The sequence below is a fragment of the Manacus vitellinus genome, unplaced genomic scaffold, assembly GCF_001715985.3.
Source record: "Manacus vitellinus isolate BGI_N305 unplaced genomic scaffold, ASM171598v3 scaffold_35_pilon, whole genome shotgun sequence".
NCBI classification, from domain to species: domain Eukaryota; kingdom Metazoa; phylum Chordata; class Aves; order Passeriformes; family Pipridae; genus Manacus; species Manacus vitellinus.
The window spans coordinates 5,796,486-5,868,574 of NW_021940498.1; positions in this window are offsets into that span (position 1 = coordinate 5,796,486).

Below are 72,089 nucleotides of genomic sequence, written 5' to 3' on the forward strand. Positions count from 1 at the left end.
GGTAAGAAGATGTAATGAATGGAAAACTGCAGTGATGTTTTGAGTTTATATCAGAACAAGGCATTGACCAAAAGATCTCTAATTTCATTTTTTTATAATGTGATTCAATTCTTTGCTTTTGAAAGAAAGCAAAAGCCCCCCTGTTTGATATCAATTAATTCAATTTGGCATTCATTCAAGTCCAGAAATAGGATTATATCAACTCCTTCCTAAGTTTAAAACACAGCTTTTTAATGCAGACTTAAATATATGTATAACCAGATAACAATTTTGAATTCTCTTCTGGGAGTCTCCAGAGACTTGTGTCATATAAAAGGAAGCTGATGTCATCCTCAAAGTGAAGTTGGTTTTGTCCTCAGAAAAAGGTTGGACTTGATCATTTAAAGGTCTTTTCCAACATTAATGGTTCTATGACTAATATATGCCAATGCTATTTAGATGAGCTAATTATAAAGTCTGACCTTCGTATTTCTATATTCACTATACAACACTATCTGTGCATTAATACAGAGCAGAAGATACAGACAGCATTGTACACATCCTTGTTAATGGGTAGCTACTTAGGAACACTAAGAGAGGCTGGAAATTTTGCTGGAGCTAAAGGGAGCTGAGGGAAGGAGTGTAATTCTTTTGGACAATCTCGTGTTATCAGCCTAATTCCTTGCTGGGCTTGGAAAGCATTACTGTACATTTATTGCAAAACTGCAAATAAACCCCCCAGTAGCTCTGGCACAACAGACTGACCAACATGGACATCAATAATGCACAACCCTTCCAGGGCCCACGGGGCTCTGAGTGAGCAGAGGGCTTGACTGCAGCACTTGTGGAGGAAGGCTGTGTGTGTACACCGTGCACCCATAATTATAGTTTGAGGTTAAGGATGGCTTGCCTTCTAATATTCCCTCCCTAGTAAATCTGAAATATGTACAATAGCAGACATGCCCTGTAGCAAAGTAAATCTAACTCAGGGGCAAAAGCAGGACAGAACATTACAACATGGTTTAGTGTATTTCAGTACTATATACTTTATTGTTTTTAATGGCGTAATATATTATTTAAAAAAAAAAAGTATTTAAGCACAATATCGAAGAACCACAGAGAGAGGGGGAAAAAAGCAAACTGCAAACACCAAAACCTAAGAAAAACCCCATCAATAACCCCTCAATTAAGAAGCTAAGAACTTGATCAAAACCTAGAAGCTCACACTATCCTTAAAACCCCTCTACCTGCCCATTCCCTGTCCTGCTGACTGATAGTGCTTCCAGCAGCTCATTAGCATGGCATGGAGTTAATCAGCACTGCTTCAGAAGGAAAATGCCACCTAATGAATCCCCGGTGGCACTTTTCTGTGCACCAGGTGCTTATGCTGCAGGTGTACCAGCCCGGAACAGATCAAGACTTGCCTGTTTAATTTGTGAAGTCCGACATGCCCCAAGCTGTGCAGTGTTAGGAATGATGAATTCAGAGGCAGTAATGAACTGTGCACTCTCCTCCTTTGAAGACATCCTAATGCCAAGTCAGACTCTTAAGATTGGTGGTATGTGAATGGCAATCCAAGTAGTTCCACTTTTAAATATGTTACTACAGAAAACGAATAAACTCGAGTGTCTGCTTCTATATGAACCCAGATGATTGTTAAATGCTTGCAAAACTATAACTAATGTAGATCTGTCTTCTTGTGTATGATTATACTATGGACATTCACGTAACTGGCAGATTTATTTCTGAGCCAATATTGTTGCCTGACACTTTATGGAGCAAGATTTACAAGTATAAATCAGTTAAAGCACAAAAGATTTGTAGGAGAAATCAGATTCAATTACAGCAGGGAGAAAACAAACAAAAAAATGCCTTGTAAAATCCCCAAGGAACTTATTTTAATTTTTTTCCTGTATTTTTGCTGGGTTTAATGTCAATATTTCTCTAAACTTATATGCCTTTCTCAAATCCAGGAACTTAAAGTTACCTTTATGTCTCCTGCTGGAACAATAGCTACTAGCAGCTAATAGAACATATGGTTACTTCTGGGTAGTGCTAGGCACACCTGGAGGATGGAAAAGGCTGCACTAGACACCAACAATGGTGCATGACTTGCATCTTCAACAGAGCTGACCAAATTCTTCACCTATACAAAGAAAATTAGCTGTACTGAAGTCTGCAGCAAGTTTATGTCACTGATTAGAGTGTTTAAAAAAAAAATTAAAAAGTCAAGACCTTGTTGTTATTTACAAATGATTGCTATTTAGAAATGATGTCTATATTTAAAAAGCTTAGTTTATGGCTTTGAAAGCTTAAAACATAATCTCTTGAAATAAATTTTTTAAGGTCAGAAGAAGCTGTTTTTCACAGTGTTAAACTACAAGATCAGCACCACTTCACTAAAACTTTGGAGGAAGAGAGTGAGAGGCAGTATTTTAGCTTTCTTTTAAAAAGCAATTCTCTTCTAACTGCCACTCAAACCTAACATCTCTAGTAAACAGGAGGCAGAACAACAGCTCTGTAACAGTATAGTTATAACTAACACACGATAGTTTTATAACATTAACTCGTGTTGTTGCTTATCTCGGGCAGTTTAAGGAACAAATCCATTATTAAAGCAGTTTTATTGTGATCATTATGTTCCCTCAACATAAATACGTACTGCTTAAAATTCAAGGTAACATTTCAATTCCCTATTTGGGAGGCTTCAGAAATCTATTTTAAATGTCATTGAGGCAATCACACTGTTTGTGGGTTCTTAGTGTTTTGTTCCTTTTAGCCTTTCTCATTTTCTATTCCTTCTGTAGAAAGCTACACACTGATTTGGGTCTTTCACCTTATTGTGGAGCTTTCCCTCTTCCCTTCTGGGATCTCTCTCAATAGAGAAACCAGCATGTTTTAGAAATATCTGCTGAAGTTTCTTTCACTCTCGTTTTCTATTTAACATAACAAGGCATAACTTAGGCAGAAAATAAGTAACAGCCTCAAATTAAGAGTTAGAACTGCAATGGTTCATGAATCAATTACACCTACTGCTACAAATGGAATATATTCTCATGCTTGAGAGAGGACTTTTCTTCTGGAGTAAATGTTCTTATAGTTTAAATTAAATTTGAAAAAAAAACCAATAAAAAGATATCTGAATAATAGTCAGTAAATATGTAATAAAAGCTTATGAAGGAGTTCTAGGTACCTCACATTATTTTGAATGATAGAAGGCTACAGTAGGTTAAAAAAAGAGAGAGAGAGAGGAAAAAAGCTTTCTAGAAAGATAGATGACTTCAGGAGAAAAGCTGATATTAGGTATACCATAGAGAAATTTTACTTGAAAAAAGAAGAGCTTAATTATATCATAATTAAAAGAATGCCACAGTACATTATGAGAAAGAAATGGTAGAAGCATCTGAAGAAAATGTAGATGTCTGTCTCATATGAGTAAAAAAAGTTGTTTACAAAACAGTTACCATGACTAACTAGGGAAAAGCTAAGGTCAAGAAATACAAATCCCTGGGCCTGAATATCTTGGCAGCCAGTCAGTGTTTCAGACAACAAAAAGGAAGCTACTGTTCTGTTAAATGCTTTAAAAGTAAACAGAGAGATCCAGATAACTGGAAAACTTGGCAGCTTGACATAAACCACAGACAAATCCAACACAGGATGGGTAAAGGTATAAGAAATTTTTAAGGAGTGGTGTTATAATTAATGCCAACAGCACGAACAAGTGAAATGCAGGTCTTAGGAAAGGAAAATAGGGTAATTTTTGGTGAGAATACAAGATTTTTTTGTTTGTGGAATATTGATGCAACGCATTTAGACTCTGAGGCATTTAACTTGTCATTTCATATCTTAAATGATATTGGAACTCTATTTCACAGTTAAGTAAATTAGAAGCCAGTAAATATCCAGGTTTCATAGGTAATTAAGAAAGAGAATGCATGCTTCATGGGCTTGTACAGCCCGTCTCTAAACAAATAACTTGGGGCAGGGGGATGAAATGCAAAACATTTCTCAAATGATATAAAGACTGAGAAAGAGGGAACAAGAAAGTTATATTGCAATTATTGAAAACTTTCAGAATTCACACCCTGACAAATCTCATTAAAAAGCTCTTCAGTCTCTGAAACTAGATCATTATCCACCTTAAAAGAAGGGTTTATTTAACAGGAAATGCACCAGATACAAGTGGCTAATACCTAACACATCACAGTTTCCCTCAATGAGGTGGCTCCTCTGTCCCTGGGCTAACTGAAAACCTGGGGACCTTCCTGGAGTGCAAGTGATTCTGGCTAGGCTTGTCTATCTATCCCTGGTTTTCATTCTATAGATGGATTTGTATTGATCTCCTTGAGGTAGGACTAATTTTGCTGAAACAAAAATGATATATGATTAAAAGATGTATTGTGCTAAATCTGGGTGGCAAGAAGGTATGAAGTTAACTATTCATAGCAGTCTTCAGGGTGCTGTGCTTTGTGTCTAAGACAGCATCCTTCTCATGGACTGAAGTCCTTCAGGAAACAGCTGCTTCAAGATCAAGTTTTGGCCGTGTGAAATCAAAATGACCTAAAAATCAGGAAGCTACAGATAGAGATTTTTCTTTTGAAATGCTTCCTCTGAGTTGGATTTAATTCCAGCTAATTTTTTTATTTGAAGACATTGAACAATTGTGTTCTTCCTGCTTTGTCTGTATCAGCCACAAGTAAGCTAAAGAGTCCTTGTGTGTTTGATCATATCTCAAGTCTGAGCCATTTCTTCTACTCTGATCTTCTTTTTATTTTTTAAAATTTCTGCACAAGACCAGAAGTTTGCTTTCCTAGAGATGCCTGAGAAATTTGCAAAACCAATTTGCTAGAAGCCAAAACGAAACAAAGGAAATTAAAATTAATCCTCATATTTACTGGCATCAACTAAAAATACATAACGGTTATTTATTATAAAGACTTTAAAATGTGGAATTAAAATGTTTTGGGTGTTTGTTTTTTTTTAAATATGCATATTACCTTAAAAATTTTTGAAAGAAACTGAAGCCCAACTGGGTACCAGCTACCAGGACAGCTGAGGCTGGAGGACTTGCCCTATGAGGGGAGGCTGAAGGACCAGGGCTTATTCAGTCACTTCTTCCCCTAAAAGGACAGGTAGGCAATGACAGAGGTTGCTGAGAGAGGCTGTGTAATCTCAGTCCTCAGAGGTTTAAGACTCAGCCAGAAAACATCCTGAATAACCTTGTCTGACCTTATAACTGTCCCCATTTTGAGCTAAAGTTTGGTCTCAAGATCTGTCAAGGTCTGTTCCAACCTGAGTTGTCCTCTGACACAACGAATATATGGCAAGCAACTTAGAAACAAACAAAACAACCTAGTTGTTCTATTTATGAGTTTTTTGTGAAAAAGGGAGAGCACAATCAGAAAGAGCACACATTTCCATTAGACAATGGCGAAAATTATCGAGTTAGAAAGCAGAATATTTTGCTTGCATAGCCTAGCAGGCTTAAAATTGCCATAGTTCAGTGATAATCAAGAAATTGGTTTTTGGTTCTGTGGGAACAGACAAACATTGGGAACAGTCTGTTTCAAAAACAGAACACCACAACAGCCCTTCTCCCAACACTCCCCGTGAAGTGAACTTTAAGGAAAAAGGAGAATACCAGATGATCCAAAAACGTTTTTTACATAAACTTTTCATTTTGACATACATGCATATTTAATATAATAGAGAAATCTGACTGAGACGCCTAATTTTAAAATGTCATTGAAGCCGACGCGAGGCTTATTTTGTCCTTTTTTTTCCACAGAGGAATTCTTGATATTACAAAAAGATTCACACTGAACAAATGTGGTCCATGCCTTAGAGAGCACTGCAAGCTCTGCAGCAGCTGCAGTGAGATGTAGCCACTCCAAGGTAGGTGCTCCACGTCAGCAATTGGAGCGGAAAACAGCACAAATTCGGCAACCCACCGGCAGAAACAGTAACTAAAAAGCACAATTCCCTTTTCCCTCAAGTTCCAGCGGAACATCCCAGATGAACATTAGTGTAAACAGCTGACTAGCAGACTATGTGATTTCAACCCCCTTGGTGTCGCTGATACAACCCGTAATACACGGAATATTCGTGCTGATCTGCTGCTGGAGGATGGCAACAGCGATGAGCCCACGGGCTCCACAGCCAGCAGTACATGAGGGATATGTCACTGCTATTTATAGAGGGATGTCTGAATACAACTTAACATGTATCACTAGGAGGATAAAAGTGTAACATATTGATTTAACACGGACTCTTCTAGAACCGAGAAGGTTAAACACTGTTGTTTGCCTGCACTTTTTTTTAGTAGCATTTTATTTCCTGTGTTCTTCTGAGAACTTTGAAATTTTATCCCTGACCCTGTTTTCAATCAAAGGAAACTTGATACCAATGTATTCCTAATTTGTTCCAGTAAGTAATTTAAAAAGCTCAACTGGGATAGAATTTTTCCCCACCTTGGCCTTCAATCATCATCTTTCCTTCCTGCCTTACCTACATACGTATCAAAACAGATTCTCTCAAGGAAACTAAAATCAGGATAAAGATTTGATTATTTGTTTTTAAAGCTGTGGAGAGGAAAAGAAATTATAGGTAAGTATTCACCACTGGGAAAAATAACCTATTTATCCCTTGTCCAAATAAGCCACACCCTGAGAATCTAACAGTGGAACAAATGGAGTAACCAGCTAAGTAAGCCTGGAATCCCAGAGCTGATAGCTTGCAGGAATTAAAACTTAAAACAATGAATGTCTAATTTAGAGAGCAACAAATAAGAGCTGATAAGTAGAATTATGTCCCATGTACCTCAAAGATGCAGCAAGAGAGCCTGTTATCAACTTTACTGTTACACAACTCCAATCTGGTGTCTTTCTAATTTTTGTAGGCATAAATAAGACTGAATAACTCTTTAAAAAAAGTAACCAGTTTTTAGATAAAGGGCAGACATTTCTGAACACCTATTATTCTCAAAGTCCTTGTTTTCTACCAGAAAAAGTTCTCATTTAAGTCAAAATAAAAGAAACATATATATATTACAAAAAAAAGGGGGGGGAGGAACAGAGTCTAACAAACTAAAAAATATTTAAAAATCAGGTTTTAATTGCTCTAGTTATAATTTTTATCTTATAACCATCTAAGCATGGGACAAAATACATTTGAAATACTTTAACATTTTTGCCACTTGCAGTAAAAAAACAGCAAACAGACACCTCAAAGTCAGCAGTGGTCTGCTTCCTCCTTTAGATTAATCATTACTTTGCCATTTAAGATCAGATTGCTTTTATCACCTTATTTTTTATCACTGATCCTACAGGTAGCAGAAGTTTAAAGACCCATTTTTGAAAGCCTCATTCTTAGTTGAAGAAAACTTGGGATACAAAGTTTAATGCCAAAGTTTTCACCGTAAGGAGATTTCAATAATAAGAAATAAGAATAATGGTTTGTTAATAATGGACAAAAACTCTGTCAGATGATTGATCACCTAACAGTTGGGTTTTTTTCCCCCTAATGAGTTTTAGTTTTTTGTTTGGTGGTTTTTTTTAAGGGGTTGGCTTTTTTTTTTTTTTTTTGTTAAGCCTAAAAGTAGAAGTTACTCATCAAGAAGCCTTATCAAGGAGAACATTTCAGCCACAAGTGAAATTAATTATGCAGCAGTGCTGGTAGAGCAAGGCTCTATTTAAAGTAATTATAACCCCAATTAGAAATCAAAGAGAATTAATATCAGGATTTTATTTGCATCAGGTAACTTTAGTAAAGTTGTTTAGACCCCATTATAAGTTTTAAGTTTGTAAGGCAAAACTTCAGCCCTTTTGTGCAATATTTATGTGTAAAAACCCCACAAACAGCAAACAAAATCCCCACACCTCCAGTAAATAAACATAAAGGGAAACCTTTCTGTTCCTCCTTTTGTTCTCAACATTTGTGATTATCCCTCACCTTCTACAGGGCCCAGGATAAAATGCTTTCAGAGACATATGAAGACCTGTGAGGTTCTTAGATCACTCCATCCTCTGAAAGACTCACCTATTTAGTCAGTCAAGGTGATTATTACAATCCTTCCGTGCCCTACTGATGCACCCACTGCAACAAAAGGGCTTTTGCAGCCCTGCAGATACAGAAGTCTTAAATAGGATTACTTATTTCTGCCAAGCTAACCCTTCTTCCAATTAATCTTCTCCAAACTTTTTCCCACTCTGGCATTTTGCTACCTGTGAGCACCTGTTTCATCATCACAGTAGCCAGCAGTTTTTCATGTCTTGAGGATAACACTTACTTTCACGTACAGATCAACAGCCAAATTCAACCAGCATACTTATTTACCCTGAAGAAATGCCAGATATCGCTTAAACTGTTATTATTATTTGAATTTTCTCTGCCTGTAACAAAGTTCTTGTCAGAGAGCATGCAGGGAACTCAGGTAATGGATGTGCCTTTAGTTGGTGAGGTTAGTTTATAAAAACCACACAAAGTGCTTTCAAACTATCTTCTCTTGGTATTTATGATAGAAGGAATATTGGGCTACGAGATAATGCCTCTCTCCTAATGTTAACAGAGATAATCATCAACTGATTTTTGTTTGTGTGCCTGAGTTTTTTCAGTTCTGCACAAAGGTGTCAGGGGATATTTGCTGCTGTGCATTTGATAAAGTTGATTACTCAGTAATGCTTTTTTAATTATGCTTTGTTTTTTCCTTACACTATTTTCCCATAAATAAGTATTAAACATTCTCTCTGCGAAGTCCTGCTTAAATCTGGATTAGTCCTCAGCCCAAATCAAAATGTTTCTGTAATGTCACAGTCAGAATAAGCAATTCTGGTTTAATATTGTCCATCCCCATACATCCAACAGCATGGCAATGTAAATATAAAAGACCTAGTAAGCATGGTTACAATTAAAATAAATCTACATTTGCAATTATTTTTATTTTTGATATTATTTGTATTGACTTTCTGAACCTGTGATTTATTTATATTGGGTGAGCTGTTTATTTTGACAAGTATTTCACTTTAGCATCCTCAAATGAAGTAGCTCCATCGACAGTATCCATTTCACATGAAAGAAATCTAGTGGATGATCTAGAACAGGGAGTGCAATTACAGGTGCTACAAGGGTCCCAAAAGTGAAAGGAAAAAAGCAATTATAACATGCAGCAGAGGTGAAGTATGTTAGAACCTCAATATTTCAGCAGATACTTCAAAGGAAACTGTCTCAGAGTAACACACGACTGTTTTTCTCATATTGCCAGAATATAGAATGAATTTATTCTGAAACTTTGATGTCTTTCTTTTTAACCTAAGAAACCAGGTATTCTTATTTTATTTTAGTTGTTTGGTTTTTTGTTTTTTTTTTTAAATCTCATTCATACTTAAAATCATATCCACCAATCGAGATAATAATTCAACACTGTTTTAAATAATAGGCCATCTTCCTTGTCTTTAATCTGCTGCCTGAATCCTTCACAGGTTCTTTGTGTAATACATGTTGACTTCCTTTTCAGGGACAAATGTGCTGGTAAACATGAAGTAAAAAATTAGTGTGGCAGTAGGCTGTAAAAATATTCAGCATTCACAACCACATAAATATTTAAAAAAAAAAAAACTGGGACAGGTTTGGTTTATTTTGTTTTAGTTTTTTGGGTTTTTTTAAGGCACAGAGCTATACACTACTTATATTTATTGTAAGAGTGATTCTTAAATTGGCAAAGAAAAGCTATAACATCACATAGACAACATAATTTCAATATTTTATGAATTATTCTTTTCACTTTATGTTAAAAAAAAAAAAGGACACGTTGCATTACCCTTTTCCCCCATTTACTGTTTTGCATATTTAGTAAGCAACCAACCAATAGTAAAATTTGCTGCTATATATGGTACCAAATATTGGCAGAATCATGCTACCAGGATTCAAAGTGACTTCCTATTATTACATGCTGCTGTGGAGAGTCACCTTGTTACCTTCAGTAATCTTGTAACCTTTAAGAGTATGGGCTCTGCTCAGCCTTAAATCCTGCATTTCCCTTATTTCATGTCTTTGTTCTCCATGAAGTTTCTCCTTTATTATTTGTCTTTTTTTTTTTTTTTTTATGTCAGCTTCTCAAGTGCTCCAGAACCCTATTTATTTTGCTAGTAAGCTACAGACCAGTGTAAGGCTAAGTTCCTTCCACTCGTTTTATTCTGGCAAAATTTAGAGAGAGACTGCCCTTTCAGTAACTTCGAGAGTTATCAGAAATGAGTATCGGTGATGTGCCACAATTGCTTTAAATATTGACCTCTGGCTCTCAGTTTTAAACTGGTTTAATGCAGATGCTCTTGACTTTGTGGGTTCCCTGCTTCGAATTGTTCAGTTTGCTTTCTGAGCAATCTAGCACTTTCTAGACATGGAGAAAAAGAGACATTCTTGAGTCAAACAGGTATTTAAATAGTCTACAGAATAAATCTATTCCTGTCTAAAAGAGAATATCTGGTATTTCTGACACAAGCAATAGACACTGAACAGATGACAGGAGTGAATTGGGTCCCTTAACTTTCCAGACACAGTAATTATATGTTGAATTCATGAGCATTTTCTATCATATGTGCCAGGAAACGACATGTTCATAAGTCAGAGAGGGATAGAGGAGAGCAGTCAAATCAAATATATGTCTCTTTTTTTTTTTTTTTCCCCTTGGAAGAGGATTTTTTATCTGTTTGAGGAGTGGTTTGTTTGTTTGTTTGGGGTTTTTGTTGTTGTTGTTTTGTCTTTGGATTTTTTTCTGTTCATCAACTCAATCGAGAAAACAAGTAATTTTCACAGTCCTAGAATGGTATCCCAAATCAATTACACAAAAAAAAAAAGAAGTCAAAATTACAAGGTCTAAGTTAAAATAAACCCTTAAACCAAGACATATTTTTTCTTCTGGAATGCTATAGGTGACCACACTTGTGTTCTATAGCTTCTCATCAGCACTGTGACATTCTGAATCATTCAGAAATGTTGGAAATGGGAGACTGGTCTTAGAGGTATAAGATTTAACATGGAAATATTTATTAAAAACATGGTCTTTTAGAAATTGGAAATAGGTCTAAGCTACTCTTGTTTATGTCAGTTGGCGATTTAGATAATAATATCCATCAAAGTCTGACAAGGTGGATTTGATACTTCTGGGAGAACTACATCTAGCCATTTCAGATAAGAAAATAAGAGCATGGAAAGCACACAACAAATTAATTCAGTTTGAAGCTAAATCACACTTTTCAGAGATCACCTATATTAAAGATACATAGCAAGATGCTGAAACGTTGTGGAAAAGATGCTGTGCTTTTAAGTCCTGGGTTTTCTGTATATTTTTGTCACCTAAACTGAGATAAGTGATGTTTGGCAACAGTCACTAGGAATCAGCAAGATGCTGCTTTTTCTGAGTTATTTCAGGTTTTTGGGGATGTAGCAGCAGATACTGAGAGTTAAGAAGCTCTCTTGATCTAAATGAACAGAAATCTAGGTGTCCTGATAGACAGAAAATACACTTTTTTTACTAGCAGGTTTCTGAAGTGAAACACAGAATATACAAGTCACTGCCTAAGGATGGACTGCCTAGGGCTGGGGGGGCTCTACTGAAATGATTAGTTGTACATTCAAGAAAAAGGTAAATAGAGGAGATAGTTCATGCCTAAATGCACTTGGGCTCTGGAATTCCTTGCTGCAGGTAACAGGAATCCCATTAGTTCATCTGCATTCGAGGAGACACTGGGCATGTTCAAGAGAAATCCACTGTATTTCTAAATACAGAGAAACACACAGCTCAAAGAGGACTCTGTGAGCTGAAAGCAGCAGTGCTGCAGAGACAGAGAACAGACCAATCTTTGGCTGAACCCGGTAAAGGCCACTCACATTCTGTGTTCTAATTTTCATTATAGAGTCTTTCCAGCGAGAAAGGAAATACAGGTTAAAAATACAGTGATAACCATAGAAAAAAATACTGCTATAAGTCTAGTTAAAGTGATTTGTGCAGCCAGTGTGAATTAATACTTTCAGACATGAACATGCTTAACAGATGCTGCTGAAAACAGATGTGTGAAGTAAGGCTACCACAGAAAATATCAGGAGTGAGAGTGAGTGAGTCTCTGCTGCTTTTCCCAAAGCAAACAGGCCACTTTCTTTCTTTAATCTGGATGACATATATATGTATGTATGTATGTATTTGCTTCAATAAGAATAAACACTAATTCTAATTCATTTCTTGCTCTGGCAAACCTGTTTTGACTTTCTCTCAGTTCTTCAGTGTGACTGCCCAGGAGATCTGCACAGCAAAGGAACAGGTAACTAATCTCAGTCTACTCTGGTAGTCAACAAGAAGCTAGCTCAGAAGTAAAACAGTTATAGCTGTGAGGGTCTATATGTATAAGAAAGATTTTTAATACAGCAAATTGATAGATGTGGAGAAAAAACAGGTGAGCTTTCCAATGTGGGAGCTTTTTTGGGTATAAAGAAATCTCTTTACACACAAAAAAAGTCTTCAGTGATGAGAAGTACAGTTTTTTGCAAGTCAGACATACTAGTCTAGTAATTAGTACAGGTTTCCTCCCCCAAGATATGTATGTTGGTCTCACAGTGGCACTTCTGACAAATTCTCTTCCTCTACAGTTATAATTGGATGAATGCAGGTAATTTAAAATTAAACTTGTCAAATACTGGATAAGTAAGAAAATCAGTTGTGTTAGTTATGATTAGAAGCAGGGATGTGCCAGTTTTATGTCAGGTATGAAAGACGAGATTGAGAATTCTGCAGATATTTAAAAACTAAGCAGCAAACCCCAAAAACTGGAGAGAGTAAAAAAGGGACACATGGTACAGACAGACTCATTGCAAACACTGAAGACAGACTTCACCACTCTGACATACCAAACTCAGTGCTGCAAGTCATTAGTGTTGCAAGTCACTGCAACAGATAGTCAAGTTTTAAAATAACACTAGCTATTTAAAATTTCACTTGTTCTAGAAGTTCTTCTTCCACACTGCAGTAAGCATTTTTTTCTTGTTACTTTCTGGTTAAGACACTGAGAAAAGTAATTTTCAATAACTAGAAAAGTAATTTGCTGTGGGATAATGTAAAAAATGGTTTTATTCCAACAAGCTTGGCTTAGAAAGAAGACCTAAAATATTTCATTATTGAGGGTTTAAAGATCATTATATCAGCATCTTCCTTTAATACAGGTGAAATGGCAATTCTGTGAAATGGCCTATTCACGTGACCAATTTCAAAGTATTCACTGATACTATTTATCCAGTTAAGGTTTGACCCTGTTGGGTATAAGTAGCAGAATATCATTAAGGGGACATGGTAAAACAGTTACCTGAAGAAGCTGCTTGAAGAGATCTGTAATAGGAAGTACTTGTTTACAACAAAGGTAAAAAACACCAAGATTTAAGAAGGAAGGAGAGAGGATCTGTCACAGGAGACGCTGCAAGAGGGATGCATTATCATGGAGACTGCAAATGTGACAGCTAAATCTTTGCTTTACAATGCAATTACTCACTTTCTACACTAGAAGCTGAAAAGAAATACTCATATGGCAAATCTTTACTTGTGTATCCACAAAAATAATGCAAGGAACAGAGTTAAACTGCTTTTCTCAGACATGATTACAGTGATGATTTCACCCATACATGGGGCTCATTCGCTGTAGTCCACTAGAATTACCTTTTCCTGGTCATTCATTCTGTATTTCTTCCAGGATGTTGTTTAATTTCAGTCATTCCATACTGACCAACACACAGCTGTCATTTTAATTATAATGTCACGAGTTATTTCTGCTTGGAGGTATTTTTTGGTAGGTCAGCCCTTTTTTCAGCACATATTTTGGAGGACAAAATAAGGGCAGAGATTAAATTGCCCCTCATATTCTTTGTGTAACTCTTCACGGGCCTTACTTTTTATTGGAACAAAATGAATTTTAATATCAGTGTACATGAAGACGTGGTACACATTCAGTTTAGGTGTTTACATAGATTCCTTCTGTCATAAGTGTTCCTACAACTAACTGAAGGTGAAAAATTCTGCAGAACGTCTGCATAAGTAATTGCAGGTGCAAAAAGAAGGCCTGTTTAAGCACAGGTGTTAAATAAAACCGTAAATTACTGATATTAAAGAGCCAAGAAGAAGGATTAATCATGTGTTTAGGAGCACCATTAAAATTCAAATCAAATCTTTTCTTTGAAGTCTTGATTTTACCTTAAGGTAATTGCAGCAAGGTTAAATCAGACTAATTCAAGCTTATCTTGTTTTATATAGAAAAATCTATGTATTGTCTCTACTCCTTGATAAACACATAACAACAAGCACTTTTTTATCCATTATTCATAAAGGTTAAATATACTTGTAACTGCTTAGAGAAACACAAAACATTAGAGGTGGAATTTTTAAAATACATAGAATTTAGCCATAAAAAATTAATTCGAATTTTTTTTATTTTTAAATTTTTTAAGTCAGACAAGGTCTAATTATGGAGTAATGAACTCAAGAGGACCTTGTGTCCAAAGCCAGAAACACAGAAAGTTCAGCTTTTGTGCTTACATTCTGAAATACTTTTTAAAGTATATTTGAAGTATTCAGTATTTCAGTGTATATTGAAAAAATAAAGTATTAAATCAAAATGACTTTTTATTACACATACTACAATATATAGGGCTTTGTCTTGCACTCCCTTTTCTGTATCTTTCTAGGTCTTTATACCTTTATATCAGGATTTCTGGTCACTGGCAAAAAGCTCTCATTTACTGTACATTTTCCAGCTTTTCAAATATTAGCTACAAGCCCGTAAACTGCAGGAAACAGTGCTAATAACACCATGAAAGAACTGCAACTGTGCCTTCCACACAGCTGAAAACCTTGCTGTGGAACTGTTTAAAATGACTCTTGATGTGGGATAAAAAAGGTATATATGACTTTGTTAAGGGACATGGTTGTACCCGTGGGTAGGTGTGTATATACGTATCTGGCCTCGTAAAACATGCAACAGAACCGTTCTGTGTTTGATAAACTCTTCCCAACTAGTCATGGAAGCAAAAGCCTTATCCAAGCAACAGACACACCCCCAAACTCAAAGCTCAGCCAAAAAAACCCCCGTTCCTGGACTCAGCACAAAGGAGATTGGGATGCACGTCCAGTTCATAGCACGGATGGAACCGTGGGAAGGAAGCTTTAATGACTGGAACCACGGAGGCTGGATCCAGAGATTGTGAACCAACACTGGCAATTACGAGCTTGAGATTTCCTCCAATTCCTCCCAAAGTAAAAGGCAAAAAGGTAACCAAAGCATTAGTCTTAGGGCAGCAAGGTGCTTATTAAGATTACAGGACGACCACATACTTTGTAGCTCTCATGGCTGATTTCATCAGGGGAGGGCAGTCGTCTGCAGTATTTCCATCTTCTGAAGTCACTGCCTCTGGCTCTTCTCCCCTACCTCTGCCCCACAGGACACCCCCATCAAATCTACATCAAAGTGTCCTTTTATAGTGGTTTTGCAGTCCAGTTCAGCATGGTGGCTTACTTCCATTTCTTTTCACAGAATTTTACAGTCTCCTTCTTGCCAGCATATTAAACTAATTCTCTCCATCCATTACATGCTGACTGCTTGACTTCTGCTTCTATTGTTCAAATTTGGAATCTTTGGTCTTTTTATTACCATTCATCCTGTGCTTTATTACCTTATTTTACCTTCCTTACATATGGCTTTATTTCAACTGCTTCACTCGTAACATCTCTCTCCTGACAATAAATCTCACTTTTCTCAATTTCAGACTGACTTTTAACCATTTTTGGTTAAGTTCATTTTTCCCCTCTTCATACAGTATATGCAAAAATATGAAGACACAAGGACAAACAGATCGATTAGGATGGATAAAAAAATAAAACAGCGATTAAAATTGCTTCCCATTTCCTTTGGTAAGGAAAAACAAAAAGCCTTGTTTATATATTTTTAATTTTTTTTTTTTTTTTTAGTTTCATCTTCCCCTGCAAATTTGAGTTGACTCAAAACCCCTGGCAAATATATGACACCCAAGGAGGACAGCAGTCCCAAGGGAATAGATGACAACAGTGTTGATCAGAGGAGGCTGGGGTGAGTGCTCTACACTTGCAGGCAGCAAACACTTTTGCCCATACGTGGTCAGCAGTGATCCTCAACATGTGAAATAAGCTGCTGCTTTTCCCTCAAATGTTTCCTTTGCCTCACACACTTTTGTTGCCCACTGAACCCTATAACTGCTCGCAGATTTGTGTTCTCCTTTCCCTTTGAGCTCCGTCGTTACTTCCCTGAGATCAGAAACCCTGCTAACCAGCCACCAGGTTACATTCACTCATATATCTCCTGAGAAGGACATAAGATTTCCTCCTCTTAGGTTTGTACTTTATGATCCCTCAGGCCCTTATCATCTGTCCCCCACGCTCAGCACCTGTGGGCCAGCCTTCACCATCCAAAACCATGTGGCACCTCAAGTCCTCATTTGCTGTCCCTGCCAGAGTCAGCACAAAGCAGCCAGAGCCAGGATGTTTTTCCCCAGTGTTTCAAGAGGTAAGTGATCTTAAGAACAAAATTCTTTGGTGATAGAGGTGTGGAAGAGGAGACAGAAGTTTCTCCTATGTCTGCCAGACAAATTTTATTTTTCCTTAAGATAAAGGTTGACGCTGAAAACACACCTACCAATTTCTGAGGAATCTACCCAAGCAGATCATTACCACAATCCCTGTAAAAAAGAATACTCATGTAAATTTTTTGCCAGCCTCAAGCCCAGCACAAAGGTTGCTGCATCATGTTGCTCTCCTGCAAATGTGAAGAAAACACCAGTTTCAATATTTCTTTTTTTATTTTACTTAAGACCACAGCTTTAGGTGACAAACAGCATGTACCACACCACTATAAACCTCACCCTATTAAATACCATTTGCCCCAGATGAGTGCACGTGTCTATGCCCACTCTCATATGCACCCTATTTCCTATGTTTGTGAGCAGAGGTATTCCCAGATTTAGTTTATCCTGGATATTAGTTATTCTATAATGTTTCCAGGCCCTGGTCAGCTGACCCAACTAAAACCCCAATACAATCATTGAACTCTAGTTAGAGGCTATGATTTTGCTCTCAATCATTCCTCAAAAATTTGTCAAATAATGAAAGTCACAGTAGTTATTTAAGGGATTACTCAGAATCCCAATTATGTAATTTAGTACTGTAACTTGATGTACTCAAAAATTTTCCTGTAATTTTGATAACTACATCATAAAACAAAAATAAAATTGCTAATTTTAAATGCTTTAAAGTTTGATTTGTTAGTGCACTGTTTTAAATGAAAGCACCAGACAAAAATACAGGGGAAAAAACTGCTTTTTTAACAACTCCCCATAAATCACTTACAGCATAATTCAACTGCCTTACCACCAAAAAAGTTATAAAATAGATTCATAATTATTTTTCCCCTTATCCTTTTGTGAAGGATCAGACAAAAAGAGAAGAAAATAAGTATCAACTTAAAGTATGAAACAGTGAATAGGACTTCTGTCATTAACTAGTTATAAGTATCTTTCAGAATTCTTACACAGTTCTCATTCCCAAATTCATTTGGAAGAATACCTGAGAAAAGGGTTGTAAAGTGAATGAAAGTAACTCTCAGTTTTTCAGTTTGCTCACTCTGCCTTCTTTACCTACTTTGCTTTCAACTACTCCTTCAGTGGGGAGAGATGTTTTTTAGGGAGAGGGACCTTTTGTTTTTCATGGAGTTTTTCATGAAGAAAAAGGGTGTGTATTGAAGATGAAGGAGATGAGGAAGATTCTGTTAACTGGGGAACTTGTCAAGGCACATCTCAGAGCAGAATTTGGTCCAATAAATTTAACAGCTCTGGAGATTTCAGTGGAAAGCTGTTTGCAGAGCATGGTGCAACACAAGATTTGATCTGAGAAAAACTGCAAGCTCAACAAGACTTTATGAGCTAGTTGATGTGTATTGGTGTGTAACCAGTAGGTAAAAAAACATAATAAAAAAAAAAAAATCTGTGGATCTTTGCAATCCAATTTGCAAAGGGGCTGTTTGCAGCCTCCTGTATTTGTTTGTTCCAGATCTAAAAACTACACGGAAAAAAAGTGCTTAAATCATTATTTCCTTCAAACCTTCGAGAGTTGTGGTTTTTAATAACTAGTTAAATATGTACAGTGAAGTAGCTGTTAATCTTCATGTCTGTGTTTTGAAAGAAATACCATCACAGAGCTTGCTCTGTGAATCAACTCAACAGCCATTTATTAAGCAAAGGAACTGCAGTCTTTCCATCTCATTTACCTTTGTATGACACACTTGTAACGAAGAAAATGTACAGGGAAAAAGTGTAGAAAAATAAGTTATTCTCAGCAATCTGTAAACATAATTCATCTCTTAGAAGCAGGACCAGGCAATGCCATGCCACTAAGTCTTAGTAACACACCAGTTGTTTCCATGTATAACAGAATTATGCACACAAGTCAATTTTTCAAGAATATTATATCAGATTTGCTGCATTGATGCAAGAGGCATTGGAGGTCAGTTTATATTTATATTCTCCTACCAAGCTTGCTAAAGTCCTGAAGTATTTCTAAATCATTTCAAAAGGACCCCCCAGAACAGGGAAGACTGTTTTGACTGTGATGTTTGTTTATCCAATGTCCTTATTATCATCATCTCTTGTTTCCCCAAAAAGAATGAACAATGGCAAAAAAACCCCAAAATTACCAAAATGAGTGATGATACTCTAGATATCATTATATAAAATCCTCTCATACGTGTGATACTGGGAAAGAAAACTTTCAAATCTAACAAATGGCAAAGGCTATTCTGAAGGGGACCCCCCCCCAGTTTTGAAGCTAGAGGAAGAAAATTCAAACATATAATTGAGCTTCATCATTATTTTAATTCATTCCATTTCAAAAGTGAGTGGAGTTTTATGAGACTTTATACCTTTTAAAAAAAGAGTTGACTAACCTATTTTTCAGGTCTTAACCCTGATGTTCAAACTGTGCTTTGTCTGAACTAAGAAAGTGACTCTTGCTTTGCACTATCCTTACATTACATCTTTAGTATAATTATAGAACCTGTGAATGGCTTAAAATACACTAGTCATAAACCTTAGCCCGACTTACAGTTGTTATTGAGATGGCACTGTAATGTTTGCAGTTTCATAATTCAAGTATGATAATTAATATTTTCATTTACATAAAAATGGAGCAACTCTTTTAATAGAATCCTCAGCGTGCCTTGAATGGCTCATTTATGTTCACAGTCCTACCAATACCAGAAGGTAAAATGTAAAAACACAATTTGATTTTTGTTGTCTCTTACTAAGATGACCTGTCAAAAAGCAAGAGTTTCTTTAAAAAAACTAGAAATTAAAAACCTGAACTCTCTCTCCCTCTCCCCCCACATTCTGCATTACTGGTACCTCCACTCTGCTTTCAAGTATTAAACTCTTCCAGGAGACATTCACCATTAATGGAGGAATGCTGACACAGGAGCATGATCAGATACATTAGTGGAGTTGCTCACGTTCTAGCGTGCACAAACAATTTGTTCTAAACCACTTTTACAAAAATCACGCATTAAAATTCCTCTCCCCGAGAAAACCTTTTAGTTTGAAGCATATCCAGATAGTTGTAATATGATTATTCCACTCTGTGTTTATCTCTAGGTCTCCAGCTGGAAGAGCAGGCCTGCAGTGGTCACAGCCAACATAAGGCTGCTGACAGCTGATCAAGCATCCTCTGAGCTTGCTGGCTGATGAGCATTTCCCCCCTCTTTTTAAGGGAAAGCAAAGGGTGCTTTTATATTTGGGTGCATTAGACAATACTTCCTAGGCTGATGTAAATACAGACCAGAACTCCCCTGAGACTATATGTAAAGGTAAAAAAAAAAAAAAATATTATTTTTAAATTAAATCTTGATTTTATCCATTTCATGAGGAGTGAACAGTTCATTATATTTCCTAACCTATAGAACTACACAAAGGTTTTCTATTAGTGTCTCAGGGAACAGGTTGTCCTTATCCAAGAGATCATCTTTGTGACAGCTTAACAAAGATGGGATTAATGGATTAAATAAACATCTTTGAATTTTATGAAAGTTGGCAATAACTTGTCTTCCGACAAAAAAAAATATAGCAGTTATTATCAGAATTGAATTTGCACTGCCCAAGTTTCCATGCACTGCTGACCAGACTGTTTACTGACACCTGTAAGGGGGTGACTCTGAGTATGAACCAGAGCATTCAACTGAATGGAATTCTTCACTGCACCACAATAACTGAGGTTGCCTCACTCTAGGGCAGAACAGAAGGATCAGCTTCCACCTAGCAGCGTGTCACAGAAGTACACACTTAAGTTTAAAGATATTAAACCATCTCTAAAATGACACCGTGCACTTCCTCAGAGGTAAGATTTAACTAACAAACAAATTAAGAGAGCTCATGCCTTGCAGGCAGCTCAAGTTGAGCAGAAACACCATTATTCCATTGATAAATAGAACAATAACTGCTTTTAGATGACATGATGAAGACAAAATAAAAACTCCTTCAAACTTTTCTATTCAGGATACCTCAGCTTTTGCATGCTGCAATAACTAATTTTTCCAAAACTGTTTGTTGGTGTTCAAAATTTACACACCCCAAGAAGTTTCATAAGTTAAACAAATAGTTCTAAGCAGAGGGTGTACATTTTTTTTCTCTTAACTAGACTCAGTGAAGTGTGACATCCCTGTGTTCCCCAGCAACTTGCAATGATATTGCTTATGTGCTGATAGAGACCCCAGATCTTGCAGGTTTGTTCTGGATTTTTATGTTTTCTTGGTTGGTTGGGGTTTTTTGTCCAGATAGACCACGGGCACTCAGTCATCTTAATTTATTACAAGTCTACACAAATTTACTCTGTGGCACAACTCCATAGCAAATTGCCTTTCAAAACAGGTTATGAAATAAAGAGATCTACTGAGTAATCTATAAAAGAGGCCCGAAAAAAAGGGGAAATTGTAGGACAAAATAGTAGAATTGTCTTTTTTATTGCATAGCTCATTTTTCCTTAATTTGCTGCTTGATTAAAATTACCAGGCAATATATTTTATTGCAGAACATTCCCTCATGCAAACAGCCTGAGAACAACATAATGCCAGCTACATGCATTGACCTCCTTCCTGCAAACTTCTCCTCCCACAGATAATTCAGCTCTTTCCAAAAGCCAATGCAATCAGACACTGACATCTGTGTTCCTCACCCATCGTCCTAGCACAATTAGAAAATAAATTAATTGAAAACTGTTTATTATAGATGAGCAATGAATTGTAGAAGCTGTTCTCCAGCTAGCTCATTTGATATTGAAGGCGAACATAGAAGAACTGAGACTAAATCACTCAACTGTTCTTATTTAGGGCACCTTACAAAAACATACAGTGGAACTCTTTTGCCCTCTCTATGGTTGGAAGCCATGATGAAAGATTAGAGGAATACTCTGTAAAACTCCTAAGCAATTTCAACTCCTTGCAGAATAAGTATCAGTGTTCTTGTATATGTTCTAGAAGTATGAATGGAAAGTATTGCAAGCCATCTATACTTTTGGTTTATTTCTGTTTGTTTCCAACTCCAGAGCTTTATTTCTGCTTTAGTTCTGGAATTTAAACTCAAAGCTCCTTAGAAGAAAGAATTTGCAATTCCTTTTAGGTCTCATGTTTCTGTCCCAACTGGGAGACCCAACAGATGTAGAATTTTTCTTTTTAATGCATTCTCTAATGACTCATTTTTAAAGTGACTGAAACACTATCTCTAATTATAGCTGCAATATGTTCCTCAGCGAATTTCACATCCTGTCTAAGCATCACATTATGTTCTTCCAATAATTATAGCCTTTCTTCCATCCTTTTTTCTTTTATTTCAAGCCAGTCAAAACTTAAATTCAGTCTTTAACTTCATTAGCTAAAGCTTCTCCTCCATACTAGGTGTTCTTTAGATGTTCAAAAGTAGTTGCTGTTTAATACCACCTTATAAACATTTTAACATATTGATTTTTTCCCTGGTGGATACATGATGTAGTTCAGCCTGAACTTCCAAACCTAAAGTTTAAACTTGATTCTGAAGGCTGCCTTCACAAGGAATCTAATTTACATGCACCTCTATGAAAGGATGTATTTTAAAAATAAAGAGGTATAACCAAATTCACTGCATTCCTTTATCATAAATACCCCTTTCTCTCACAAGAGATGGGGCCAAGAAGGATCACTGTCACTAACTAAAGGTGTTATAATAAATAAGTTTTTTTTTTTAATAGATAACTGTTCACATAGTGAACACACACACACACACACTTCTCAGAGGTGGAGCAATGGCTGGGAGGTCAACCCCAGCTACTTAGTGGAACATCACATGGAGGCATCACTGACTTTTAGGACAGAAAGTCCTTCAAGGGATTTTTCTTTTGGCTACACAGATGTGTAACTAATCCTGTCAACTTTGTCTGCACAGAACAGGCACTGTACTCTTGGATGTGGTCTGAATTATACAGCCTATCATCGACACTAGTACTTGCCAGTGGCCTTGCACATTTTCAGCTGATTGTGTCTCAAGTTTAACAGTTCTTTGGGGATCCAACAGGGCCATTAGTCTTTGGACTGATGGATTTTTGGGAGCCTTTCCCATGTTTGCTCTCAGCACATAACTCCCTCCTTTTTTGGGGCCTTGTTTCCTGACAGTTGTTTCTCTTTTTAGATATGTAGGTACCTTTAAAAGATGGAACCCACATGAACTGACACAGAGGGCACTTTCACATTTTCTTCTTAAGAGGATCTCAAAACTATTATCTTACTATATCCTGTTCTGATGTATTACTTCACCCTGATAGGAGGGCATCTAAAGACTCATTTAAAACGAACACTCACAGAAAGCGAGGAAATATTGAAGTGGGAATATTTAGTTTGCAGATGATATATTGATTCTCCCCAAAGCATTATGTTCTTTTCAGTACACTTCAAAGAACAAGAATTTTATCTTTATTTTTTCTCCAGTTGCTAATTTCCTGGGTTTTGCCCTTCTTTTTTCTTTAAGTAAGGGAGTTGAGTAGATACAGAAAGCTCTCATTTCTGGAATTTCTCTCACTTCCTAACCACAAGGAAAACAGTCAAGAGAGGTATCTTTTCTTGAGAGGAGCACCTTGGGAGTTGGACTAGATGACATATAAAGGTCCCTTCCAAACCAAACTATTCTGTGATTCTATGATCTTCCCTGATTGCACACTTAGGCATTCACTGAATCAGAAAAAAATAACTGCAGGAAATAACTTTTCCCTCTTTTTCAAAGAATGGCCAGAATTGGTTTAAATTTTTCTATAACAATCAGAATTTTCATTAACTACATTTATTGGTCACTAGCACAGAAGTTGCCTATTTGCCTCATCCTCCTCCAGCCAATGCTACAGAAGAATGTCTTTAGCTCTGCAGCACTAATAAGGAGTTGAACAAGCTTGGCCTGACAAAACAAAACACCAGAGCAAAATATCCAATAACACAGTGTCCTGGATTGACATTTGCCCTAATACAGATCATCCAGCCCACACACTCCTCCCTTCCAATTTTTAGAGCAAGGTATAGCCAAGAACTCATCACACTCTAGAGGTACCTCATCATGCTATATGTACTGTTGCACCTCAAAATGCCATTATCAATCTCAGATATCCTAATATTCCTCCAATCACAGATTTTCATTATTATTCATTTTAGTTCAGATGTTTTCAGGGAATACAAAAATATATTCCTGGACTATTGAAGTCAGTTATATGTTCTTCAGGGCAAGAACAATAAAGTTATTATTAGATTTCAGCCTGGACTCAACTGATTCAGCCAGAAAATAAGTGCATTCATCTTGTTAGTATTAAGAAAAGACCAGCTAGTCTCAGGTATACGTACTTGCTCCTGTCCTAGATGACTGAGCTGCTGATCTTCAGGTTCCTTGGCAGCTATTTATCCAGGATGCAATGCCTGTGTTTGCTTGTCCTTATGATAATTTGCCAGATACAAGTTTTTGGAAGGGTGTCATGCTGATTTAGTGCAACCTTAATGCATCCCCTTGCCAGACATCCTTTAATGAGAGCTAGTTACAAGCTGTCCGATAAATGTGAAAATTTATTCTTGAGCCACAAAGTCGCAAAGAAAAAATAAGGGTGGAATCAATTAAGAGAGCTACCAGTTAAAATTAACTCATCCAGTTGATCAGAGGAAACTTCACAGGACTCATAAGGATGGCATAAAAGTATTTCAGCCTGGCTGTCAACACCAGCATGAAAATACTTTCATTGACAAGGGAAGCATGAAGCAACTGGGTCTCGTGACAGCTGCCATCCACCACTAGCAACAGAAAGGGAGGTAAAAGGGAAGAGGTTTTTGAGAAGAGAAGTTAGAATAATAAAATAAAACTTCAGCTGCAGAGTTTAAGTTATTTTGAGCATAGAGCAATGACCAGCTTCAGCCCCCAAACTGGCCCCACGGAGACCCTGATCTGGCACAGTCATACTTGTTGTAAGTTGTTCTATACAAAAGGAATATACTTAGAACTAGCTGAGCAATCTCTTCCCACGAATCTGATTTCATTTATTTCAAATTCAGGATAAAGGCTGGCCTTCTGAATGACAGGGATTCAGGCCTTTTATCTCAGTCCTACACTAACAGTATATTTCACCCCATAGTTTGCATTAGGAAAACAGCAATGAAGAAAATGCCCATTCTCCATATTAATTTCTAAAGAGATATTTCAGAAAAGGCAAGAAGTATTCTGGGGGTTTTATTACATATATAATTTAAAGACAGTTGCTTCTACTTACAGATGGGATTTAAATGTTAACAGCTGTGCATAGCCAGTTCAGTTTTGTGTGCATTTTCTCTAACAATCTATATAATTGGTCACACTTTTTGTTTAGTATCGTTAAAGAAGACTGGATGGCTTGAGTAATGGCAATAAATACAAATTGTATTTATTTGTGTTGTATTTATACAAACTTGCAACATCAGATGGTAGTAAAAATGATACATAAATGGGAATTAAGATACATGAGCATCTGTGAGATATTATTTGAACATAAATACACACAATAAAATTGTGTCTGGTTGAGTTCCAGGCTGGACAAGATTTTAAGAGCCAGGAGACTTGCCACACTCTCAAATCTTTGCAATCTCTAATGCTGGGAGGACAAATTGAAACCCTGCAAGAGTTACAGGACTAGCATTTTTCAGTGGGTCTTTTCACTCTCCAGAGTAGAAGAACGTGTCTTTACTGCAGAGTCCGTGCCTAGCACAGTGTACAGAGTTAAAGCATCAGTGCATGTGTATATATATATATATATAAATCTGTTTACACACAGAATACACCTAAAAATAAAAAAGCTACAGTTCTTTGTAGTCTTCCTAAGCATGTACCCAGTGAGAGATGCCACGCTGATGACTTAAAGAGGGTTTTTAAAAAACCTCTTTTGCCATTCATGCAAACAATTAGGTTTTCTCTTTGATCTATTTTTGTTGTTGTTTCCCCCCCCATTTCCTTACAGAATGGACAATTCAGATCCAAAATAGGACACAAAAATTACGTGTTGTTCACTGGAAGAGATATTTGCATTACATAAATACCTTGAGTAGGCAGGAAAAGAGAAATATAGAAGCCAAATAGAAATAATCTTTGACTGGCTATAAGTTGTTATTTATCTCCACAAGATTAAAAGAACTGTGACATGGAGAAAACAAGTTGTGAAATAAGCAAACCAGGAGGGGAAGAAGTGGAATCACAGAAATGAAAAAATGTGACTGCAGTCTCTTGCAGCTACTATGAGGGAACAACAGACGTGAGTTTTTAAAACCATACCAACAATACTTCTTTTTAGTACAGTAATGAAAGCATTGGAATTAGAATAATAATCCTGTTTAATTAATTCCCTTTGGATCAGACATTCCTAACCTTGCCATCCAGTGTTTTCATTCCAACTCACCATTTCTTGAAGAACTACAAGCAGCTGAGGCAAACCAGCTAGGTACAATTGCCTGGAAAAATAAAGTATTTTAGGGCAGGTTATACTACACAAAAAGAAATACAACTTCTACCTACTCATATATTCAGAAAGCTAACTTTTTCAGTGTGTAATTGATTTAAATATAAAAGCAATCTTTTTGTATGGGACCAAACTGAGGGAAAAAAGGGGTGGAAGATAAAAAACCCCATGTGTCAAAAAACCCTGCAATAGCAGGAGCTCAGAAAACAAGTTGCAAACACCAGTCTCTTCATACCAGCCAATTTGACAGCATTGCAGAAGACATACAGATGTTATCAAGCACTGATTGTGCCATTAAAAAAGACTGGAAAATACTCAGAATTAGTGAGAAGGAGTTGAGATTGAGATGGCAATGTTGAAAGAGGAAAGCGAGACACTTAAGAACAGAAGATAAACAGGGTAGAAAATGGAATAACCTATCAAAATGATTACTCAGTAATGGCAATTACACTTTTAGTGAGATGAGACTATGCCACTAAATTAGGATCAGAGCAGCAGCTAATAAATTCTAAACTGTGTGCCGTCCAAGTAGCTGAGTTATTTGATACATTTCTCCACAATGGCAATTAGAGTTGTTGTAGCTTACAGCATAATTGAAAAAAGCCCAAGATCCCAAGCTTACACATGATGAGGTCACAAACCTCAAATTTCAGTGCATGGAACCTGCACATCCTGGGTGCCCTAAGGCCAGACCTTCAGCTGGTTGGAGAGGAACACAGTGCCACGTGAGTTAATAAAAGTGTGCAGGTTCACAGCCAACAGACTGACCACCGTCCAAAGCAGAACAAACCTCAAACCTAAAAGGAGCCCTGGGCTGTGCACCACTCTGTCAAAGTGTGTCACAGTGCTCTACCACTGTGCTAAATGGAACAGTCCTGCCTCTGAATCTGACCTTGTTGCCAACTATTATTTTGAGGCAGGAGTCTTAAAACACAGACATTTCAATGTATCAGGTGTCAGACCACGTTGTTTTGTACATCAGGCATCTCCTTCTTTTGGGAATTTTTTTCCCCCCAGAGTAATGGCTTCTGCCATTTTACTCAGAGCTATACAGGGTGTTTCACTTGCTTGAGTTCTTTCTTGCTGACTCAAAAACATGTCTGGGTTGTGTTTGGTGAGAAATGCTTCACGGATTTAAAAGAAATAAAAAATAATAGAGAGGGGAAAAGTACCATTAATATGTCTAGAAACATGATGTCCCTAAAAACCCAAAATGAATGAGAAGTACACAATCCCAACAAAATTCAACGTGGCAGCTGTCAAATCCAAATGCCAAATGCAACAGGTAATTTGATAAGAGAATTTTATTGTAACTGATTTTTTTCTTGCAACAGATTTAGTGGGAAACTTTCTCAGAGTTTTTCATATGGAAAAAAAAAATATAATGTTGGAAAAAATAAATAAAATCCAATCCTTCTTATATGAAAATTATAGGAGAGAGGCCATCCAGAAAGGATCTATTGCACAAGAGAGGAATTGTCACAGAAACCATAGATATATATGCTCATCATATAAGCAAACAGACTGATAGCTTTCATAACTGCTTTCATAACTGTGAACACTACCCACCAGAAATCATATCCTCCAAGCTTTCCAACAACCCAGGGAAATTCTATGAATACTTTTTAGCAGTTACCTCTCACTCTTGTGCAGCAGATTATTATTATTATTTTGTCAATCTTTGTCTTGTTCCCTGTTCCTGCCCCACCCCACTTCTTAAAGTGAAAAATCCCTGCATTATGATTCATGCTGATCAGGAATTAGAACATACCTCCATTTTAACCACAGTTCTTATAATTTCATGTCTCATTTTAAATTATTTTTTACTTCCTGTCTTCTGAAATTTTTTTCGTGAAAAACAATGGATCAGAGGGACACTGAACAGCAAAACCTAAACAAGAGCTGCATCTGAATCCCAAAGTTATCCACCTGGTTCTGTCTTTGATTGCAGGTACAGTTGCAGCTCAGTTTCTCTTCTGCTCAATGACCAAGCTACATGAATGGACCATTAGTAGTTTTAGGTATTTACATATTTTATATATATTTATATTTAGGTATTTGGTTTTAGATCTGAAATATAAAAAACTTATCTAAATAATCTGATGTTTAAAAATGTTTACTTGTATGAGGTCAGCTTCCTAAGCAGTATTTTTCTTTTTCTCACGTCACATGGCTTGAAAAACAAAGAATAAATCCTAAAGTTAACACCAACCTGTCAAAAGTCAAAGAACAACACCTTAACAATATTGTAGAGAAACTAGTCTGCATCTTTAAATGCATTTTGAGGTCTTCTAACTTGGCTTTGTAAACCCAAGAGTAACAATGCTGTATTGCACAGAAATTCTGATCCTAGAACATCTCCTTTTTTTTTCCTCTTAAAGTTTGTTCAAACACCATTCAAGTAAATCATTTCATAAAGGTGACTATCTTAAACTAGTCACTTTAATGCAGAAGGGGGAAAAAAAGCAAAAAAACCCCAACACTAAAAAAAAAAAAAAACCAAACCAAAAAATAACACCCCAAAACCCCACAGAACCCCACACACAAACAAAAAAACACCCACAAAAACCAATCTCAAACAAAACAAACATAAAAGTCTTCACTGTAGAAAATCAAAGTCCAGCAAACACTTCCTCATTTGACACCTTTTGCAGTAACAGTTACAGCAAGGTCAGTACCAGAGCAGCTCCTTCTAATCTGAACACGTATTTGTAACACTGCAAATTTATTCTGCACACCTTGGCTCTGTACCCAGCCCTGGGCAGTAAGTTTTAAAAGAGTTGGACAGGGGACATCACTTTGTTACTGCTTTACACTTCAGCTGTGTCTTAAAAAGAGTGTGTGTGTGTGCACTCAGGGTGCTTTGGGAACCCATAAAATCCCGGCCCACGCCTGTGAACCCGATTACTTGAGGTTTTAACTTTGACAGGTTAGAATACCTTGGTATCTGCTTCAGTTCCCAATTCCATTTTATACCTCTCTGCTTTCTAAAGAGGTGCTTAAGCACCTGTAATAACACTGAAGGGGGAGATCATGTAGAGAGGTTTTATAACCAACTGCCAAGGGTGAAAAACATTTTCCCGTGCCATAAAGTCTTAGCTATCTGAGAGACACTGGGGCTTCCCATGCAAACCACTGCAGGTAGTACCTTTAGTTTTGACAGTTTGCAGCCTTGAGATGGGAAAAAAATAAATGACTGGATTAGACCAAGTGGCACTAGCCAGCATCCATCAAGAAATTTTGTTCTGCATGCCATTAACCCAAGAGTTGTTGATTTTGGTTCCCTGCCATTTCTCTGTATCTAATTATGAATCTTCATCCCACTTTATAGGCAAATGCCACAACTAGACAAATATACTTCTTAGAATTTGAGTGAGAGGTGTTAGACTGTAGGTTCATGACAAATCACATGGAACTAACTCACTAAATATTTGAGTCTATGCATCTTATGTCATAGGGGTTAGTAGTATATATGCCACCTCTATCTCATGCTACTGTTTAGCCCAGAAAGGAGTGAATAATTTAATGTCCAATTTTTGTAAATATTGTATTTTTGTAAATATTTTTGTAAACATTTTCTATTTATTAACCTTTATTTATCAAACTCCACAACGAACCTTGAGAAATAGAAGTAATTTTCCCATTTAAGAGATGAAATATGTAGAGGGTAATCTTTATCCCCTTTATTGAACATAAAACTATGCACTTGCCTGATGGAAATCAGTAACTGTTCTCCATGACTGAGAGTTAACCTGGTTGACAAAGGTCCAGGTAGCATTTCAATATTTTGATATCTGGGAACAATAGCAGTGCTGGGGAAAAAAACCAGACCTTTTTTTTAATATGGTCCCTTTACACCTTTTTATTTAAAACAGTTTTGTTGACTAAACAAGGATTGTCAGTGTAGCTCTTCTTCCCTATAGATGATGTCTAACATTCATCAGACCACGTACTGGTCCTGTCTAGCAGATTTTTTCCTCCCTGACTGCACTTGGATAGGCTGAAGTAGGGCAAATTTAATAGTCAGCCTCATTAAACTCAAAAAGAATCCCAAACACCCAGAACAAGGCACCCACACAGAGCAAGTACATCTCCAAACTAAGTTTTATATTTCTTCTGCAGAATATATATATATTGCAAGACTGAATTTGATTAAAAATCTGTACTTTCTCTCTAGCAGTACCACATTTGTATCTGCAAGGAGTAATCACCCTGGACTTCCATTTTTTCCACAAAAATACCTGACTTTCAATAATTTACAGCACTTGGCAGTTTCCAATCAAAAATATAAAAGAGCAGTTGTGATCTCCCCCTGCTCCTCTTGTTAACTACTACCTCTTTCTCCTAGTCCCGTGGCATTTTCTGTGGTTGTTGTTGTGCCAGTCCTGCTAGAGCATTAGTTATTCTTCTCATAGGAAATCCCCAGGGAAATGTCACATTACACTGCATCAACCTGGTAGGAGATTATCAGCTTCAAACCTCTTTCCAGTTCCTTGTCCTTAACAGACCAGTTTCGTTCCTGCTCATCCCGTGTGGCACAAGTACCTTCTGCTCTTTGCCTCTCTCTGAACAAGTAAAAAGGTATGGATATTACAGTAAGTACACTATTCTACCTTGTAACAGAGATATTAAAGTCCTCATCTTATAGTTCTAGTTTCATTTGTTTTTAATTTCAATCTAGGAATCATACATTTAATTTCAATCTAGGAATCATACAGTTTGACCAAAACTTTAACAAGATGAAAACACTTCAGCTATGCTAATAGCCTTATCCCAGATTGGAAAAATCCATGTTGTCCAGATGGATAAAAGATTAACCACCACACACTCCAGCAGTGTAAGCACAGTGATGTTTACTACAGTTTTGCTGCTTGACCAAAGCATTTAACAGGAAATTCTTTATGGTGATAGAAGTTTTTCAAGTAACAGAAACCTATAAATAAATAGAAATAAATTTTGCTCTTGAGGAAAGAATATTAAAGTTGAAGTTTAACACAGAGCTGAAGTTGTGAAATTACAAACTTGTGCACCTTAAACCTCCTTCGAGTGATCAAATACTCAGAGAGTCTATAAGAATTAGACATCTAAAAGATGTGTAAAGAATATGCATTTAACCATCTTCGAGTCAACTGCAGAGCTGCATAGCTCTGGCTTCTTCAGTACATTCATCAGAAGTCCATTTCCTCAACTTAGATTCTCACTGACCTCAAAAGGTCTTAAGTGTTGAAGAACTAATAAACTTTGTCTTTATGTTTATCACTGCTCTTCCCCCCTTTTCTCTCCCACTTCCTCTCTAAGCCAACTGCTTACTCACTACTCTTCCACAGAAAAAAAAACCCTGTCTATAACAAATTAATCTATTTTAAGAGATCACTCTCTGTTGTAAAAGTTGACACTCCTGCTTCCTCCTGGGTTCAACCATGGCATTCACATTTCATACACCTACTTTTCTCTTCATGAGAGAAGCCACCTTTTCTCATCATGAGAAAAGTTGGTGGCTACTGAATGAGATGCTCCTGGAAAGCAGATCCAATATCCCAAAGTCTCATCCCAGGTGAGACCAGGGGCCCAAGTTGCAGAAGCATCATACTGAAACATTAAAGCATATTCCAAGCTCACCACATGGAAAGGTGCATGCATAGATCTCCCTCTACCTCAGTGCTCACTGTCGTGGTTTGAATCTTGTTTTCCCCCAGAGGCTAAATTAAGTGGTAGACCCCAAGGGGTGGAAACCCCTGGAAGTTTTGGAGTTCTGTCCAATGGGCGCTCCTGCAGAAATGTAAACATATCACAAGCTCACCGGAAAAGATGACTTGTAGTTTTGGTTGTTGTTGGAGAGGTGGCCATGTTGTAGAGCCACGAGGAAGGGGCTCTGAGCCCCTTGGGCCCTCTGGGGCCTCCCAGCCCCTGGCTGGGGGGCTGCGGGGACCTGGAACAGCATAAAGCTGGGCTAGGTGCCTGTAGTTATGCCGGGAGATGTTTTCTCCATGGGCACAGAGCAGCAGCCGGCACTGACCAGAGAAACGGTGGCAGAGAGCCAGGACAGATAACACCTGAACTGAAGGAGCAGCAGAAGCAACATGCAGCACCAGAGAAAGGACTCCTGGAAGGAGAGCCGGGAAAAAAGAGAGCCAGCAGCCTGAGAGACAGAGTTCTGGGGGTAAGACTGTACCAGCCCCCCAAAACTCCTTTGAGATCCCTCTGAGAAAAGAGGGAGATGGACTCCTATTAAGGAGAAGAGTTTTAGACATGCAGCACCAGAGAGAGAGAGGAGCTGAGAAGCTCAGAGCGTCCCGGAGCTGGACCGGGACGGCCAGAGGAATGCGGGGGGAGTTGACCTTGGCTCCCCCCCTTGCACTGCTGCCACGGTGGCAGCCTGAGAGACAGGGCACAGAGGCCCTGCAAGGAGCTGAGTCTCCTGGAGATACCAGACCGTCACGAAGACCCCCCTGTGTCTTCGTGATATGACCGTGGTGAAACGACCTTGTCTGGGGTGAACGTAGCCCACGGAAGACCCCTTTGCCTGCGTCAAGGGGGCCGAGGGAGCTTGGAGGCCTCCCTCGTGAGTGCTGGCAGAAATCCAGCTATCAGCTGCTGCATGTGGAGAAGACAGACAGAACCTGCGGCCTTAGAAGATGTTGCTGCTTAAGGACTGGAAGGGATCTGTCCTTCTTTCCCTCCTGGACTTTTATTTGGAGGGGAGAAGAGATCTGATTCACTGTAAATACTATATGTCATGGTAGAGATAGTGTGATCGTGTGTATAATGTGATATGGTATTTATTTGTACAGTCATTGTAATATATTCCCTTTCCCCCACTTTGAGTCTGGTGTGTTTTGTCTGGAAAAACCCATCTCATATTAGATTGAGATGTGGGAGGGGGAATGGAGCTAGGGAATTGGATTTTGGGGCTGTCTCAAACCATGACACTCACTAAATGGGAAAGAACAAAAATCAGTAGGAAGAGAAATTGTATTTTCAGGTTTCAAAGTGCTGCAAGTAATGCAGAATAAAAAACTATTGGAAGTAAAGCAACCAGCAGTGTCCTTTCCATGGAGAACTTACTTTTGTTTAGCATTTGCATTGGTGATTTATGTTGATGTGGCTATGGCTCAGAGTAATGGACTAATCTAGAATACTGATGAAAACTACCCACTAATAAAAAGAGCTAGATGTATTATCATAATCTCCCTGTCTGCAAGAAACCTAATAGATAATTATGAATATTTGAGTGGGATAAGTATTTTAACAAGTAGTAATGACCTCATAATTCAGTGCTGGAAAAAAGCCACCAATTCCTTTAATTAGTGTTTTTCTCACAACCTGCCTGTTGGATTCAGGGAACAATGGGGAAATTCTTATGAAACCTCTAAGTTCTAATTTATTGCATTTGCAAGCATGGTTTTGTCACTTGTAATGAGTGGAAACATTGACAGCTTATATTATATTTCAGATTTCTGTTTTTCTCCTACAAGCTGCTCAGTACTTTTACTTTCAGTATCACATGAGCAGTTACAGTTTGATGAAAGACTATTTAAAAAGTATTTAATAGAAGTATTTAAATTCAATACAGACATTTCACAAAGAAATGAAGCAATTCATCACTCTTAAGACAGATGTACCCTTCATTTCATGTGGACTTAGAAGATGTGCTTTGTTTTTACTACTAGGTTATCTGATTTTCCATTAGCTTTATATGCTGTAACAAGTAGTTCTCTCAAAATAAAAAGTGGACACTAAAGCTTTTTTTTTCCCATTTCTTTCTTTTTTTCTATTTTTTTCCTATTATAATGCTATAAACAGTAGCAAATTCTGTGGAAAAGTGTTAGGAAAGTCCAGTGCAAACAATTTTTTTTTAATTATCTCTTGCAACGTAGCCTTCAACACATACTCTTTTTATTTGTTTGCCACTTAATTGTAGGACATCTCTGAGAAAGGGAATAGATTGGGGTTTTTTTTCCCCCCCTCTGGCCAGAGCACAATTTCTGTTCTGTCATTAATGCTTCCTCTCTAAGTGCAAGATGAGCAGTGCTAGTGGTTAACTTTGGGCAATAAATACCTACTTCTGTTCAAACTTATACAAAAAAAAAGAAAACTTGTGTTTTGAGGATCAATTCCTATTTCTTATAATATATATCTACACCCTAATGGCATCTTCACGCTTCAGTATTTCATACACTGGTTTAAACTCCCATCTCCAAAGACACTTTCAAGTATTTCATTTGTCTTTCTCATGCATTCATTGCTATGAGTATCAAGAAAAAAACCAAATCAGTCTTGAAAGGATGGGCAGCATATTACCACGACATCATTTAAAAATGAGAATCAATAGTCCTTTCCTAAAAATCATATGCCACCCTCAGATTTTCTGTGGAACCCTTGCTCAGTCAAATAATTTGAATAAATGAACAATTGTGGACCTCAGCACTGACTCCCCACCGTTCTAATTCCACTGTTGCTGGAATAATCAAGGCTCAGCTTTCTTCTTTTTTTCCCCTTACCTGTGACTTCCAAAAGCTGTAAAGTCCCAGGCTTCAAAGAGTGTGCAGTGCCAAAAGCAGATAAGTGCTCCTACGCAGCATGTGTTCACACAAAAGGCACCCTGTTATACAAACATACTATTTTTAACTAGGAGCAGTGTGACTAAACTGGAAATATATTTCAAGTTATCAAAATTAAGGCTCTCCCAACTTCTACTGATCTACATTTGGGAAAACAATTATATTTAAAACCATAAATAATTGGACTAATGAAACCCCTGCGTGGGGAATCTGTTTTATTCAGCTCTATTGACATGCACACTGTTGTGTCAGAATGGGAAAAAAATTGTGTCATCCTTAGGTAGCATTATAGCAACATATTCTAGGGGAAAAAGATGAAAGCCTAGTGTATCAGTTTAACTGTGCCAGTAGAATTACTGTGAGTTCAGGATCAAATTAATTAAGATACTACAAGCAAATAAAACAAGGCCTTGACTAAGGTTTATTGTTAACCAAGATAAAAGTTTTTTTCTGTAGAACTCCAGTCTTTTTTTCTTTCTAGTTTTAGCCCAGCCAAGGATATCGTGCTTTCCAAGAGTCATGGAAAATAAAGTAAAACTTAAAGGAAAGACTGTCTTTTGAAAAGAACACAACACTTCAGTTGAAAGCTGGTTCTTTCTTCTTTCTTACTAATAATTTGCTTAAACCAGTATGTAAATAGTTACATGCCCAACAGTAAATATGCTTTAGATAGAAGGATCTGTTAGTGGTAAAATGATAGTATCGTAGTAATACTAAGTAACTGAGATTATCACCATGAAGTTGATCATATACTTCAATAACAGACCATCTCTGTTATTGAACTGAAAAACTTGAACTTCAGACTGACATTCTATAGGAGAGAAATATTTATCAAGCATGCAGAAAAGCTGTTTAAGTAGCCTTTCAGGCTTTTTCTTATGGCAATATTACTATTGTGCAGCACTTGCAAGATGATTTTTTTGCATTTAAACCAGCATCAGAAACTTTTCAGATTCATTCAAGGCTTGTCTTTACACATAGAAATATTTCAAATATTTAAAAAGAAAAATCCATCACATAAACAAAACAAAATCAAAGCCAAATTCAATGCCAGGACACTGAGGAGTTTCAAATAGAGGGCGAGATGACTTAAAAAATAAACAAACAGAACAAAACCAGCAATGTCTCTGATTTCTGATAGAGCCTCACACTTCAGAAAGCAGCCAAATCTGTTGTGTGGTATAACCAACACAGCCCTTACTGTTTTGAAACTTAATTTGGCCCTACTGTAAGTCTTCTGTTCTTCAAGCATTTGTATACTATGGATACTACAATATTACTTCTCCTGGTTGGATTTTTTGGGGTCAATAAGTATTAAAGTAACCTTCTGGCAATCTCATGCCAGTGACTACAAAATACAGCTTTTTGGTGTTTTTTTTTTTTTCAGTGTCTTAATTCAAAATAAGAAAGCTCAATCCTACATTTTCCTCAGAAGATTTATGACCATAGTTTGCAAAACTCTGAGAAAAAAAATGCTGCAAACCTTCTTGTTTGCAATTATTCTTACATATTATACAGAATTACCATCATGCAGTATAAAAATAAAATGTGTAGCAAGTCCTTCATTCAACTCTTTGTAGGGAATTTCAAACACGCCTTATTGCTTTTGTGATTTACAAATGAAATACAGCCAAGAAGTCCCTAGTGGTGCACATTATTTGTCACTCACAGTGACAAATAGGTTTGGTCTGTCATCACCCAGCGCAGTGACAAATGGGTTCCTGAAAATCTTTGAGACAACTGGAGTGCCAGAGAGCAATGCTGAAATTTTTTGCAGTCAATAGAAATCCATATGCTTGCCCCTGGTGAAGGCAGCTCATATTTGCAATTTTTTTTAAAAAAAAAGAAAAAAAAAAGAGCCTATAGTTAGGTCCTTCCATCAGAATTATATTTTGACAATTTTAAGATACTCCAAACTTTGCCTCCACTTTCCCCCCGCCGCCCAGAACATGTTTTTGACATCTTGTTTTATTGCAGACATATATCAAACACATATATCCATCTTCAAAAAAGCTTTTTGGGGCAGCTCCATCCATTTGGAATATTTACAGAATCAAAGCTTTCAGAATAGAAACAAAAGCAAACTGAAATTTCAGTTACAACAATAAAATACCTACACTCTATCATGATGATACTTGCAAGGAAAATATTTCTCACCAATATGGAGATACAGATTTTCTTGGAAAATGAAAAACACATTAATGTATACAACCTGGTTGGAAAAAATATCCCTGCAATATGAACTACCAGCAGCAGTTTTCCAGCAAAGTTTCTGAAACATCACTGCTCCAGAAAAAATTGTTTTTCAGAGCCAACATTTGACTATTTCTACTGCAAAGACAAACTGAGCTTCTTTTGCTTCCTGAATAAAATACCATTTCAAGAAAAACTATTAGATTCTAATTACTTCATATCCAACTACAGTGCTGTATTAGGTCTCCTGTAAATATCTTTATCCTGTCAATAAACAGTTAAAAGAGACACTCACTTATCTGATACTTTACAGTGTGATTTTCCAGTAGATGAGAAATGCTCAGTTACTAAAAAATACACGACTAAATAGTTATTTATTAAATGATTTCATTAATGATTAATTGCTTTGCTTTAAACAACTAAGTTGTAGAATTATGTGGTTTGCTTTGAACGATCTCCACAGGTCATCCCCCTTGTAAAGAGCACAGAAACAGCTGAACACATGAGCAACTTTGCCCATACCTAGACACTGCACCAGCTCATCTATCCTTTACTTGTTGCAATTTTAAAATTTTATATTTTGGATGTGTTTTATTACAACTTGCAACAGGGTCTCAGCACTTTGGTCTTAGCTGGAAACGTTTGTCTCTGGACCTTGTTTAAAATTCTGCTCTATTGTGCAATGAAATTGCAGGGTCCTACAGCACAGGGTAATAGATGGGCTCAGTAAGAAGGGGATAACCTAAACAAGACTGTCCTGAAGATGCTAAAAGGACAGTGTGACTAGTATTCCCAAGTCCAAAAAGAAAAAAAAAAAAAAAAAGAACAAAAAAAACCAAAATACCCACAAACAACAACAAAAAAAGGGTTTCACTGGCATTGGTTTTCTTGTTTCATTGTTAATTCACATTAGACTTCCTGGCTTTTCACCCCAATTTAGAACTTCATTATCTCTAGGACATCGTTATGCCTCTGCCTGGAGAACTGGAGCATGCCCATACAAGGCAGGCCATGGAATTGAGAGTAAACTCTGCCACACAGACATCCTGAAATAATTAGAGAAAACTCCTGCATCACCTCCCCAATACCAAGGGCAGTATCTCAATTCCCAGCTTTGCCAGCACAGCAGACTCCATAAAAGAGAAAGCTAACAGTGTCACAAGCAGGTAATGCTGAAACAAGAGAAGCTGGTTCTCTTCCCAGCCTCCCACGTGTAACACAGTGAGAGGTAGAGGCTGCTAAATAGGAGAAACAACACTGAAAATAGTCCCCATCAAGAGGATTTATCATCCAGTTATGAGCCAACCATTGTTATTGAACATCACCAGGCTCAGCGTGCAAGAATAAGTGATTATTTGTCTCTGCTTAGCCCTATTCTTAATTACTTGACTTTCATTACATATTAAACTTTCATTAGACGTTAAACTTGCCACAAAAAATGGAAGAGGAAACTGAAGTGTAAGAGCATTCCACTAATGTAATACAGTGTTCTGAGGACTTTTGGATATTTCTGTTACTCTATTCATCAGCATTCATCAAGCATTTATCTTTCCTGTCAACACAGTGGATTCCTCCCCTTATTTGTTTTTTCTTTCTAATGTTCAACAGTAGCACTGGGAAAGAACTACTCATGTTTAACTCCCAGTTTGATGCTTGGAACAGACACATTCAAGAGATAGGGATTTTTGTGCATTTTTTTAAATACAGTTTACAGTTTGTTTAGTTTAAACATTTGGACTTTAAAAATGTTCTCCATTACCCATATAATAAGTATCTTGCTTCAAGAATTATGTAGCCTGCCTAATTTCATTTAAATTTTTTAAGTGCACTCGAGAGATGTTCATATTTTGTTTTGTCCACTTTCCCTGATTAGTCCCCAAGCAAAGTCTTACCACATTGCACTCATTAAAAGTTTACTGAAACACAGAACCTTGACTCATTTTTAAATTAGCTTAGAGAAAACATACCAGAAAAGTGATTACCAAAATGCAGATTAGAAACAGTCTATCAAGTTCCATCCAAAAAACACAGGAGTTTTGTCATAACACAACATATTAACTAAACATTGACTCAAAGAAAGGCTGATTATCATGCTGCAAAGGCTTGGGCAAATTGTTTGGCTGACATACTCGGTTCACCCGGCTGGAAAGAAAACCCTCGTGGTGATCACAAGGACAGAAACAGTGAATATATTTTAAAGACTACTTTCAAGCCAAGCATATCACATTTGCCAGTTTTACCAAGCTTTGAATTCCTCCCAGCTTTGATTTTATGCCCTCATTTGTGTAGCTCGTGGTTCTGACCTGGTTACTATGGTCCCACCCCTCCCAGACACCTTTCTTCCTGCATTGCTGATGTTTATGACAGGTACCTCCTTGTGTATTATTTTTACTCTTGGTTATTAAGAAAACAGATATAAACGAGCTCAATGATCTATTTACATTTCTGACATTGTCCCAGACATGCTTCTACTGGAGTCATAGTTAACTTTATCCTTTAAAACCTCCATGAGCTGATGGCACCAGGATATTTTTTTTCCATGAATACCATAGAACAGACTAATGAGAAGCACTAACCAAACTCTAACAGTTCCTCCTGACATCATGTTTAGTGGGATTTGTTTGTTTAAGCCAGTTAAAGGGATCCTTACAGAGCACATTTCACCTAATTTATACTTTGACCTCAGTCCTGTATGCTCAAAGCATTCCAATATAATTCAGCCCTCTCAAACACTACACCATGCATGAAGAAGTATTGCCATTTTGGTTATGATCACAAGCTTATTAGCCTGTTCCCTTCTCTCTGTCAGCAGGAGCCCAAAACAGTCTCCCTTCCTATATAAGCACCTGGAATATCTATTGGAAAAGACAAGTCAGAGACTACAAATAAAAGGAGCCACGTGGCAGAAAGGGTTAGCCACAGGAAGGGTATAAATGCTGGAAGTGGGACACAAAGAGCCCATGTATGAACCCATACCTATAACTGTCATGTAATTTTAAGCCACCATTTCAACCCATATCACCCCCTACAAAACACAGTGATAGAAACCAAGAGATACATCATGACTTTTACCTGGTAACAGATTAAGACAGAGTTAGAACTCTGGACTAATATCCTCTGCTCCTTGAATAAAATAATCTATTATTTCTAGAAGACAAAAGAAACTCTCCCTTCTAATATAGAATAAATATGCATGAAAGTGAGAGGAATTTTTTTTTTAGTGCACGATACACAAATAGTTTGTAAGATGTGCTGCAATAAAAAGAGTCAAACAGTTATACAACAGCTCTATTTTTCTTAACACAAACAGACACAGGAGTCCAGACAACAAATTACCATTTTAAATTTATAAGGGAATAGCTGTTTAAGATGCTTTTAATATACCTATGTTTTATTTATTAGAAGAGGAAAAGCTTTAATACTTCACTTTATGTAAAAACTAAATAACTTTTGAAATAATATGTCTAGGAAGTTCAGTGAAGTTTGGGGTTTTTTTTGGGTTTTTATGTTTGCTTGTGTTTTTTTTTAAATCAAGCACACACACTGTAAGATAACCACACGGTATAGCAGTATGCTTTCTTTTGGATCATCTTATAAAATTATAAAAATCTAATAAGACCAATACACTTTTTTAATAACTCACACACAAAAGTTTTAGAGCAATGGGATTTGGATAATCATTTAGTTTTTTTTTTTTACTTTCAAAAAATATGAGTTGCCCTTTCTTCCTCAGAAAGATGAGGGATCTTCTGTGCTGCCCCAACAGTAGATCTTATCACATTGACCCATCTCATACTCAATTATTTTACACCTGACCTAATGAAAGTGCAATCAGTTCAACCAAAATTCTCACTACATGGATATTAAGTTGTCAAAGAAAAATAAGCCTTCTGCTGGCTATTTTGTTTTAATGTGGTAGCACTCCCAAATTGAGGTATTTACCCTAAGGGGCACACAGAGAAGTTATATTTGACAATAATACAGAGGACCTGTATTTGTTATACGATTTCTTTAAAGCTAATGAGCCAAAAGAGAAACAATTGGTTGTCTTTACTTACCATAATATTGAATTTATGATTATACAAGAACACCATGTGGTTATAGTGGCCTTTATTTCTCAGTTTTGTTTCATGCAGTCTAAGTTTACATTACTGTTTTCATGGAAAACATGTTTTTTTCTAAGTTTATATGCTGTTTTCATGGAAACAACATAGATAACCAGAATCAAGATAAATTGTTGAGAATTTAGTACTTCTGCATACTTGGCAACTTTGATGACACATACAAGTGCCAAACCAACTATTATTTTAGATGCATACAATTACACCTTACAACACTCCCAAACTCTCTACCTAATCCCTCTTACATTTATTTTTATTCCTTATTTTTTTCCAAGCAGACAGGAGTAAAAAATGGAATTACTGTCTGATGATGGAAACTAAAATGAGACCTAAAATTTCTGTTGATTTGAAAAGGGGGCAAATATTAAATCTCATGTAGTCCAAGTGACAACAACTCCTATTCTGCAGCATGGGAACATACCATCCCTACAGTCTTTCCCTTTTCCTTACAACAAGGATCTTCACTCCCCTTTTGATTTTCCATTAATCTAAAAGGAATAAACGGAGTAAGATGAAAAAGAGACCAATGTTTTCATAGTTCTGTTCCATTCTTCTCCTCTCAGGGCTCCCTGACACAACTCAAATGAAATAAGATTGTTTAACTTCAGTTTGCCCTCATTTGTAAAACTCTTCCAGGTGTTACATAAATACTAATGACTGACTGAGAAGATCTCACAGACCTGAACAAAGCCCTGCAGTCAGGCTGGAGATGCAGTTCTAATTTTACATACAGCAACAGGTCCATATCTGACAGAAACAATCACGATTCTGCTAATTTAAAGGGAGCCCTGAATGCTGTCACCATCCCAAACCACTAAAAAGTCTTTAAAGGGATCAGATAAAAGGGACTTAAAATCTCTATGGCAGTAATAAGTGAAAATTAGCTACTTGCCTGCTTTATAAGAAAAGCAGGTGAATACATATACAAGCAGGCATAAATTTAACTTGGCCTACTTTCCTCCCAACCCCCAAAGAAAACTCATTCAGCCAGAGACATCATCAGTTACACCCGAATTTTGCCTCTTTTGAAAACATAGATTTTATTTCGTAAAAGAAATCCAAGACAACAGAAAAGCTGAAGAGCCTGAAAAACTTAAGTTACAAAAGGTCATACACAAACTACACACAAAGCTTTTCATACCAGACCATTGGTATAGTGGTTTACATATCACAGGACAATCATTCTGGGTATAGGTACTGCAGTGATGGAGAGCCTACAAAGCCAAGGTGGCTTTTAAACTGAATTAAATAATGTTCCCTTAAGAAGGGTCAGAGAGACTAAGCTGAGACAGCCGTGATAAGGGTTGGGGTTATTATGATATTTCAATAGCATTTAAAAGAACAGGGAGCAAGAACAAAGGCCCTAAAGCTTCTAACAGGACACAGCTGATCTACTGGTGAGTGAGGTGCATTTGGGTTGTCTGAGTTGTCTCTAGGACTGCAGAATAACCCACAGAAATACACCACATAGAACTCCTGTGTTTATTTTCTTTGACTTTAACATGTCATAATTGGGACTTTTATAAAAACAATCCTATGGGGATGCTATAGCAAAGCTAAAGAATGCATACTAGGTTTTATTAGCATGCCATCTAATACCCATTTTTCTACAACCCTTGGATCAGAAGTCCTGTCTGAACTAATATACACAGCAACCTTCCAAACCCCACCATACAGGGATATAATTTTAAAACAGATGTTATATGTTTATAGACTGTCAACAGCTACAATACACAAGAAAACTGACAAGCTGAAATTCTTTGGTGGGTTGTTGATGGTTGCAGTTAAGCGCTGCCTTTTCTTAACCACTTCATTTTTACCATATCAATACCCTTTTAAATCTAATCCGTGGGGAATTTACATGGTTGAACAAGCATTGATTCAAAACCCCAGTATCTTGTGTTAAACACAATACTAAAGACTATCCCATTTTTCTTTTGCTGCAACAGCAAAAGACAGCTTGGACAAGCTCTGGGGGAAGAAGGGGAATCCCATACCAAAATAAATCGGCATATTCCCTATTTTATTAGTCAGTGTTCCATATGGCCACATACACTTAAAGGTTTCCTTGCTTAAGAAATGACACAAACCTTCCCATTCTAATTTTATTGAAACTTGAACTCCATTTTAACATGAAAGCAAAGAAAGAAAAAAAATACCCACAACATATTTTTCAGCAACAGTCCTATTTAGGTACAGCACCAAGGCATTCTCTGTTTCCTGTGGCACACATAACACTGTCATATGACCAATATCATTGCCTGGCACTCCAGTAAATAAAGTATAAAGGACTTGTGTTGTTTTTTAAAATAAGTCCTTTTTAATAATTTTATTTAATACGCTTCATAGGAAAAAGCCATATCACTTACTTAAACACAGCAATTTTTTTAGAGTAGTTTTATATAATAATAGAACTCTTTGAAAAAATCATCATGACTTGAGTAGTTCTTTCTTATAATTTATGTAGGTTTTCACTAATTGACAGAATGAGGAATTGGTAATTAATTTTTTAAAGATTGAACAGGGAGTGAAGAAAACTTAATGAAATAATTTAGAACTCATCACGGTTACGCTGTACCCCTCAACTAGGAAGCAGAAATAATGTACATGATTCCAAGGAGTTGCCTGAGGGGATGAGTTTTATTAGCAATTGTTTGTTTCACTACCAGGTGGCCACATTCCTGGCTTTGCTTAAAACCCTTAAAGTTGCTGCTGATTTAAAAGGCAGGAAATAAAATATAGGCTGGAGCCGGGTAGCATCGAGGAAGGGCATATTCAGTGATACTCAAAGCCAATTTAATGGAGTCCAAGAATGTCCTGAGTGGACACGTGCAACACAAATGGCACCACCATAGGAGCTTGAAGACAGCAGCTGTCTGCTGTAGAGACAAATTATTTGCATTGCACAAATTTGGCTGGGTTGCAATTACTCAGTTAGCCTGAGTGGAGGAGAAAAAGAAATAATTCCAACTAGTGCTTCATCTTTGCCACCCTCTTTTCACCTCTCGAGCTTCACAACTTTTAAGTTTTGTCCTCGCTTCCAAGCTGTCAGTGATACATTATAAAATGAGGAGCTTGAAGTGTTTGGCTACCTGGGGCCGTAAACCCAGCAGGTCAGAAACAGGAAAAACTGCTGGGGGACTTTCCATGGCTTTTTGCTGGAATTAAAACAAAACAATCAGGAGGAAAGCGTCATGGGTACAGCGGTAACTTATTAGTTCTAACACACATATCCCTGCAGATCGCTGCGACCTCAATCTGCTTAAAAAATGGCTTCCTTGGGTAGCCAATCTTTCTATTAAATAGGTTGGTCTTCCCTGGAGCCAAGATCTGCCTCCTCCTGCATGGCTTATTATAACAGCACAGGCAGTATTTTGTGCTCTGACAATTTTCAAATAAAAATCAGTCCTATAAAGGCTGAGATTGTTTATTTTTCCTTGGGGTATTCCGTTGTTCTGATTAGGGACAGAGCAGAAGAAAACTTGGATATTAAAACAGCAAAGCTGTTGTGAACCTGAGGTGTAGGTTTTAGTTTAATTAACAACAGAGGAAGACACATAAATCAAATTAAATCATACAGCACTTAAGATACACAGACAAGGATATACTGTGTGACCTGCCAGGAAAGATCACTGTGATAAAGGCAAAGGTAGTAAGAAAAAGGTCCTGCACAACTCCAGAGCAAAATGGGGGGGAAAGTAGCCTATTTTAACTTATGACACTGCTATCCAACTTAGTCACTGTGTAGCTTTATTCCAAAGACACATTTTAACATATTTGAAGCTTCCAAGTTACCAGCAAATCCAAAGACACGCCATTCACATCCCATAAAACTCCACATCCTCCATAATCACAGAAACACCAAAATGAGTGAACACATCAAACAAAACGAATACACACTCACTCCATTTCACACTTACCTTTTTCCTTGGAGCTCCTGAACTGCAGAAGAAGAAAGGCCTTGAACTACTCACAAACTGCAAATTGCTGGGAAGCAACAGGAAGAAAAGGTTTCTTCCCAGACCATCGTGGATACAAGCAATCACATTTACACCATATCACCTGAAGATCACAGCTAAAACTTTAGGCAGCCTTTGCAACCCCTAAATGGAAACCCTAAGCCTCTTTCCCAAACTTGGATCACCTCATAGCTGTGCTCATACCATCTTTACTTCAGGAATCTTCTTTCATGGAACATCCAATTCCTTTTTATAACCTCAACGGGGTCTACAACAGCACCTTGTTCTGTAGCTCAGTGATAATGACCTTGCATCTGCGTGCAGAGTTAAAGCACCTGCTGGCAGAATGACTGGAGAGGAGCTTTGTGTCCCTGGAAAGGGTCTTCAGTTTTGCCCTACTGCAAACAGCTGATGCATATTATCAGGTTTCCTATTAGATCCTAATCTTTTAGGCTAGATTAGGAAAATGTCAGAATGTCATTCTCCTGCTTATGAATTATTCAGAATAATTTACAGTAAAGCTATTATTGGCACCACTATGACCTGAAAGTATTTTAATTTTTGAAAGACTAGAAGTGAATTTACCTCTACCTAAATGAATGTTTCTGTGATTTTCATAAATATCACCATTCACATTTCATGTAAATGTTATATATTAAAGACAGCAAACAAGCCTGTTTTGAACTGGGGGTGTACATAAAACTGTACATGAATTACTAAACATGCTGATTTTTAGAACTGCATAACTAAAGCTCATCCAAAAAGACATGAAAAAACAGAAAGGCTTTTTTTTTTTTTAATTTTTTTTTTTGTGTGATTTTTTGTTGCTTTCTGGGAAATTCCAAACACACAGTTCTCCATTTTATAGATAAGTTTGTGTTTAAGAATAATTTTATGCAAGGCATCAATATGTATATATGAGCTTTAAAATGCTTCACCTTTGCTAATCCCCAGCACTGTCTGTAATTGCCGTGACTAATCCCAGCTAGTCACTTGGGATGATTTCTGCTTCCTGACAGAGTGAATCCTGAGCATTCAAAGAATATTCTCAGCTCATTGGATATTAATATTAGCAAAATTATTTAGCTCCATAATGGACCCAGGCTCACAAACTCAGGGAAACTTTCTGTTGTTTGACTTCAGAAGCCAAGGTTTGGATCATATCAACTGCTGTTCTTAAAAGCATTTATTTGGGGTAGGAGCAGGGAAGGGACAGAAGGGAAAATAACACAGAAAGAGCAATGGATGCATCTTTTATGAATCTACTCCACAGGACCCCAAGACAATCCAAAATAGCAGAAACTAAGCACTTTTTCCATTCTATTACAGAAAAATGCAGGTACAGAAGAAGGAGGAGGGGTGGGGAAGTTTTAAATGTACAAAAATAGACCCTTAGCACATAGTTAAAGTAGATTCTTTTCCTAGCAGAAAACTCAGCAACAAACCAATTAAGACCAACTTTAAATTACATATTAGCAAAGGAAAAGCATCTAGAACATTTCCAGCCAGATTTATGTAATAGTAACAAAAAATAAACTGGCAGCTGTCACCTTAGCTGTTACCAAGTACAAGCTGATAGTCCACAACAAAACAAAGCACTGTAGGTTTTTTCTTGTTTTAATAGACTTTCTTTTCCTGATTAGTTGCAATTAGCAGACTGAAACACTAAAACAATCTACCAGGCTAAGCAACAAAATAAAGATTAATGGACCGGCCTGTCCTTCTTTTTTTGTCTTAGCCATTTCTCCTAGCATTTCAGAAATATATATTTCTGGACTGTTAAGTCAATTCTAGTTACTCCTAGAAATAAAGAAATTCTCATCCATGTTATAGAATTTCTCATACTGCTTTCACATTCCTTAAAAAAAAAAAAAAAAGAGAGCTTAAACAAGTAAACTAGCAAATCAAACCCCTGAAAACCACCAGCAGCCCTACAAATATAGTTTAAAACCATAGCTATAACAGCAAAAATCCCCACAGACGCTGCATATTCATGTTCAGTTTGCATCTGTAATTCCAGATACACAACTGTTGCTGCTGCTGCTGCTGGAACTCTTTCTGGATCAAGAAAACAGTTTTATGTCAAACTCAGCTATTTCAAGCAGAAGCATGAAAGTGTTTCAAGCAGAAGTCCTTTCAGTTAAGGAAGGTTCTGAAATGCTGGTTCCAGTAATAAGACTTTCTATGTATCTATGTGAACTTTTTGCAGATTTAATGATGTTGAGAAAAAATAGTTTCACACTTTAAAAAAAGCCCCAAACCATAAATTAAGAAACTTCACTAATAGTAAATAGAGAACAGTGTCTTGAGAAATTTGAAGAGAAAACTTGAAAGCTTCCATTTGGTCTGAAGCACTTGCTGTTATTTGGGCAGGAAACAAGGGGAGAGAAGTGCAGAGTGACTGCAATGAGTCATCTTTTCTGTGGTTCAGAGACTATGCCATGCATCTGGCAAGCAAGGAAGAAAGGGGGTTTAGGAGGGTGGCAGAAAAATACGAAGCAATAGACAGAAATCATTGAATAAAGTCCTGTTGTTAAATAATTTAAATCCACTTGGTACCTGAGAGTCTCCTTCAGTTTACTGCAAATATGCCCCAGTTTCACTGCAGAGGAAGAACTGAGGGACAGCTGCAAACACTACAGCAATGCCTTCATTCTTGTGTTACTCCAGCACTTGTCTCTTCAATACAGAAGAACTGTATATACACAGAAATGATGGTGACAGACTAGTGTGGATAGGCTCACATCCCTTACTGAACTGTACCACATAAAAGGACCCCTCTCGACCTCCAGAGTAGCAAAGCAAGGAAGCAAGGATAGTGGGAGAGGGAGCTGTCATCCTCATGCAGACCTTCAGCAGAAAATGAGGGTGGTGGAAGAGAGACAAAAATCAGGCAGGGTGACAACCTGACTCCATCATTAGATGCTGCCTGATGCTTTGGAGGATTCTTAAAGAAATAAGTGTATTCGGAACAGCCTGTACAAATGTGAAGGTCCCAAGGATTGTTCCACGTCCTTGGTGCTGTAAAACTCTGGAGTTCTGTTCTTTGCCCATAGGTGGGAACAAAAAGTACCCAGTAATTTTTTCAACACACACTCATGAATCTGAAAAGGGATAAGACTGAGCTAGCAGAACTTCTTTCCTATGTGAAATTAAACAGGAAGATATTACTACTTCCCTTTAAGGAGACTGATTGATTTTACACCTGTTAATCCCAAATTTAACATTGGTAGGCCTAGTTATTGCAGTGGCAGTGAATAGAACTTGCTCAGAGCAGCTCTTTATGTGTGGCAGGAAATGTATACAATGAATCAAGCACTCCAGCTTGATAAAAGAACAAAAGAACAGTTGGGCACCTACGGTGTTTTTTACACAAATGGACAAGAAAAAGAAATTAATGAACAGAAGAGAAATATTTGGCTTTGGAAGAGAGTAAATGAAAAACAAACTCAGTATGAACCTGTTGAAAATTCTGTATTTAGGGTCAGTCTAAATATATAAAAAGCTTAGATGAGTTTTGGTAAGTGAAGATTATTCTCCTAATACTTATTTGTAGGTGTCTGCCCCAGCCATGCTAAACCCTATCTGACCTAGGACACATCTCATGGCAAAATCTACTTCACTACAAGAGGAACCAATCTCTATCTCTCTCAGTCTGGGAAGCTTTTCAGTGTTGCTGATGCCTAAAATCTGTAGGCATAATTACAAACTTTAGAAGGCACCTAAATTTGCCTCAGGGTTTCACAGTGTTCGGTTTTGCCTGGGCCTGGAAAAATGCTCCTGTGAACTGTTCCATCAAAATATCTCAGCTTTGAGTGCTGAAAATTAATCACCTGGCTAAGTACTTCACTAGGTTCAAGTTTTGTGTTTACTGTAAGCATTTGAAGTCATTAAAATACACAGCATGAATGAAAAACAAATATATATGATGTTCTGTAGAGAGTTCATTTTCATGAAAATATAAATGCTCAATGCACAGGTAAGATGATTAAAAATGGAAAAGACAAATTGAGCATAAATATATATGGTAACTACACAGCAGTAACTGACAACAGTGCATCTATTTAGCAGAACATTTAAATCAGCAAAAAGCCAAGATACAATATTCAAATCAGTCTTTATCAGAAAACCTATCTTGAAAGTTCCGTGGAAGAGTAATATCAGCTAGGGTATACTTTAAAGATTGTAATTGGACTTTATCCCAGAAAAGGCTAAATAAATTGAAATATGTTTTATATCATTATGCATATTCTTTTGTGATAAAAATGGTTTTATATTTCGTAGCAGTTCAAAAAACTGCGCAACAAGGGAATAATAATAAAGGAAAAGAAGCAATCAAAATGAAAAGGGGGAGATTTCTTGTATCCCTCTGCAAAAGAAATAACAAATTACTTCTGTGAATAATTTCAAAGAGTTGAATAAGCTGCACGCATCTCCCAGATGGCTCTTGGAAAAAAAATTAAAGAATTGTCTGAAACACTTGTAGAAAGCATATAAGACTTCTTTTTGTAATCTCGAACATAAAAATGTGCGAATACAATATTTACTGACACAGTTTTATCAGATAGCCCTCTAAGAGAATCCTACAATAGCATGATATCAGAAGTCTATAGTCCATGAAATTTCTTCAGTAAACTGGAGATCCTTCCCACCAGGTCTATTCCTTCATAGAGTGCTCAAGAAGAAAAATTTCTCAACAGGCTTTTAAGGATTTTGAGCAGGGAGTGATTCAATACCTGTAAAACAGATGTAATTTACCTTCACTCATTTCAAAATCACTTACACAAAGGGCCAATTTCACTGCTGTGTGACAGCAGTACTCTGTTTTGCAACAGAGCACAAATTTTTTTTCACATATTGAACATACACAAGTAAATGAAGAACTTAATCTGACAACTGTTTAAAATCATGTTAGCTATGAGTTCCTTAAAATTCAGCATTTGTAACTCAAAACGAAGATAAAATAGATATATGATATTTTACAGACATATATTTAGATTATTTATTTATAAACATTTAGAAGTGTTCTATAAAGCACTTGGAAGTATGTTTTATATGCAGACACACACTCTGCAGCTTCCACATATTCTTTGCATGCTGTCTTTGGTAGAGAGAGGCAAAAGCTTTTTAATTCTGCTATATTATTTTGCAGTAAAAAAAGTTATTTCATTGCAGAAAACAGTCTTCTCAAAGGCCACTGGAGCAGGATTTCCATCTTCAGTCTGGACTGGAAGTCACTTCTAAAACTGTTTCAGAGCAGATGATCAGTTCAAGCAGAAGGCAGGCTGTATAAATTGTACTAGAACGAGACCAAAGCTGACATTTAAGGACTTGAAATGTTTATTAGGAATGGAAGTGGATTTTTTTTTTTTAATGTAGTTCAAAGTATCTCGGTCACCTGCAGGCAGAAGAGGGCAGGAAGACACAGGTGTCTGTGCACCAGTCATGGGGAAAAGAATGTAGAGCAGTGCCAGGGAGGGTGGCAGAACTACCAGTTATTGAGTTGTGGTAGACTTGGGTTCTGGCACTTTTTCTCTTCCTGTTACACTAGCAGGATACAAAAGAGGCTTTTTATCTTCGCTCATATACGGTCTTAAAAATGTCAAATCAAGTATCTGCACCACAAAAATTATTTTTTTCTAAAACTACTGGTATAGATGCATAACTTTACTCTTCCCTTTGCCTTCCCTTCTTTTCTCCCCTTTCCTTTCCTTCTTTTCCTCAAAACATAAACACAACAAAACAAGGCATTCACATAAACAGCACACACAAATGCACTTGGGTACTCATTCCTTACTCACGCTGCCTCTTATTTTCTCACCTCAATAGGTGATGTGATGGTTACTTAGGTAGCAGCCTGTGCTGCCTTATTCTTTTTGAGCCCCTCTGATGTGTGTGTACCCACACACAACGCAGTGACATAGCTGCTGGGTACCTGCTTTTCCACTGTGCATCCCTCTAAATCAAAAGCTGTGCTAAATAAATTGCTGAGTGCTGTCCCCATGAGGATGCATTTTTTACAGTTATCATGATCTTGAACCTTTCCACGCCAGCATGGCAGTGAAACAAAGTGTTTCTCATGGGGAAGCCAACACTTTGTCTTTTTCAAAATGTCCATTTTTACGAGACGTACAATATACCATTAAGTTACTCAAGGGGTTAATAAGCCTCAGAATCACTTGCCTTGTCTACAGTGAAGTGGAATAATGACATTTCTGCTGAATTTTTTTCCTGTAAAGGGGGACAGAAAACTCACTGGAAAGAAATGAATCGATGCCCTAAGCCCCTAACCAGCACTTCCAATGTCTTTATAGGGTACCTGAGAGCATATTAGGAAAATAAAGAGAAATCTTCAACTTACTGACTTAAAATGATTTTTTCCCCCCTATTCTCTATTGACTTCAAAACTGAATCCCGAGGACTTTAAATTATATTTTACATGCAAAGCTTAAAACCTAATTTACCATATTGCTATCAGCCAACAGATAAAGTGTATAGCACAGTGGTAGATAACAGTTTCCAAGGGCAATACCCATGCCCAAAGCTTTCAGAAGCTATAACATGGAGGATACAATAGAGAAGGTGATACACATCAGGCTACTTGTCCCTGGACCCTTCCCTTTCAGCTTCAGGCCAGCTATGTATCTGACTCATCTGAAATCCTCTCATCCCCTGGAGAGTGTCACAGGCACTAACATATATGGATTGCTGCAACCTCGTTTCTGTGCCAGTGCCACAGTTATCTCAGTTCAGGGACTCTGAAAGAATCACAGAGCAGAGAGATAACTATATTTAAGCCTTAAGAATTGCCATCTTTGTGAGGGGTAGCTTCGCTCTCCCATAAGAGATAAAAGGCAACCCGTTCCGAGACAGGCAAAATTGCAAAGACCACAAGGTAAAGGCTGGAATACCACAAAAATATGTACAGAAATGTCTTATAAAAGCACAAAAGTATTGAGAGCATCGATAACTTCCTGAAGCTGGCAACTCCAGTTCAATGGAGCCATGCCGACCTACTCCAGCTGAGCAGCAGGCCTGCACTCTTGGAAAACAAAAATAAACATTTTATGAAATCAAACCTTCTCCTTGATGTGCTTTTACATGAAAGAACTTTTCTCAGCAGGCAACACTCTGTTATTGCTGAATATAGCATTTTAGAGGCACGCTTCCTAGGTGCTTTTTGCCTGAGAGGGGAATTTTTCCTTCCCGGTCTCCCATCACTGCAGGCAGCCGGTGCCACGAGCACCTCAAGCTTTGTATTTCTGTATTTTTTGGTATATTATTTTTGTCACTTCCATCAGTTGTGTGCCTTAACCCTCTTCCAAACAGTAAACAATCAAAGGGCTTGGACTTTTACAGCAACATTAAAATTAACATGCCATGAATATAAATTATTTCCCATTTCCACCTTTTGAGTAGCAACGTGTCAACAAATGACTGAGCTCATGTGTTTCAGCCTTCAGGGTGGCCAACCTCTTTGTGAAGTTTAGTTTCTAGCCTATACAGAATCTGTCAGACTTTGATCCATCACAAAAAATATGACAGCACTGCGAGGTGTCCCTCCACATCTCAGCTGTAATTGCTCAGAATTTTGCTTAATCAGGAAATCCTCAGTACCTGTCAGGCCAAAGTCAGGGCAGGATGCTGTGACAAGGGTCATCTATTTCTCTCTGCCTGCTTGATATTAACACAGTAGACAGTCTCATATTACTAGATGTGCTGCATTGGCAGAGAGATAATAAAGCTTGCTATAGACTCCGGAATTCCCTTTGGGTTTCAAGTAACAGGTTTGCCAGAAGTGGTTCACCTTATTTTTTAAATATTTTATAGCTGCATAAAAAGTGCCAGATGCTGTTTAGAAACTGGACTTCGAGGTAACCACTCAATCAGCAGAAAAAGGAAACTGAAACAACTTTTATCTAGCAGCTGCCAACGTAAAGGAAAAACCCCAAACGAAACATCTATGCCCATGATACAATTTGGGTATGAAACCACCGTTAAAGTGACATACTCAGAACATTTTCCATTCAATTTGAGATGGCAGGTATTGTATTTTACACACAACAGACTTATTTTGTAGTCAAGATAGCTTTTTCCTTGTGTCAGTGGAATAGACGCTCGACCACCTGTTCTCAAAATTGGAATGTTTCATTAAAGAAACGTGCTCATTATCTGTCATGCAGAAGACAGGTCGTATTAATGCAAACTTGGAAGAAAAATATAATGTAAAGAGAGAGAGAGTAAAATAATTAGTGGCAAAGTGAAGACAGGAAATGTAGTATTTCTGGATTTTTCTAAACATTTGATAAGGTTCCCCACAAAAATGTATTTGAAGGAAATTAATTCAATATTAGCTCAGAAAAAAAGCATTGCCACATTAATGAAAATCTGACTTTGTTGTCCTAAAATGTGTAATGATAAATGACTATCTATTGATTGAGGTGGAGGACAGATGTTCTTGGGGCACTACAGGCTTTGGTGGTTGCTTTCCTACATTGACAGATATTAGATAAAGGAAATAATTTAGTCTTCAGTTCTGAAAGATATTATATTACAACAACAATATTATTAGGAAACGGGTGGGTGACTCTAAACACGTGGTTGAAAGAAAACTTTAATTTCAAAGACATGCATGAGATGATTACATGAATGATGGTATTAAATGTAGGTTTTTTAGGTGATAGCATGTGAGAATAATTTCACCTAAACTAGACCTGGTAGAATAGGTATGGTATGGAATAAGCATACTGGTAGATGTTAGATGTGAGACTTCTAAGGCAGATGTGGAAGCGTTTCAAAACAAAACAAAACAAAAAAATAAAAGATGATTCACTAATCTCTGAACAAGGTTTAAGGTACCAAAGCCCAGTGGGAATGGGGAGAGAGGAGGGGTAAATTGAGGACTGAGTAGCCATCTGCAGGAGGTTAGACAACATAAAGCTCATTAAAAAAAAGGTTATTAAGACTAGATAAAACGATTCAAAAAATTATAGCCAGGCACATATATAAGGAAAAAGCAGAAATTACATCATTTGTGATGAGACATGCTCCCTTATCAAAAAAAAGGCAATAAAATCTTTTCGCTAAGAAATTCCTTTTCAGGGTGAACAGATTTGTATAGTGAAAGCACAGAAGCCAGTGGAGTTATTATAGTTATGCTGGGACTCGATCCAACAGGTAAGGAATATTGCAATATTGTTTTGGTAGCTACAGTTCAACTAGGGAGAGCTGGGAAGAAACTCAGAGCATTTAAGAATCCACAGGAAATATAAAGAACAAACTGCAATAAGTTCTGTAGTTTATTTCAAACTCCCAAAGAGCATATAACTGTTGAATAACAATCTAAAGTATTTCCACAATACCAGTTATCTGAAATGGAGAAGTCTCTTAAAAAAAAAAAACAAAGACTTTCTAGATGAAAGGAAATTTGCTCTTATTGAGTCATAAAGTCTGGATGAAGCAGTGATCTACTCCCCCATATGCTGAAGATAGGTTCTGGATATGTTCTCAGTTCCACTGACTATGTTTCTGTGAGGCAAACAGCATCTGAAATATATATGAAAAATACAGTCATAACCTTAATTACACCAAGTTAAAGAAGCAACAGTCACTGACTGGTAGAGTGGCCCAACTCTAAGGATGATATATAGTACAACATATCCTGTGGCAAGGCCAGGATAGAAATACTGAGACTCTGTTTAAAAAAAAATCACAAGCACATATGGTTTCTTATAGCAAGAAGGTATATTTTAGGTCATAATCACTGAGCAAAAGTCAACACAACCAAAGAACATACCAGCTGAAATGCCTGAGTGCAGCAGGAGTCAGGGCTATGTTCCTTGAGTGTCCAGCTGTAAAGCTATTTGCCAATTTGTTAACACTGACAAAAACGGCTACAAATTATTCCCGCTTTCTAATTGCTACCCTCAGCTAGGGGGAATGGGCTTGTTTCATTCAAAGCCTAGGATGATCCACCTTCCAAAAAAAAAACATTCTTAAAGCTGACATCTGCCTGCAGATGAAGGATATATGTGCAGCCACAGAGCAGAGCTCATTCCTTAGCCTTGGGAGGTATTACTAGTGTAATGAACAGGTATCATCCTACAAAGTTCATTGACCCTACAAGTTCACAAGGATAGCTGAAGGCTGTAGGGCAGCCCACAGAGACTATACCTTCGGAGTGGGCATGAGTGAGACATAAAAGCATTTAGAAATAGTTACCTTAAAAAAAAATTATTTTCATTAAATTCCCATCTTTTATCATTGTTAGGGTGACTGCCTTGGAACATTAGGAGCCTAGATGGGAGCTAAGCCACTCCATCTTCTTTGAACACCTTATTGCACTGCCAGACATGTCACTGTCAGCACAAATGCAAAGGTAAAATGCAAGTCTCAAAAAAATTTTTAAAAATTACTGATGGAGGGAAACTGTGTTCATTTGTTGGGGTATTTGGTTTGGTTTGGTTTGGCTTGTTTTTTTCCTGTTTCTTCCTTTCCTGTTCATTCTCAGTCGGCAGCTGAACCCATTTGTTACTTCACTTGTACACACACCCCCTTTACTACCTGCAGTGGCAGGTTCACATGATATCTGAGGCCTTAATTTTGAAGAAATTTTATTTATTTTATTTTTGGTAAATGAACAAAGGAGCTTTCGGTAGTCTTTCCTCTCAGGAAGAAAACCTTTAGAGATCTAATGCCATTACACCAGAGCAACTTTGCAGTGATATTATTTAAGAAAAGAGATCAAAAGCTAATAACCTCTCCAGCTTGGCAAGAGCTTCCAAATGATTGCCTTCTAGACAATTTATCCAGAGAACTTGCATTGTCCTGGTGGAGAAGAAACCAGCAGTTGGTCTTTGCAGCAAAGAAAGCCTTTTAAGCTCCTGCTAGCAATCTTGTACAGAAGAAATGATTAAGGAAAAGTCACCTCCAGGCACGAAAAAAATTCCTCACAATAAACCAGATGGGATAAAATTAGAATCTGCTATCAAGCCTGAAAAGCTCAATGCTAATGCTGTAATTGCAGTGCTGAGGACTGCTGCAGAAGGAATTAATACAGCTGCTTGGAATTAAAAATGGTCAAGGAGTATACCATTTGGAAATGAAAGGGTTTAAGAAAATTAGTTCCTCCATAAGAGGAAACAAACTGTAGCAATTCACCTGATGAAATAAGCAACTCATCTAATATATATCCATATTAAACTAACAAAATGAAACGAGTGCAGAGAAGATTGAAACAGTGACTTCTGTCGCTGCTTTAACTTCTGCCTTGCAGCAGTTTCAGGACTAGATCCTGCATTTCAAGCTGCACATCTCTGAAAGCAAATCCAATATCATGGGCATAATCATTGCCAGAGTTTAAAGTGTTAAATGGTGGATTACACAGGTAGAGTGGGATGCAGTAGTAAGATCTGCATGGTGTTGGTTCCCAAAATGTAATATCTGCAGAGAGGGATTTGAGTGGTCTCTGCAAAAAGCTGTGGGCTATGAAAGCTGGGGAAAGAACCTCAGTTTAAGAAGTAAATGAGATATCACTGGTGTGGAGCGCCCTGGCCAAGCCAGAGAATCCACACCCTGATTTCATCAAACCTGTGCAGAAGACCTATTGTGCTTTATCTCTCCCTTTGTGTTCCCTGGATCCTGTGCACCCTGTAAACCTGAATACCTTTTCCCCCCCCCTTTAATTCCCCTAAGATAAAATGGGTTTTCCCCTATGATGTAAGTGTAAGCCCCCAAGATCTGTAAACCTGAGTTTTCCCCTTTTTACTTCATCTCTGTAAAGCCCCCAATTGTAATAAGCCAGCCCTCCGATGAATATTCAAATCCTGCCATGAATATGTAGTACCCCAGACCCACAAAATACCAGGTTTTGTACGAACAAACCATTCCAGTTTCTTGCTGCCAAGCTGGGATCGTCTTAGCTTTATCGACCTCCACAGATGGACATTTGCAAAGAGGACTGTGAATGTGACTGAGGTGCCTCCTGCATGTGCCGGGACAGGCGTGGCACTCCAGGCTCTCCTGACACAGAGCTTGACGGGTTGACTTTTGAATTTGCAATGCCCAGTGGTTTTGCCCTGCAGGGCTTAATGCAACCACTCCCAGGACCCAGGATTTCCATCTGCATGAAGCGAATGTGCTCTGAGCAAAAAGCAACTCAGCTGAAAAGAGAGATCTTCTCTGGATGTCTTACTAAAGACAGACATTTTGAAATATTGCAGTGTTTCATGAGCAAAGTATCTTAAATTGACCCAAAATTGTTCTGAGATCTGGTGAGCTTAAGCTAACTTTCTGTGAATCTGTATCCAAGTTCAAATTGTAATGCAATCTGCAAGTACAACTGTTTCCAGATAATCACGTTGCATATAAGGGTTTTTTGTTTTCTTTTGTTTCTCTTTTTTTTCCCCCTCCCCTCCAGGATGCCTTGTATCACTTGGTGAGTTTTCTCACTGTATATTTTATTCAGACTTGGAAATGGTAATTTGACAGCAAGATATTCTGGCTGACACTATTCCAAGTTCTACTCCGCTACCATTGATGGAATTTAACAGGGCATGACCTGGCCCTATGGTTCTAGTCCATCAAAACAGAAACTATATATGTTATTTAAAATTAAAAGGTCAGTTGTTTGATGGCAGATTTTGAGGCAGAGAAAAAAATAATCTTGGAAAGATCAATATACTACGAAACATCTCTATAGAGAAAGGTATTTTTCTCTTCAACCTGATGCAAGTATAGTCATTATCCATCTGAGACTATTCCACTGAATCATATTCTACTGAGACTATTTATATTTTCATGTGTCTATCTTATAAGTTACATTTTTGTTTCAAAGTTAGTAGAAGAGGTAAAATCCTGTGGCCTCAGAGACACTGCTCTTGGCTGTTGCAGATTTAGAAAAAAAAAATAATAAAAAAATAAAATCACAATGCTACTTACAGGATGGAGGTGACCTGGGTCTCATGCCTAAAGATACCTGCTTAATCTTTTGGAACATCCTGTGGAAAAGATCAATTTTCAATTGACAGGAACATTCACTGTTGCAAACCTCCCTGCTGGGATACAAAACTGAGGTCATTTATTAGAACGAATATAATGAATGGCAGGGATGATCCCTGTAGTTTTATGGATACATACCAGAAAAATCTATCTAATCAAAGACTGCAAATGAACAGTATGTTAAAATGGACTGGTTTAGTGTCTGTGGTTACTGACAAGTCACCAGATGCTCAAGATCAATAGATGTTTTGCATATTTTAATTATTCTTCTGGGTTTAGAAATTAATTACTCTTATGAACTTCAGGTAGTTTTGGCAGACACAGTTTACCTTGAAGCTGTGAGTTTTACTCGTGCTTCATTAGCTAAAATGAGGTGCCAGCATGCTGATGTAGAGCCATGTTTTTATTTCCAGTTGCTCATCTGAGTGCTGGAAGATGATACACAGAGATTCCAGAGTGCCTCCCACAACACAAGATTATGTTTAATTTACTGGCAAATATGGGGAATCTGTTAAACAGAGAGCATTATTTTGTAATCTTACATTAATTTTCAGGAACAATACTTCCAGTCTTGTGGACACTGTCAGGGCTCATAAAGAAAAGTTACTGAAAACATTAAATGTCAGACAGACTCAACAAGATGGGAGGAAACAAAAAACAACCTGCATCAACCAAACTTGAATTTAGGGAAGGAATTAAATTGTATGAATGACAATAGAATGAAAGGAATCTGCTTTCCAGTTAAAGAAAGTGTTTAATTAATAATGAGTTAAGAGAGACTTGTTTTCCTTTTACAATCTGATGCTGGACTAAGTCATAAGGGAGCATACATGAAATACAGGTTACTAGCAGCTAACATGAAGAAGAAAATTTACTCCTTACAAAACTGTGTACACAACAGTAAATCCAAATAGAAGAGGCCGATTTGTTAAACAGCCACAACCAGTAGTGCATAACATCAATCTCAAGAATTCTTTTCATAATTATATTGCACTATAAATTACTGGAAATAAGGATTTAGAATTGGGAGAAAAGATGCTAGAGGAAATAAATCAGATCGAAGATGGTAAGAAAGAAAAACATGCAAAAAAAAGTCATAGCAACTCAGGGTTAAAACACATTTTTTATGTATCTGTGCACTTTCCAATAAACACTTTAAAATGATTGATGGGGATGGACATTCTATCAACACCTAAAATACTTAAAATTCATAATAAATCAATCAATCCAGAATGTAAGCAGGACTTGGGTGACATCGGCACTGCTGGTGGGTTTTTTCCCCATTCTCCCTCATTTCTCTAGAAATTTAGTCTTATTTACACATTTTTGCATACTATGAACATTCATTTGTCATTCCATATTATTAGTCGTGCCTAATTCCTGCTGCAGTCAGCATTCTCCTTCAACTGAAACATGACATTAGGTTCTGTCTAAGTGGATTTCAGAGCTCTTTTTGTCAGAAATGTTTCCTGTTAATAATTGATGCAATCTTTTGCATGTCCTATTTGTTCTAGGTAATTTTTTTAAGTATTCTCTTTATTCTAGAAATGCTGTCATCATGATGGGGATAATAAACTAAAAATCAGTCGTGCTTTACTTTTTTTTTCCTATATTCAATGCTAAAGACCCCCAACAGTTCAAATAAAAAGTTTGTGTGTCCGTCCCGAGCACGTGGAAACAACACGGGAGCAGCAAAACGCAGGAGACAAGAAGGGTTGTGATGTTTCACACACTGAGCTGGCTCAGCTCTCCAAGTTTGTGTTCAACCACAGACTGTCCTGCCAATTCCACGTGGCAAGAAAGAGCCACGTGTGCACTGCCAGGGCTTGCTTGCAGCACAGCCAGCCACTCCCAGCCGTGGTGCCGTGCCAGGAGCTGTATCCAGAACATCCACGAGAACCCAACCCGCGGATGAGGGTTGCCAAAACTTCCGTCTGTACTGCCCTACAACTCTGCAGGACTGAAGAAAACCTTGAGGACCCTTATTTAAGAGGCAGGACCATTCAGCTGTGTGTTGAGAAGTGGGGATGTCAGTGATCTGCTGAACGGAACACAGAGAACCTTTTTCTTCCCTCTCAGCTTCCTCCCCCCCCACTTCTATAACAATTTCCACTCTTGTTAAAACAGATTATTTCAAGTTCAAAATCCATTTCAAAGATCTCTTCATTGTACTCACCTATTCAGAGGCCTTGTGACAATGAACCCCATGAGGCCAGGGACAGGGTGGGGTGAGCTCCTGAACAGCTATGGAGGACGTGCCAATGGTCTCAAAGTCAGTGGCCTGGGGTGTGTGGACCAGATTTTCAAATGCATGGAGATATCTGAATTTACAGCTTGCAGACATCTGAAGATGCAGCTAGGCATGCCATGGGATTTACACAAGTGCCTAACCAGGAACTGGGTAGCTGCCACTGTCATTAAAAATGAGTTAAATGTTTTGCCTGGTCATGTGCTTCTGTTAATCCTGCTAAGTGCTTTTCTGCCTTTTTGGGCAGTTCAATCTTTTTTTATTCTAGTCCCAGGTTATTAAGTTACCAAACAGTACTTAGATATCTATCACAAACTCATTTACATTAAGTATATGGAGCTTCAAAAACCAGGGCCTTTTCTGCATTTCTTGATTTCAGTGGTGATTGCTAACTAATAGCTTTAGCATTCCTATAGCTGTGCCATCTGATGACTGCAAAAATCCCTCAAAATATTAATTAACTGAGCTACACAATGCACCTGTGAACTAGATTTTTATCATTCATTGGCAGATGGGGAAACAAAGACACAGAAAGGTTGAATGCTTTATCAAAGAGCCCAGAGGAGGCCTGTTGCAGAGCTGAAAACCAAACAATCAGAACCCAGATATACCAGCATTTGGTGCTGCACATCATTATTATTCTGTGTTACATCTCAGGTCTTCCTTTCAAGTCTCAGACCACAATCCTTCAGTAACTCAAAACTCTCCTACCTACCACTACTCCTCTTCTTCCTCAAAGCCCTTCGTCTTTCTGTGGACGACACCCTGCCTGTCACTCAGCCATGGATGATACTTCTGACTACTCTAGATTCTTGTGTTCTGTTGAAGACTAGTAGATAATCCTTTACCAGTTTTCCTATCTTGCCTTCACAGATAAAGCACTTGTCTAAAGTTTCATCATATATCAATAGCTGCAACCCTTTCCTTTTGGCCTTGACAAATGCAATCTCACACAATCAATATTCCTCCAGAAAACATTGCTCAGGATATCGTTTCCATAAGCCTTGTGCTTTGTCTTTGTCATCTCTTCACTGGTTCCCATTCGTTTTCTTTCACAAACATAAGCTCCTGCCTTCATTTTTAAAGTCCCTCACAGCCTATTCCTGCATTATCTATATCACTAATTCCATATAAAAAGATTAGGTCCTACCACTGATGTCAGGATGGTAAAAAGACTGAGAGAGAAAAGATGGGGCTGTTCCTTTGAGCAGAAGACTCTGACACTGGGATTTAAAAAGTAGCATATTAACAACTGGCAGGACAACTGGTAACAGCAAGAAATAAAGGAAAATACTAATATTGCTATTAGTATGATGTTTACTGACTTATGTCTAACAAGTTAACTGTTAGCTAGTAACATTGTCCTCCAAACACAAATGATACTTCATTTTAACACGCCTATAATTATAGTTGAAGCAGATTTCAAGGCCACAAATCCCTCTTGCTTGCATGCTTGCTATCTGTCTATGTATGTAGTTATCTACTGTGAAGGAAAACTAACAACACATCATCAAGGACAGAGAGAATAGAAAGAAAGAACTTCTCTACATCTTTACAACAAATAATGAATGGATTTATGAGAAATATTTCAGCTGAAAAGAAAAGCTGCTTTGCTGAATCCAGAATTTTGGTACCTAACCTGATTTGAGGCTCTGGACATTCAAATCACAAGCACTGATAAATCAAAAAAGAATCATCTTATTTTGAAAACCAAGTGAGACCATGCCAAAGATGATCATCAGAAACAAGCCAAGAAACAATATCTCCTTTTAGCTTACTGTGACATGACTGGGGCAAACAAGTCAAGACACATGCATTAAACAGTTCCTTTTAAAAATACCAAAATAGAAATGTTTAGATAACTGTCATAATGTCTTCCAGGGATCTTTGGTAGTATGAATCTACATCAAGATAGCAGAGAAAAAAACCCACCATGACACACATGAACATAGCAGTAAGGGTTGTTCTACGAAGAAAATTTAAGGTTATGAAATAATTCTGGTAGGCTGCTATTTCAAAAAGAAAACCAGCTATAATAATTTAAATTTTTTTTAGAAATGTCATTTATATAAACACTAAGTGAAAAGTACTAGATTTCATACTGTTCTACTGGTTGAAACAGGATAAAATACTTTGGCTTGGCACTATTCAGTCGAATTTAGATAATTTAATCCAATTCAAAAGGCTGTCTGAGAGAGCAGTTACCAGAGAATACACAGGAAGATCTTTCCAAAGTTGGACATTTTCCCCTCTCTTCTTCAAACTGCAAGATTCACCAACTTCAAGATATTGTCAGTTTGGGATGCTGTGAACCTGGTGATGGTGGGACAAAACTTGACATTTCAAATGAGTTAGGAATGGAGAATGGGTACAGTGATGAAAATGGATCTACATCAAAGATGACAATCAGCAGCAGAGACATTTTAACAGCTATGTCTTAGGTTCCAATAAATTAAAAAAATTTTTAAAAAAAGCAAAGAATTCGAGAAGGATTTGGTTGGTAAATAAATGAGTTAATAAGTCATAATTTTACACAAGATGAGAAGGGATATTGGGAAAAAGGTTATATTTTTTGAAGCTTAGCTTAGGAAAAGAATACCCCCCCCTGCATTCAGTCAACAATTTTCCATAGATGACAAAATACAGGTAAGATGCTCCTTCTCACACACAAAGGGAAAGGCTATGAAAAATTTTTAATCAATAATCAGTCACACAATACCCACAACAATCATCAGTATGCTCTGGTAGGCAACAGTCTGCCTGCCCTCCTAAAATGTAGTGGAGAAGAGGGAGAAGATAGTGAGGCAACACTGTCGAAAGTATATGCAGCAGGTTTCCCCATAGGACAACCATCACAGGTAGTTGTCATTCTCGTTGTTACCATAATTTTGGGGGTATTTTTTTTATTCTTAAAGTGGTATTTACACCAGGAACTCTGACTGGATGTGAGGTATCTCTATCAGACTTAACAATGCTAGATAATGGAATGTATGTAAGGCAGAGCTCTTGTTTGGTTTTCATCCTGCTCTTCTTTTTTTTTTGTGAATTGTTCTTTTAAGGCGTAGTATCTCAATATCTGCGTTTACATTAACTGCAAAAGTCCTCTGAACAGTCATTGTAATGGTAGGGAGTCTCTCTTCTTTCCTTACCTCTCACCTTCACCAAGAAGGGTCAAAAAAAACCAGGGGTGGTAATCTGTAATCCACTTAGGAAATGCATCCTACTCATCCGGGAGAATTTGGGAAGGGGAGTGAGTCTTTTTACTTTTAGCCTTTTTTAGAACAGAAGCCTTTTTTTAGAACAGAAGCCTTGTGGGTGTGGAAGTAGACATGGCTGGTGAAGGAAGTAAGACATTAATACTGGAGTACGTGTGGCAGCACCATCTGTGAGGAGAAATCAGCAACAAGCAGGGAAAGGGGCCTGGGAATTATGCAGACCAGAAAAGCTTTGGATTGGAGGGTAAGGTCCGAGGCATGTGAAGTGATTAGACTAGAAGGATGGAGCATTGAATGAAGTGGGAATTGCAGGGCAAGGATATTTGAATTGATGGCTGACAGTGCAGTGGATGGGAAAGGTTGGAACAGACTGGAAAGAGTGGCAGCAAATGAGGGTGTGGTCACTTCTGAGGAGAAGACAACCTTAAAAATGGGAGAGCAGAGACTATAGAGTAGATTCAGAAGAACTGAGGAGACTTGGGTATTAGGATTTGGTGTGAAGGGGATGTAAACCGATTCAAAGCTGGAAGAACTGGGGCATTAGGTTTGTGTTTTCCTGAGGCACTTCAAACTGATGTGGTTGGAGGAACAAAGAAACATGAACAAAATTCTTTCAGGAATAGAGATAATGTAGTCAGTCTTGATATAAAAGGTTACACACAAATGCCAGTAAACACTTGATAATAGTGTTCAATGATTAATTGAAGAGAATGTAATACAAGGGAAGAGTGATGGACAGAGATAATCCATGGAATAATATCTTAATACCAGCATTTTGCCATCTCCTGAGACAGCAGAATCTAATTGAAGAAGTTAAATAAGAATGAGTTGCAATAATTGAAGTCCTAAAAGCATGTGACATCAGGCAGTGTTAAAAATTTTAATATCCTAGCAGTATTTCTTATTTGGCAACTTAAAGGGTGAACACTATTATTAACTTTTTATCAAAAAATTTGATCTATTAAGAACCTCAGTGTTCTTGGTCATATTGGATCAATTTGCTGCCTAAAAGGAGCTTTAAAGTTGGGGCAGATTTTAATAAATTCAAGCCAATTTTTAACATTTTCTTATTAAAAAGCATTAATTATTAACAACTACTGTGACACCCACAGTTGCACTTTTGCTGAACCATCAAGCTAAATGTTATGAACATTTAACAGCAATAATTGAGGGTTTTAAAGACTTAGCATTTGATGCCAAAAAAAATCATGGAACCATGAGAGATGACAACTCTTGAACCAAGTACTTTATGCAGCCTTCTACTTATTTTGAGCTGGAACAAAAGATTTGTTTTTTAAAGACCCTACCCTTAGTGGAGCAAACAAGATCCAAAGCAAAAAACAAAATTACATGCCAGTTACCTGAGATGTGCTGAAAAGCCCTTGTGATCTGAAGTTTCACAAGCTAATGACAGTTGCAGTAGAAAATAACACTAAAAGGAATCTCTTACAGACCCTTTGGCAAACCTCCATCATGTGGAAGGTTATTAATGGGATTGAAGTCAAAGAGACATTTCCTATCCAACTGTGCTCATTGTAAGATGACTGCCACAGGCTTACCACTGGAGCTGTTCCAACTTGACCCTCATGTAAAAATAGAGTATTTTAATAATGTCACAGTAAGCTTTCCAGATCCTTTTAAGAACAGTAACTCTCTTTTCATGAGGCATCTTTTTCTGAAGAACATCATCAAGCAGGCTCAGTTGTGAGACACTGTGTTCATTAATAGGTTCCACCTTGACTTCTGCAGAATATGAATCACTGACCTGTTCACAGGCAGGGAATTTTCTTTAAGTCAGATGGACAATTATTTTGCTTCATCAAATAAAAAGGCTCTACCTTACACTGAGGAAACTAGAATAATGAATCATCCCTACCCAGTAGTCTGTAAGGAGATCTTGTATTGTTAAAATTAAATACATTGAGACAGACCTATATAATCTTTGGGCACAATATGAAGAAAACTAAAGTATAGTTTATACTTCTTCAGGATTGGAAGTGGAAGGTGGGTTTTAGGTAGATTAGACTGAGTCAGAGTTCCTCCCTACAGAAGTTGAAGAAAGTATATTCTTTCTTTGGGAAAAACAAAACATTAAAGAATGTGTTTAAGACCTAGGAAATTTCTAAAAAAGGTCTTAATGAAAGAGAGATATCAGGAAAAAATTTGTCATTATAGCACCACGTGAGATGTGTATTGAAAAACTGGATAAAACTCAAATTTCCCTGCCAGTACTGTATTATTTCCAGAGAACATCATGGATAAAAATGTGAGGGGAGAGGCTGACACTTGCAACACCAAGAAAAAAACTTGCTACATATTTTTACCGTTTTGATTAGGGTGGATCAAAAGGCAAAAAGTCTTTCAAGACCTTCTATTCTGACTTCACATTGGAGAAAACGTATATTGAAACAGAATTGGGGCAAATTTCTATTTTTAAACTCAGAGTGATAGAAGGATGCTTCTTGCTTTCTTGGTAGCCAGGTGATAACTGAGCACGTGAGAAATCTCCATTAATCAGCCACCAGACCTTTAATACAGGCTCATCTGTTTCTTGAAACAGTAATTACAAACCACGACCACTGCTGGTTGCTGCAAATATTCTCTGCTTTGGGGATACATATTAATTACGTTTTATGACACATGTTAATTTACGCAGTTAACTGATATCATTTAATCTTGACTTTCAGTTCTCCCTCCCTTTTTCTTCATCCTAAAACGCAGTATGTGTCATGATATGAGTTTGTGCTTCAGGAGTTAAGGGAACTTGTTACAGGAAGTTAATTGAAAATAAGTAGTTCTAAAGGAAGCAGATTATGTATGAAGTTTTTCCTTTTTATTTTTCACTACACCCTCCACTAGTCAGCCTTTACTAGTGTAGACACTAGCTATTTACCCATTGCGTCCTTCAGTAAAAAGTACTTTAAAATTCCCTGTAGGAAGAGGAGAGTTCTAGTTACAGTCTCTTAGACAACAAATTTCTAAATTATGCTAAGACTGAATGAAGTTTGAGATCAGAAACAGGCTGCTTTAGCTAATTCTGCAGGCAAAGCAGAAACAAGCAATGACCGGCAGGAACAGTACATAAAACGTTTTGGTTCCTTTACAGAGAACAAGAATTGGCCAATTTAAGGGCAGTTAATTGAGACCTGAGGTCTAATTAATTTCAAGTGATATTGCATGGGATGCAGTAATCTGGCTACTGCCAGTACACCAAGATTGTTGTATTTAAAGAGATGAAATAAAGAAAACCACATTAAAAAACCCTGTTATTAAATATACAAGCTTAACTGATCAATCAGTACTTCAGGTCCCAATCTCCTAAACTGGTGAAGATCCTTGGATACCCTTTGCTCTAATGTCAGGTGGGTGTGTGCTACATCTCAAGAGAGACACTCGCAGCTGATAATAACAGATCAAAGTGTGTAAAAAGTATGCAAAGAATATCACATCTGTTTCCCATTCAGCATGGTACTGTTTATGTGTGCAAAGCAAAAACTATCCTTTTAAAGCAGGGATTTAATTTTCAAGTTCCTTCAGAACACTGACATGGTCTAACTTTTATAAGGATATCCCCCCAGTAAAATATTGTCGAGTTTGTTGCCTCTTTTCACACCCTACCCTCCTTGGGTTTACACTACTGAAACATTATGAGATGCTCAGGAAATGCCTAATTAAAGCACATCAAATCCATGGAGATCTACGCTTTGGCTTCATTATGTAGAGACTCTCACTGAATATGCAAACACTATTAAAATTGGGACTTTTGTTCCTGTTTATTAGAAACAGCATTAAATATGCAGTAAAATATCTCAGAGTTCTATATGCATAATGGAGGGGATGAGGATCTTAAACTTCCCATTTTTGCTGTCCACGTAGCCACATTTGCACAAATATAATGGCCTTACAGCACAACAGAGAGATGGAGGATGATATACCCAAGCAGTCTGAGACTAACTCTTAGATATTAAAAAATAAAGTTTAGCTGTAACAGTAAGACCTCCCTCTGTGATGTCTGTGCTCTCATAGTATGCTGTTCCTGTGGGAAACACACAAGCAGTGCATTTTTAAATGAATTTTGCTGAAGTTTGAGGATGGACAGAGTTGGATGAGATGAAGTGTCTTTACAAAGACTGCTCAGTTCATGGGACATAAATAACAGTGTTTCAGGGAGCCCTTGGATTCTTGTTAGCCTGAAGTTTACATCCTTTTCACTATTACTCCCAGGAGATCTCTAAAGATATAGTAATTAAAACTGAGCTCCCAGATTTTACTTCCAAATATATTTTCTTTAAATGAAGTGAATCAAAGAACACAGTTTACCTACTCTGTTTCATCTTCATGAATCTTAATTCTGATCAGGTAAGTAGCCTCCCAGCACTATATAGAGACTGTACTATATGGAAATTATAGAAACATTCTTATTTTCACTGATACACTGTGGTGAGGATCTCCTCTGTTCTGTCTTCTTGGCATTGCTCCCAATATTTCCATTATCCCTTTGAACCTCCAGGCCTGGAGAACAGACTGTCAGGAATCTATGTGAACATAAAACAGCATGAGCTGTTTTAGCAACTTCCCCCTTTTTCTTCCACTCTCACAAAAATTTAAGTTAAAATAAAGCAACTCAACAGGATTTCTCTCAAGCAGAGTTTGGGCTCTGTTTCCTTCCTAGTTTTATATCAAATTTACAGGTCCTGCAGGGAAGAAGGTAAACAGAGAGGTAAAGCAAAGAGATGCAGTGGCTATGCCAGTCTAACAGTGCAAAGACACAAACCAAACCTTTGTAGCAGCAAAGACAGCATTTTCCAACTTGTTACCCTAGTGATCAAGTAATAACATACTGCAGCTTGGTCCTGTGACTGACAGCTGAGAAAACAAGATTCCCAGACGTAGGAGAGACTGCTAAGGAGCTCTGCTACACAGCCACAGAGAGACTTCAGCCCTCTGTCTTTGAGTGCCATTTCAGATGAAGGAGAGGTTTTGCTTTTGAAAGATTCTGTAGGGTTTGTGCAGGGTTTTTTTGGTTGGTTTTTTTTTTTTTTTGTCAGTTTTTTTTTTTTGTATTTTATTTTATAAATGTACAGCTCTATCAAGCAAATTTGGCACACCTTGAAATGAAGTGCATTAACAAGATAGCTTCCCTAAAGGGAAATACCATTTTCACATGGAAGCAGCAGGTACCTCTAATAACCTATTCTATATATATATATAAAAATTTATAACATATCAGTGCAAGAGAAGCAGAGCAAGTTATAACTACTTTACAAGTTGAATCGTGCATGTGCCTAAAAGCATTTTAAAAGCATTGAAACAACAGCAGAGAAAACTTCGGTTTCAAAACTGGAACTAGACAAAATTTTTATGCAGGTGTAAAGGCAGTATAATGCTTGAGAACAATTCTGCTGCCTCGTGCTTACCTGAGTTCTGCTTTTGTTCAGCCCGTTAACAGTTCTGGGGAAGTTCACGATGAGTGCTGAGCCTTTGAGCTTGTCTGGTCACCTACAGCTTTTCTCTTCCTTATCAGTAATACTGCACCTGATACTGGAACCCACTGGGCACCTCAGCTCTCCCCAACAGGGCTCAGGACAGAGAGGATTAAAGAAAATTAAGAATTTCTTGGGTTTCCTCTCTGAGCTAAGATACTTAGAGAGAAGATGAGTACAGACTGTGCACACGTGATGCCAGAGGGGTGTGAAGGGGCAGTTAGGACTTTGTAGAACAGCTCTGCCACCTGTGGCTTAGATCTTTTTGTTTTCAAAAAGGTGTTTGGTTTTTGCTTGTTCGGTTGGTTGTTTTTTTTAACTGAATTAAGCTTATGAAGGGAAGAAGTGCTATGGAGGAAGAATAGAAAAGGGCAACCAAACTTCCAATCAGCTAGAGTAAATGACAGGTTTCTCTTCGTGTGGCTAATCAGCGATATTTGGATGCAAGAAAAGGAGCGGTTTCTCAAAAGAATAAATATTTGCCTCTACAGTAAGCCCCAATATCAATAACAAAGCTGAGAGGCATGTCTTGGCCCTGAACCAATCAGATGAAATCTATATAACTTGACATAGTGCTGAGAGAACAGATTTTACTACTAACAGTATTTCAGGATCCTCATCATTGGTCCTATACCAAGACAATAAAATAATCCATGTAGTAATTTCACAGAAACCTGGACTTTAGTTCTTGTGAGATAAAAATACCGAACCAGTACTCTCACATGCCTTACTGATACTCAGGTAACATATTTCCCAGGCAATAAACTCACCAAGCTCTTATCTTTGTTAACATTTCAGCTTGTTGATCACGAACAATTACTGATGGGAGCACAGCTTTTACACTGACGTAAAATAATCTGCTGAACCAGATTGCAGAAAATTTGTTACATCCCCTCATCGAGGAAATCAGAGAAATTAACTGGGTATGCCTCATGATAGCTTTTTATTTAGTATCAATCAGTAATGTTAGACTGAAATTCCCATATATTGGAGTCTGGAAAGTCTTCATGTTCTAAAAAGCAGAACAAGTTTCTCACCTTTTCTTTTGCCTGGTTTACTGTTAAGTCCCTCTATATCTCTAGCTATTCTCATCCTTCAGTTATCAGAGAATTAAGAACAAGCACACAGATGACAGTGGGAACAGTCTTTAAGCAGTAAAAGGAGAAACACACATACTTGATGAGGAAGAACTGCTAAAATTATAAGCTTGGCCTGGTTTGCCTGTTTCTGCCTTCTGCTAGAAAACAGAATGACTCTGTCAATACTCTGCAGAGCACAGTGTGCATGTACAGGGCTACTGGGCAAAAAGAAGGCATCTGGGAACAGGGATTTGTCTCCTAATACTCAGCAGCTTCTACTGAGATGAGACAGGTGCAAACTAATCTTTTGAATGAGAGGCCAGAATTCCAACACCAACAATATTTACCTTTAAGAGTTACAGACTTGTCTCTGGTCATACTAAAAGAGCACAGAGCTTGATCTCAGCTTGATCAATGACTGATATGGATAAATACTTCAAATAATTGTTTTGAACATGAAAAATAACACAGTCAACATTTTCAATTCTTGGACTTTAGGCAACTACAGGTAAGTGATTCATTTACTCACCTTGAGGCTCAGGAGAGCAATTTTTTTTCCTAAAAAAAGTTATTGAGTACTTTAAAACAGTTCAAGAGACAACAAGAAAAAAAGTAGTTTAGCTGCCTTAAAGAAAGGAACACTCTGTTATCATCCAAAAGTGAGATGAAGACTCTTACTGTGCAAAATTTAGAAACCAAATCAAAGTTCTAAGAAACCAGGAGAAATGACATGACTAAGTTGATTTGCAGAGGAGGTACCTGAGGGTATACAAATAAACATGGATCAAGTTTACAGATATCTTTCCCTTATTCATCCAATACTTCTGAACAGGTTCTTGAAGTGAGTGGTCTAACTCATGGGTAGAAATGCACAGACTTGGCAAAATTAGGTGCAACAAATGCACAATAAATTATGAGTAAAATCCAATCTGGAACTATCTAAAATTAATCTGAAGCTTCAGAAATTGTTACTTTAATGCTTATAAAGTAACAGATTTCCCAGGAGTTGCCTGGTAACCCTGCCATATCAGAATCTAGGGACTGTAAAGTCATACTTCAGCTTTACAGGTTTTAATGCATCTACTAAGACAGTACAGTAATACCTCACTATGGATAATGTATACTCTATGAAATTCTGTATGGCAGTACATATTTATGCAAAAATATGTATGGATTTGATTTTAAATGATTAAATACTTTCAAATATACAATATGTGTCCATTAGGAAAATATTTCTCTCTTATTTCTTAACTTTAGAAGGCATTTATTAATGTGTCTTCAAACTCTGGTTGCTATGAATACACCTTCAAACTCTGATTACTATTAATGCTTATAGTTCTGCTATTCCATTTAAAAAGCCTGAGAAAACAGAGAAAGATCTGACAGTTAGAGTTAAAATTTGAAAATGTTGGGTGGAGGGAGTGACAAGGAACAGAACAAAGAAGATTTCACATCTGCCATGAAATTACCACTGAATTTACAGTTTAAAAAGGTTCTACCATATACTGGGAGAAATAAGTTTGTACTTGAGGTATTTTCTGCAATTTTACCAAAGGTGAAAAGCAATTGTTAGTGAAATACATGAAGTTGCTGTAGCAGTGATTGAGAAAATCATTTTTATCATAGAGTTTATGCACTAGAGAAAACATGAAAAAGTACTTCAAAAATAGTTCATTGATTTATTTCCTTTTTGGATATGGCTGCAAAGGAAATATAAGATACCACTATTATAACATGCTTTGCAAAACTTTATCAGTCTAATACATTCCCAATTGGTTTACAAACACCAAGGAAGGCAAGAAATAGTTCCATCTAATTTTAATTCAATTCTAAATATAGATGTAAGGTATATTGAACATTTCAGCTTCATATTTATAGTAATTTCTGATTATGAGATAGCACCTCATATCTTAAACTTCCCTTCTTTATGAACAAATAGAGAAATATCCATACAACATATAAAACCCACCAGAAATCAGTCTAAAATTTAAGTTCAGTAAGATCAAGTCTGTGATAATGGCACACTCACTTAAACAATAATTTGGTAAGCAAGTTGCATTAGAGAGCTCCAAGAAGTTCTGCTTTTGTTGGCATGGACTGTTAAGACATTTGTGCATTTATTTTGCTGCACTCCAAGCAAGCTGGATGTGTGCTACGTGCCATAGATTTATACTGAAA